General features: G+C 42.3%; 1 protein-coding gene across 1 annotated transcript; it reads left to right on the top strand.

The window, feature by feature from the left end:
* The first annotated feature begins 26590 nt into the window (after positions 1-26590).
* LOC126474031 (protein yellow-like) lies at positions 26591-66782 on the top strand. The gene is made up of 6 exons (XM_050101438.1): positions 26591-26671; positions 36906-37260; positions 46288-46487; positions 50913-51092; positions 56112-56426; positions 66461-66782. Exons 2-6 carry the CDS (start codon positions 36945-36947, stop codon positions 66779-66781), a joined length of 1332 nt encoding a protein of 443 aa, XP_049957395.1. The 5' UTR covers positions 26591-26671; positions 36906-36944; the 3' UTR covers position 66782.
* Positions 66783-72089: the final 5307 nt, after the last annotated feature.

Raw genomic sequence — 72089 nt, 5'->3', positions numbered from 1 at the left:
TATAATTTTAGGCTATTAAGGAAAAAAGGATGAGAAATAATACGAATATATTAATTGAAATTAAGAGCAACTGCTACATAATCTTCTGGTCACATAACGGCTTTTTCAAATAAAAATTAATCAATAACTAACATTTAAGTGCCGTATATAACCTCGATCTACATTTATACCTATACTATGATGGAGGGTACTTCTGCTAGCATTACCATTTCCATATCTGATCAGACTACGAATAAGACTTGGGAAGAATGGCTGTCACTAAGCTCCCTCCAGGAGCGTTTGTTGCAGAAAGTGATACGTTGCCAACATGACATTAGAAAGAAACCCCTCGGATATTTAACAGTAAAGATTTCTTCCAGTGTCGGACACTACAGCGTTTTCGGCATTTCCGTGACATTCTCTCACTGATGCTACGATTCCGAAACGAAACACGCCACTCTTTGATGGAAATTCTATATATCTTCTATTAATCGAGGCTGTCAAAAGTTCCTGACAGATAATCAATACAGAAGACTGTTGAGCTTTTCGTAAATCATTTGATTCTTGGAAGAAATCCATTTCCTTAAGAAGATCCCAGTGGATCTCGTCCTGAAAGCTGTCTTTTCTACAATCAGCCATTTTAAGATTTCTTCTGTTTCCAGCAATTTACTGCGAATTGTATAAAGGACTAATAATGAATCTCTTCGCCTCTCTGTACTCAATACCTTACGATATATGTGTAGTGTGAACTGACTGTCCTTGCACCGACCTGCTGACACCCCTACATTTCGCTTCAGTCGTCTGGTGTTGCAGCCTTCCTACAGAAAGCAGCAGCGTCCACTAACAGCCTTAAGGAGCTACAGATGTTACACAGTGGGTCATTTACACGTATGGTGAACACTAACGTCCCTACAACACTTCTTCAGGGAACTCTGTATGAACAGAGCGAGCTGAGTTCCACAGGATCTCTCTTTCAATAGTCTGCCGCTTGCGGTCTAGTGGTTAGTGTCGCTGTCTCTAGATTAGGAGGTATCGTTTCGATTTCTGGTCGCCTGGATACTTTCTAGACTCGCGAACTGGTTATTTGTGTTGTGTTAATAACTCCACGTAATATTCAACAACGTGCAAGTCGGCGAAGTGACGTCAAATAGAGAGACCTGCAGTAGGCAGCCAAACAACCCCGACCAATAGTGCCGTTCCATCAATTCTTTTGACTTTGCAAAAGTCATGGCGATTTTACAGAGGTGCATTTCGTCCTCCCATAAAAAGATCATAATTCCGCAACAGTGCGACGTCCTGACTTAGTCATGTAAATTATATCTTACGACCCTTCAGGGAAATTAGCGTATCTACCATATTCCCCTATCGCTTAATAACCTATCTCATCGGATCCTTTACAACGCCCATAATAAATTTTTCCCCTGAGGGTGCTTGTGCGTGAAATGGCCATTCATATCTGCTCACCGAAACGGAGGCTGCTCCCAGTGTATCCGTGACGTCAGAGACTTCGTTGTATCCTTCCAGAAATTAAAGACTAAGCCAAAGTGACTCCCCTGCCACCAGACGCAGCGCGGTTGATGCTGGCGAATGGAGAGAGACTATCCGAAGTTGGTACCAACCTCAAGAATAGTAATGACGCTTCTTGCAATGTTTGATTGCGAATTTTGTGTTGCTTATCCTGTTTTTATCAAGGAGAAGGGGGCCATTCGTTCGTCATATTGAGAGCAAGATGCTTCCTCCCCTCCAATTGGAGTTTCGGAATTGTGACGGGTGAGGAGAGAACTTTCGTGAAGAGTGTGGATTCGCTTCCCAGCTCTCGTTGGGTTCTAACCGAAGTCCTCTCGTGCTGTACTTGAGGAAAGTAAGTTTCTCTCAGGCAGTAGAGCAAACTATCATCAGAGCAGCTCGTATTTAACTCATTTGGTTATGCATCTCATATGTTCCACTCACTACCTATGTCGAATGTTTGTCTCATTTGCTTTTGCGAGCTTCCCAGATATGCAAGTTGACCTACTGAGCGTGAATCTTATAGACCTTACACACACTTATTTTAGTTTGCAACGATCTTCAGAACACTGCTGTGTACTGTTTATTGTCAGTTGTTTACTTATAGGGCTTAAAGTTTCTTTATTCTCAATCTGAATAATATTTTTAGATATCTCACATACTAAAATTTCAGTATGATAATAATAAACAAAAGCAGAAGCATCCCCTCCATGAACCATAGACCTTGCCGTTGGTGGGGGGCATGCGTGCCTCAGCGATACAAATAGCCGTACCGTAGGTGCAACCACAACGGAGGGGTATCTATTGAGATGACAGACAAACGTGTGGTTCCTGAAGAGAGTCAGCAGCCTTTTCAGAAGTTGCAGGGGCAACAGTCTGGAAGATTGACTGATCTGGCCTTGTAACATTAACCAAAACGGCCTTGCTGTGCTGGTACTGCGAACGGCTGAAAACAAGGGGAAACTACAGCCGTAATTTTTCACAAGGGCATGCAGCTTTACTGTATGGTTACTGATCATGGCGTCCTCCTGGGTAAAATATTCCGGAGGTACAATAGTGCCCCATTCGGATCTCCGGGCGGGAACTACTCAAGAGGACGTAGTTATCAGGAGAAAGAAAACTGGCATTCTATGGATGGGGCAGGTAGTTTAGAAAATTTAGAAAGGGAAATGGATAAGTTAAAGTTAGCTATAGCAGGAATTAGGGACGTTCGGTGGCAGGAGGAACAAGACTTTTGGTCAGGTGAATACAGGGCTATAAATACAAAATCAAATAGGGGCAATGCAGGAGTAGGTTTAATAATGAATAAAAAATAGGAGTGCGGGTAAGCTATTATAAACAACATAGTGAACGCCTTATTGTGGCCAAGATAGACACAAAGCCCACGCCTACTACAGTAGTAAAAGTTTATATGCCAAATAGCTCTGCAGATGACGAACAAATTGAAGAAATGTATGATGATATAAAAGAAATTATTCAGATAGTGAAGGGAGACGAAAATATAATAGTCATGGATGGCTAGAATTCGATAATAGGAAAACGAAGAGAAGGAAACGTAACAGGTGACTATGGACTGGGGGTAAGAAATGGAAGAGGAAGCCGCCTTGTAGAATTTTGCACAGAGCATAACTTAATCATAGCTAACACTTGGTTCAAGAATCATAAGATAAGGTTGTATACATGGAAGAGGCCTGGAGTTACTGACAGGTACAGATAGATTATACAGGGTGTTAAAAAAGGTACGGCCAGACTGTCAGGAAACATTCCTCACACACAAATAAAGAAAAGATGTTATGTGGACATGTGTCCGGAAACGCTTAATTTCCATGTTAGAGCTCATTTTAGTTTCGTCAGTATGTACTGTGCTTCCTCGATTCACCGCCACGTTATCATGATTTCATACGGGATACTCCACCTGTGCTGCTAGAACATGTGCCTTTACAAGTACGACACAACATGTGGTTCATGCACGATGGAGCTCGTGCACATTTCAGTCGAAGTGTTCGTACGCTTCTCAACAACAGATTCGGTGACCGATGGATTGGTAGAGGCGGACCAATTCCATGGCTTCCACGCTCTCCTGACCTCAACCCTCTTGACTTTCATTTATGGTGGTATTTGAAAGCTCTTGTCTACGCAACCGCGGTACCAAATATAGAGACTATTCGTGCTCGTATTGTGGACGGCTGTGATACAATACGCCATTCTCCAGGGCTGCATCAGCGCATCAGGGATTCCATGCGACGGAGGGTGGATGCATGTATCCTCTCTAACGGAGGACATTTTGAACATTTCCTGTAACCAAGTGTTTGAAGTCACGCTGGTACGTTCTGTTGCTGTGTGTTTCCATTCCATGATTAATGTGATTTGAAGAGAAGTAATAAAATGAGCACTAACATGAAAAGTAAGCATTTCCGGACACATGTCTACATAACTTACTTTCTTTCTTTGTGTGTGAGGAATGTTTCTTGCAAGTTTGGCCGTACCTTTTTGTAACACCCTGTATAATGGTAAGAGAGAGATGTAGGAACCAGGTTTTAAATTCTACGATGTTTCCAGGGGCAGATGTGAACTCTGACCACAGTCTATTGGTTATCAACTGTAGATTAAAACTGAAGAAACGCAGGAAGGTGTGAATTTAAGGAGATGGGGCCTGGATAAATTGACTAAACCAGAGGTTGTACAGAGCTTCAGGGAGAGCATAAGGGAACAGTTGACAAGAACGAGGAAAAGAAATATAGAAGAAGAATGGGTAGATTTGAGGGATGAAGTAGTGAAAGCAGCAGAGGATCAAGTATGTAAAAAGAAGAGGGCTATTCGAAATCCTTGGGTAACAGAAGAAATATCGAATTTAATTGATGAAAGGAGAAAATATAAAAATGCAGTATATGAAGCAGGCAGAAAGGAATACAAACGTCTCTAAAATGAGATCGACAGGAAGTGCAAAATGGCTAAACAGGGATGGCTAGAGGACAAATGTCAGGATCTAGAGGTTTATCTCACTAGGGAAAATAAAGAGACCTTTGGAGAAAAGAGATCCACTTGTATGAATATCAAGAGCTCAGATTGAAATCCAGTTCTAAGCAAAGAAGGGAAAGCAGAAAGGTGGAAGGAGTATATAGAGGTTCTATACAAGGGCGATGTACTTGAGGACAATCTTATGGAAATGGAAGAGGATGTGGATGAAGATGAAATGGGAGTTATGATACTGCGTGAAGTGTTTGACAGAGCACTGAAAGACCTACGTCGAAACAGGGCCCCGGGAATAGACAATATTCCATAAGAACTACTGATAGCCTTGGGAGAGCCAGCCCTGACAAAACACTAACATCTGGTGAGAACTATGTATGATGCAGGTGAAATATCCTCTGACTTCAAGAAGAATGTAGTAATTCCAATCCCAAAATAGCAGGTGTTGACAGATGTGAAAATTACCGAACTATCAATTTAATAGGTCACAGCTGCAAAATACTAACACGAATTCTTTACAGACGAATGTAAAAACTGGTAGAAGCCGACCTCGGGGAAAATCAGTTTGGATTCCGGAGAAATTTTGCAACACGTGAGGCGATACTGTCCTACGACTTATCTTAGAAAAAAGATTAAGGAAGGGCGAACCTACATTTCTAGCATTTGTGGACTTAGAGAAAGCTTTTGACAATGTCGACTGGAATACTCACTTTCAAATTCTGAAGGTGGCTGGGGTAAAATGGAGGGAGCGAAAGACTATTCACAATTTGTACAGAAACCAGATGGCAGTTGTAAGAGTTAAGGGACATGAAAGGGAAGCAGTGGTTGGGAAGTTAGCGAGACAGGGTTGTAGCCTATCCCCGATGTTATTCGATTTGTATATTGAGAAAGCAGTAAAGGCAATCAAAGAAAAATTCGGAGTAGGTATTAAAATCCGTGGAGAAGAAATAAAAACTTTAACGTTCGCCGATGACATTGTAATTCTGTCAGAGATAGCAAAGGACTTGGAAGAACAGTTGAACGGAATGGACAGTGTCTTGAAAGGAGGATATAAGATGAACATCAACAAAAGCAAAACGAGGATCATGGAATGTAGTCGAGTTAACACGGGTGATGCTGAGGGAATTACATTAGGAAATGAGACATTTCAACTGGTGAAGGAGTTTCGCTATTTGGGAAGCAAAATAACTGATGATGGTCGAAGTAGAGAGGATATAAAATGTAGACTGGCAATGGCAAGGAAAGCGTTTCTGAAGAAGAGAAATTTGTAATATCGAGTATAGGTATGTATGGAAGTGAAACATGGACGATAAATAGTTTGGACAAGAAGAGAATAGAAGCTTTCGAATTGTGGTGCTACAGAAGATTGCTGAAGATTAGATGGCTAGATCACATAACTAATGAGGAGGTATTGAATAGAATGGGGGGAAGTGGAGTTTGTGGCACAACTTGACTAGAAGAAGAGATCGGTTGGTAGGACACGTTCTGAGGCATCAAGGGATCAGCAATTTAGTAAAAAAAAAGGGCTCTGAGCACTATGGGACTTAACATCTATGGTCATCAGTCCCCTAGAACTTAGAACTACTTAAACCTAACTAACCTAAGGACAGCACACAACACCCAGCCATTACGAGGCAGAGAAAATCCCTGACCCCGCCGGGAATCGAACCCGGGAACCCGGGCGTGGGAAGCGAGAACGCTACCGCACGACCACGAGATGCGGGCACCAATTTAGTATTGGAGGGCAGTGTGGAGGGTAAAAATCGTAGAGGGAGACCAAGAGATGAATACACTAAGCAGATTCAGAAGGATGTAGGCTGCAGTACGTACTGGGAAATGAAGCAGCTTGCACAGGTTACAGTACCATGGATAGCTGCATCAAACCAGTCTCAGGACTGAAGACCACAACAACAACAACAACAACAAGCAGAAGCATTTTTAGAATGTGTACTTCACTGAGACGAGTTTGCACTGTGTGTAGCGAGCAAGTGCTGTTTTTAAAGATATTAAAAATGCAGAGGCAGTAATAAGGGTCAAATGCTTACAGGTTTCTATAGCAGTGATAGTGTGTGCGCAAGCAGTTGAGTCTTATTTCGACCTCCTCCAGGTTGACTGTGTAGCTATTCGTGTTAACTGTATCATGGGGTCCGTGTCTGAACACTTCGCATACCTAGCATTTAATTCAAGCGAACATCAAGACAGTTGGTTAGACATACGTTTAAATGTTAAAACATGGCGGATAATGTTTAACATCATGGATTTTGTGTGGATCCAAGTAATATTCTTTGTTCAGTGCATTCCTAGAGCTTTATGTAAACAGCATAATGCTCCGCCAAATTTATACCTCTAACGAACGCGTGAATGTACGAGGCCTGTTCAGAAAGTAAGCTCCGATTGATTGCCAAATTGAAACCACCGTGAACATCAGAAATGTTTTACTTGTAACAATTAGCTACACCTTTCAGCTACTTCTCTACGTAGTCGCCGTTCTGACTTAGACTTTTGTCATAGCGTTGTACCAACTTTTCAATAGCCTCATCATAGAAGGCAGCCGCCAGTGCTTTCCGCCAATTCTCCACGCTGGCCTACACCTCGTTGTCTGTGTCAAAATGTTGTCTTCAAAGACAGCGGTTCATGTGACCAGAGATAAAACTCAGGGGGAGACAATTGCGGACTGTATTGTGGGTAATCTAACATTTCCATTTGAAAACGATGCAGGAGCATCTTCATTGCCCCTGCAGAATGCGGCTGAGAATTGTCGTGAAGACGAAACAGCACGACAGTTATGTAATGTTAGCTGCATAGCTTCAGGCGAAATTTCTCACCAGGCCCTCGTACTTGGCGGCAGACACTATTTTCTAGACATCTTTACGCACTCACTGCGAGGTCAGAAATGAGAAGAGCGACGTAATGCTAACTGGGGTTATACTAGAGACACTACCCAACACATCTCTGCAAAGCTTTATCGGATTTTCATAGTCGTTTCCATTTCGCGACCGATCGGAGCTTACTTTCTGAACGCCCCTCGTATATGCGTTCGATACAGTTCCGCACTGTCGCCTGATAAACAAAGTAAGAGCCTACGGAATATCAGACCAGCTGTGTGGCTGGATTGAAGAGTTTTTAGCAAACAGAACACAGCATGTTGTTATCAATGGAGAGACGTCTAAAGACGTTAAAGTAACTTCTGGCGTGCCACAGGGGAGTGTTATGGGACCATTGCTTTTCACAATATATATAAATGACCTAGTAGATAGTGTCGGAAGTTCCATGCGGCTTTTCGCGGGTGATGCTGTAGTATACAGAGAAGTTGCAGCATTAGAAAATTGTAGCGAAATGCAGAAAGATCTGCAGCGGATAGGCACTTGGTGCAGGGAGTGGTAACTGACCCATAACATAGACAAATGTAATGTATTGCGAATACATTGAAAGAAGGATCCTTTATTGTATGATTATATGATAGCGGAACAAACACTGGTAGCAGTTACTTCTGTAAAATATCTGGGAGTATGCGTACGGAACGATTTGAAGTGGAATGATCATATAAATTTAATTGTTGGTAAGGCGGGTACCAGGTTGAGATTCATTGGGAGAGTCCTTAGAAAATGTAGTCCATAAACAAAGGAGGTGGCTTACAAAACACTCGTTCGACCTATACTCGAGTATTGCTCATCAGTGTGGGATCCGTACCAAGTCGGGTTGACGGAGGAGATAGAGAAGATCCAAAGAAGAGCGGCGCGTTTCGTCACAGGGTTATTTGGTAACCGTGATAGCGTTACGGAGATGTTTAGAAAACTCAAGTGGCAGACTCTGCAAGAGAGGCGCTCTGCATCGCGGTGCAGCTTGCTAGCCAGGTTTCGAGAAGGTGCGTTTCTGGATGAGGTATCGAATATATTGCTTCCCCGTACTTATACTTCCCGAGGAGATCACGAATGTAAAATTAGAGAGATTAGAGCGCGCACGGAGGCTTTCAGACAGTCGTTCTTCCCGCGAACCATACGCAACTGGAACAGGAAAGGGAGTTAATGACAGTGGCACGTAAAGTGCCCTCCGCCACACACCGTTGGGTGGCTTGCGGAGTATAAATGTTGATGTAGATGAACTCACTCTTGGCTTTACTAAAGCGACTTATCGACTGCTCTGCTCTCTTCTATTTTCTTCTTAATTGCATAATTTGAACATCCATTTCCTAAAGCAGTACGGCGCAATTGTCGAAAGAACTCCAAAAAATCACCTCTGACAATTTGTGGCTATTGTTAACTACAAAACATTTCGAAATTATTAACATTGTTGCTGTCAGGTTAGCTAACTGCCAGGTTAGTTCACATAGCCTGTATTTACCTTGTGTTAATACAGATTATTCCTGAGGTTTTGTATATTCTTCTATAGTCAATAAAATTGCCTGTGAGTGCGATTACAAAATCTGTTCGTGGCAAGGAAGTAGTTTCCACTTAACACTGCACACTCACTCGATATACAACAGGTTGGCAGTCTGCACAGTGTTGTAAATCGTCAAAACATTACTGACGTCATACTAATAGCAAATATTCCTGTATTTTGTATTCGGATTAAAGCCATTTGGATTGCTATTTCTTTGGAACGCTCATAAATGTCGTTGGACTGAATTCTGTTTTTAGCAACATACACAGTTACTACCGTTATGATGACGACGAACAAGTCGTCACCAGTGTTGACTGGTAGCCAATACTAAATAGAAACACACAAATCACGGCAGGTTTGTCAGTAACGTCGATAAGGTGCTGGCTGCATGGTCCGGATCTGCAACGACTAAAATAATTAGAAGTCCTTGGTAAAAAATAATATATATTGTACTTAACTGGTTGTGCAGGATTCTTCTTGGCTGCTTACATGTAATTATAAACACATAGCTAGTGAGGCCTTACTTAGGCCACACGTTACTAAGCGCCTTGTTAGAGGTTGCTTCCTATCAGCTGAAGGCTATGCTACTTGACTACTTGACTTCCCGATTAAAAGTGTACGAGACCTCGCTAGAAACTCGATACAAGCCGCGGAGTGGCGCTGGTCGCGACTCGTGGGTCCCACGATACCAATACGGACCGCGGTCGATAACTTCAACCCCTAACAAGTGTGGTATCTAACGTTGATACTACAAGTACACACCTCATTTTTAAAGTATATCACATTAGTGATCCAAAAGGAGCTGTTACAAAAAAAATATTCCCCGAAGATGCACCAATCACCACAGATTACCGACCTCTCGTGGTTTCAAAGCAGTGTTAACGGGACACAGATAACAAGAGTTTACGGGCATCGATTTAGAGTAACTAACTACGTTGTATGTGCATGCACAACAGGTGCCGAAACTATGGGCCACGTGTTACTGGCCTTTATCAACTTGGACAACTAGTTTAATAAAGAAAGGCGGAAATTAGCCAAGTAGCAAGATTGAACTACATAGTTGAACACGATATTTACCTAAACAAACACATCTAGTGTTATTCTATGTAATGGATCATTTTAATAACAATAGTAATCATCATAATACGCAAAAATTACACGCAGGTTTAAAAGAAAAGCAAACTAATACAGCAAATGAAGTTCACCGTCTTCATGAAACTGACTAAAAAACTGATTTAATTGTTTTAAATGTCTTAAACTTAGCTCTTCGAAGTATCTGACACAAATTAATATTTTGAAATACAACTAAAGCGGAGGTCTACGTTGAAATAGTAGAAGACAGTGTCGACACAGAAAACCGAACTTTACTTCTTTCTTTATAGTAAATAATAAAGGCAGTCAACGTGTTTGCTGCATACAGTCACACAGTAATTTGTCGATGTAATGAGATGAAACACATCCTTGCTCACCACATTGTCGCTGTGTGTAGCATGGGATCTTTTCGATAGCTGAGCTCAACTGCGCTGCGCTGCCTGCTCGCGCTTTCGAGACGTTTGGCACTCCGTGGTAGTACCTTTCCATGACGTCACTAAGACGTGTACGTGGCCAGTTCCGACTGTTTGGGATGCCTATCCTCTTTCGCGGTCGTATCGAATTCTCAGTAGACGCCATATTGAACTTCATCGGTTTAGCTGCTGGCAAAACTTTCGAGATGTGAAGTCGTGGTCCATGACCTCACATCCCGAAAGGTTTACCAGCAGATATGTCATCCGGTCGTGAAAGCTTTCATTGCATCGTTTTAGCTGTAGCTCGTATTTGATGGGATTTATAACTTACGTCCTACGAATGTACGTAGTTTCAAATATTGAAGACTTCTCGAATAGGTATTGGTACAGTTTGTTAATATTAAACGTAAGTTAATGACAGATCAACGGTTAAAGTCTTCAGAAGGTGTAAGTTAAAATACACAATCACGAATTTTGTGTGCTCTCGTCAGCGTGCTGGACAGAGTTGTGGAATTGCGAAGTGGGACACAGCTGGTGGGTTGGTTCGCATCCTGCTGCTTACAACATTTCCTGTTGTACTTTCGCTTTTCTAGGCAACCGGCCTTGCCGCAGTAGTGACACCAATTACCTTCTGCTCTGCCGGGGTTGGCTAACACTTGGATGGATAGCATTCCTATCTACCGAGCGCTCTTGGCATGCGAGATTTGCACTCAGCCCTTGTGAGACCAACTGAGGACTTACTTGAGCGACAAGTAGCGGCTTTAGTCACGAAAACTGACAACGGCCGGGAGAGCGGTGTACTGACTTCACGCCCCTCACATCCGCACCCGGAGGCGCCAATAGGCTGAGGACGACACGGCGGTCGGTCAGTACAGTTGGGTCTTCCGGGATCTATTCGGACGGAGTTTAGTTTGTTATGCTTTTCTAAAGGATCCTGGGATCCTCCTTATTAATTTACCAAAAGTATGTTCTTTGATATTCGATGTAACTGTAATAGCACTCTCTCCCATGAGTGAGTTACCATTGTCAATAATTTACAAATTAAGCACGACACGCAAACACCATTGAATATTTAAAGCAATTTAATCATCTGGTACAGAAAAGTAAGTATCACTCAGAATTAAAAGCATAGAAAAGACTGGAACATCTGAAAAGGAATTAAAAGGTAACTTAGTCTCAGCAGTCTACAAAGTTTAAAACTAAGTTTATAAGATCGTTATTTTAGGAGCCTTTCGATTACGGTACATACGCGGACGAAATGTATTCTGTTTCCGGTACCGGTATGTTCCTGCTACCGTTGTTTCTTGTTGTTGCAGCAACTTTCAAGTGCAGAGGAAGTAGTTTATTTTCCTCGCAGTGAATTATAATCTTTTGCACGAAATGGAACTTACTTCACGCAACTAGCGTACTTTTACCACTGAGCAACTTTAGTGTAAAGGTACATATGTAAATAACGATAGTGGAGTTGGTAGTTTCACGCTTTCAAAGAAATAAAAGCCGGCAAAACTATCTAAAATCGCAGTGAATCTACCAGGTGAAGATACGATGGGGTGCTGCAAGAATGGCAACTACAGTCACAACGATACTCTGTATTTACAACCTTCTTATGTTTCAGAAGAGAATTATCGAATACTACATTCGTTATTGTGACGTGAAAAGTGCGTATGATTTTGTCTCCGTAATCAGAGATGTGCAGATGTGAGTTTAATTATGGAGAAGAATCAACAGCCAAGAGCACACACGTAATTTTGACAAATGGACACGTTTAGGCACTACGTTATTAAACATGAAGTAACATTTTTTAAAAAATAAATACGGTAATGTTACTGTTAATGAAGTTACAACACACATGCGTAGAGTTAAAATTAGAGTGGAGGTTTATGTAAATGGTCCTTGAATAAACAGGTTCTTAAAATGAAGTCAATATGTATGTCAGGTCTAAAAGATGACGTAAGTATGACTTATGCCTAGGTGCACAACCTGCAAACACATTTCCATTTATCAATATTAATAAAGCACGCACTGTGATTGTACATTCGCAGACAGTATATCTGAAACTAACATAGCCTTTTTAGCCACATATTACTTTCAGGCTTGGAAACAATTAGGTGCCGAGAACAGCAACCAGTCACATTATTTCTGAGAATCATTAAGTCACAGTATGCAAGATTTCAGCTTCGTTCTATGGGAGACTCGCCGCACTCGGACTCGTTACAGCCAGGGAAGTCGAAAAACATCCCTATTGGTCGAAACTGTGCACTTACATATCAAAGTGACGGCTCAGAGAGGCATCACCGTGGTTAACATGACATTTCCCGTTTCGCTTTCTCTGTAAGCCAGAACTGGATTTCAGTTCCGCTGACTCTTTTTCGGATAAACATTTATGTGGACATCACCCTTGTGGTGAACACTATGGGGTGAGGAACTGTCTCGATACTCTTCGATAGATCACACTGCGTATAATGGGGTTGGCAGTGAAAAATTTCGTGATCCTTGTACATTCTGCGAGGAACTTAAAACATACAAAATTTCAGCTCTCTGTCTTTAATAGTTCTTAACCCATGTGTAGCAGAGAATGAAAAATGTAGCTTTTGGAAAATTCAGTATAAATTTGAAATATTTTTCTGTGTCTAACCCGCATAACACTAATGCACTAAGGCGAAAAAAAGTTGTGGGATAGCGAAATGCACATAAACAGATGGCGGTAGTATCGAGCAAACAAGGAAAAAAGGATAGTGCATTGGCGGAGCTGTCGTTTCTATTCAGGTGATTCAAATGAAAGGGTTTCCTATTTGATTGTGGCAACAGATTGGAAATTAACAGACATTCAACGCGGAATGGTAGTGGCAACTAGACACAGGAGACATTGCGTTTCGGAGATCGTTAGGGAATTCAGTAGTCATTACCTCCCATAATGTACGACGCAGTGGTCAACGGCCTTCACTTAACAACCGAGACCAGCGGCGTTTGCATAGAGTATTCAGTGCTAACAGACAAGGAACACAGAATGAAATACCCGCAGAATTCAATGTGGGACGCAAGACGAATGTAATTGTAAGGGCAGTGTGGCGAAATTTGCGTTTATGGGTTATGGCAGGAGACGACCGAAGCGACTGCCTTTGCTAACAGCCTGCAGCGCCTCTCCTGGGCTCGTTACCGTCATCGAGTGGAAATGGTTGTGTTCAGTTACTTGAAGACCACTTCCATCCATTCATGAACTTCATGTTCGCAAACAATGGTGGAATTATTTATGGATTCTCCCTGTCACCGGGCCACAGTTTTCACGACTGGTTTGAGGAAACGTCTGGACAGTTCCAGCGAATGATAAGGCCACCCAGATGTCCCGAAATGAGTCGCATCGAACGTTTATGGGACATAATCGAAAGGGCATTTCGAGCACAAAATCTTGCATCGGCAACACTTTCGCAATTATGGACGGCCATATAGGCACCATGGCTCAATTTTTTCTGCAGGTACTTCCAACGACTTGGCTCCATGCCGCGTTGCGCTGCTGCACTGTGCCGTTCAAGAGCAGGTGCGACACGACATTAGGAGGTACCCGTGACTTTCGTCAGACCAGAGTACATTCCACGTCCACACTAATTTTGTTTCTGATGCTATTATACCTCCCTTCCCTTTTTCTAAACTCTTTCTCTTATTTGTATTTCTTTGATTGCTTCCAACCCTTGTTTCTACGCTTCTAAGAGTCTCCTATGTTCAATAACAAGCAGAACTTGTGGCATATTTAGTCGACGAGGCACTACCATCAATCTCATATTCTTATACCTAGACACTGAATCATAGCAAAGCATCTACCACACCTCCTTTCAAAGTATTTGGTTTAACCAGAACCATTTTTAGTATCCATCCCCACATAAAGTTGTTAAAAATGTCATTTGGATTTGGAGTCCTATCGTGTGAACACTTCTCTGATAATTTGTCTCACTAAGATCCCTGCATACAGGTTTTACAACTGTCGTTATAGCTAATGCAACGAATGGCTGTAGTTGTATGTCTTATCTGAATAAAAGCGCTCTGCTATCCACAACACGACTCACTGTCAGATGAGCAGAGTGCATGACACAGGTTGTCATCTGTGGATGTCTCTAAGAATATAGTTTGATAAATCTCAAAAGATTTCCATTACTACTATAATACATATAAAATAACGTGACGTTTTTGGAACGGCGCAGAGAAACTACAACTAATTCCATTACTTCATAGTAAACCGAAATTATTGCCCACGCCTCTCAACTAACATCTTTAATTACGCCATCTGTTTTCATGGTACTTAACTGTTTTTCCTTGTAAGATATCAGGTATATTCATCATTAGATGAGCACACGAGATGCGGGCAGATCCACCTAAGATACCCATTGCACATAATTACAAGACAAGACAAGCTGAGTGTCAGGGCTTCTTCGACAGTCAATAAGTGGACGTTAAACTCAAGTATATTCTGAGGAATAAGCCCAGTAATTTTAGTTACTGTTTGTTTCAAATCAGGTTAGGGTGTACCAGACAGACAATGCATTAGATTCACGATATAAACTTCAGCGTAAATAGGATGTTTGATAACTCTCGGTACAAAAACTTCTAATGTAATGGTCACCATGCAAGCATCAATAAGGATAGGCAGTTATGTTTGTACACATAACGTTATCACTTGTTCCAGCCTCCGAAGCAGAAATCTAACGTGTCTATACCATGTCAGCTGTGAGCCATTGATTAGTCCCAGCAATCTTGTAATCGACATTACTGACATTCTAAGGGTCTCTCAACTTCATCTACGGACTAAGTTGCTGCACACGTTTACCACTACTTCGTAATGATTGCGAGATACTAATAGCACATTTTTATCGGACAATCGTCAAATAATAAAGCAACATGGCATATGTTATCGCTGTTACCGTTTCGTTGAAATACATTATTTTGAATATATTTTCTTATGTCCACTTTTTCATGTCACATACCTCGCGTTGTGGTTTTCCAGGAAGGCGTCACGAGGTGATTAATGAAGTTATTTTGCCATCAACATAAACGTTTTCCCATGTAGCGCCATATGATCAGAGTCCAGAGAGACGTTCTGACTAAAGCGATAAAATACGGTGGGCATCTTGGAGATATGTGGCTGTGGAGCTGAGAAATCCAGACCTTACAGGCGTTGATAATTGTACGGGGACAGTTGAAAATGTGTGCCCCGACCGGGACCCGAACCCGTGATTTCCTGCTTACATCGCAGACACTCCATTCGTCTGAGCCGCCGAGGACACAGAGGAGAGTGCTACTGCAGGGATTTATCTCTCTCACACTTACCGTGAGACCCACATTCCCAACTTACTGTCCACGCACTACATTTGTAGTGCCCCTGTCCACTATACTCATTACTCCCGCCAGTCAATCTACCCATTCCCATAAGAGTTCGGGCAATGTTAGTGCATCCACACTGAAGATCATTGGCCGTTAGCCTTATCTATATGAAGATGGTATCTGTTCTTTCGGACATCTGGACCAACAATGCCTTTATGAACTTGTGGATAGTATGCCACGACGAATACAGGCATGCATTAATGCAAGAGGACGTGCTAGTGGGCATTACAGGTACCAGTGTGTACAGCAATATGGATCACCACCTCTGAACGTCTTGCTGTATGGTGGTACATTATGCAATGAGTGGTTTTCATGGGCAATAAAAAGGGCGGAAATGATTTTTATGTTGATCTCAATTCCAGTTTTCTACACAGGTTTAGGAACTCACGGAACCGAGGTGAAGCAATACATTTTATGATGTATGTAATTCAACAACACTGTGAGACTATCGTGTGCATTTTCAGGTTTTTTACTCGGCTCCAGGAAAGAACGTTACATTGTACTGTAAACGGGCACACACAGGCCAACGAACGTATATAATACAAGAGAAATTCTCTGTTTCATGGTTAGTTATATCTCCCATCCGTCATTGTTATCTGCATTTTAGTTACCTTAGGTTCTTAGGTGGAGGGATGGGGGAAGGAAATTCAGGTTTAGTTAGTATGGCACCGTCTGAAGAGAGAGCAGTCTGCATTTGTTCGGTAGGGTCTCAAGTGGCGATACCTTGTGGTAAGCGGTATAGTTAACCCTCTTCTTTTACCATAAACTCGCGTATCTTTCTATGTAGAAGAAAGAGAGACGAGGTAGCGCTGTTTGGTACGGATATACATACTCGTCCATGTTCGGGTGGCGTTCGCGCCAACCTTTTTTTTTTTTTTTCCTTTTCATTAAAGCATCAAATTGTATCCAATTTACACCTCCACAATGCGATATCGTGTGTATTTTTTTCTCCTACTGTTTCTTATTATAAATTGAGACATAACATGAACTTCTTATAGATGGACACAACCATTTAGTTTCATCCATGACACTAAAAGGAAATAGCTGCGCGTATTAGCACGCCACTTTCGTAAGTCGTGTAGCTTACCTCCACTCCTCCAACCGACGGTTAGATACGAGGGCAGGTGTATCAGCCAGCCTGGGGGTGGTTTTTAACCAGTTTTCCACATTCGACTAAGTGAATACCGGGCTGATACACAAGTTCCGCCTATGCAACATGATACGTATACATTTCGAAAACGTTCGCAATTTCTCATATGAATAACACTACATACAGACAGTTGGGGTACGCGTATTCCCAGGTGGGTTACGGGGTGTCGACGAAAGGGCAGTCGGGCAACCCTTAAATTAACAATGCCAAATCCTATGATAAACATCGCAACTCTGAAACATTTGGGACAAATGCTCAAGAGAAGAAGAATAAGGTCATATAGGAAATGGGTTCCAGAAACGTACTTTCTACTCAGCTTTCATTACAGTAACCTCCAATATCATACCAGAGAATGTTAAAAGTTCCAGAGGAGCTATATCTCCGTTATTTTATAAAAAAAGCCTTTGATTCAATTCCTCTAAAACATTTTTTGGATTGGCTGATATTCTTTTCACCCATTATTATTTACATTAAATGTCATATAATGCCATCTGACGGCGAACGAGTGCGCTTGGTCCTCCAAGCTTACTACCGAGGCCACAATTTTTTTACAATTCAAGGCACCAGCTGAATATTTCGTATTCGTTTAGCCTGTACAAATCAAGTAGTTCACGAAAAAGAGCCGAGAATACCCATTTATCAAAACCGTGTCTTCTAATCGAGGAAACAACAAAAATTACATAAATAATTATACAAATCATAATAAAAGTGAGCAGACAATACTGGTCATTGAGAAACCTAAAAGCGTCAAGATTGTAGACGTGTGACAATCTAATTTCGGAAACGTCATCAGCAGAGAATCACCTTTCTTCGCAGAAAAGTGCCATCGGCTTTAACACAAGTGTTCCGCAGTACACACTATCATTGCGGCTCGAAAGCGACACAAAAGAGGCGTTAATTGTAGCATGTTTACCTGACGAGATCTTTTAGTTTATCTCTAAAGAGCTAACATAGGTTAGCGAAGGCCGCTCGCGCAGTCAGGCTGATAAAAGTCGACCACGCGTAAGTGGTTTCTGACAAGGTGTTGGCACTTCTAGCCTCTCGGTAACATGCCCGCCTTCCTAGAAAGGATTTGTAATTTTGTCATATTCTCCTTTATTATACTCTGTTCCCTCTGCACATATAACTTCAGTCGTATAGACTGCTATCTAAGGGTCGGAAAGCAGACTTTAATTTTGACAGTAACTAAATGCGATGCGTTTAATATTTTTATCAGCTAATGTATTGTGACAAAATTATTGAGTATTCACCACATACGTATGGTCAAAAGACTGTCATGGAAAACCAGCTATCGAAGAGCGCTCCTGGTAAACTTCAGTACACAAATTCGATATTTTTATACGATGGGGAACGGAAGTATTAGGGAATTTCAGGTGAAAGGGTCCATGCATATTTTGGGTAGACGAGCCCGATTAATCTCGTTGATCTTTGGGCTGACCTAATTTCGACAGCGTTAATATTTTGTGTATCTTCACTTAATCATCCCATAAAAATTACCATATTGTTAGAAAATAGTTACAACACAGTTAATCAGCGGTCGGTTACTAAAGACCGTTATTACAACAGACCCTCTTACACATATGTGTATACAAATCTGACAAATGTCCGTCGTGGCACTCATAAGCGGATGAGACATTATTTTTAGAAGACATGTCAATTCTCAACTATTCAGCGGCACTCGAGAACTCACAAATCAGTGACTGAAGGCCTCACATGATTCTCGAATGTGTAAATGTTGTGCTCTGTAGAAATCAGGTGGTCTGACGTCTGTGAACTGTTTATTTAATGATGGGTTAATATGCTGTCTTCCGAAAGTATTACTTACTTTTGGGATGCTAAACGACACCAAAGGGATTCAATTGTTTTTTTCTGCGGCGATAGCAGCACCAGCAAGCACCTCTAATAATCCGATGCTAACAATCACGAAGAGGGACTAATTCGTCAGAACTACATGTTTTGACTATGAAAAGATATAACGAGTAGTCTCATTCCATCATTCAAGATGACTACTCATTGTCTGGTTGTGGGCTTCAGTCCTGAGACTGGTTTGATGAAACTCTCCATGCTACTCTATCCTGTGAAAGTTTCTTCATCTCCCAGTTCCTACTGCAACATACATTCTTCTGAATCTGTTTAGTGTATTCATCTCTTGGTCTCCCTCTACGATTTTTACCCTCCACGGCGCCCTCCATTACTAAATTGGTGATCCCTTAATGCCTCAGAATATGCCCCACCAACCGATCCCTTCTCCTAGTCAAGTTGTGCCACAGATTTCTCTTCTCTCCAATTCTATTCAATACATCCTCATTAGTTATGTGATCTACCCATCTAATTTTCAGTATTCTTCTGTAGCATCACATTTAGAAAGCTTCTATTTTCTTCTTGTCTAAACTATTTATCGTCCACGTTTCACTTCCATACATGGCTATACTCCATAAAAATCTTTCATAAATGACTTCCTGACTCTTAAATCTATACTCGATGTTAATCCTCTGTATTTCGACCATCTTCAGTTATTTTGCTCCCCAAATAGCAAAATTCATTTACTACTTTAAGCCTCTCATTTCATAATCTAATTCCCGCAGCATCACCCGATTTAATTCGACTACATTCCATTATCCTCGTTTTGCTTCTGTTGATGTTCATCTTATATCCTCCTTTCAAGAGACTGTCCATTCCGTTCAGCTGCTCTTCCAGGTCCTTTGCTGCCTCAGACAGAATTACAATGTCATCGGCGAACCTCAAAGTTTTATTTCTTCTCCATGGATTTTAACTCCTACACCGAATTTTACTTTGGGTCGCTTTACTGCTTGCTCAATATACAGATTGAATAAAATCGGGGAGAGGCTACAGCCCTGTCTCACTCCTTTCCCAACAACTGCTTCCCTTTCACATCCCTCACTCTTATAACTACCATCTGGTTTCTGTACAAATTGTAAATAGCCTTTTGCTCCCTGTATTTTACCCCTGCCACCTTTAGAATTTGAAAGAGAGTATTCCAGTCACCATTCTCAAAAGCTTTCTCTAAGTGTACAAATGCTAGAAACGTAGGTTTGCCTTTGCTTAATCTATTTTCTAAGATAAGTCGTAGGGTCAGTATTGCCTCACGTGTTCCAACAATTCTGAGGAATCCAAACTGATCTTCCCCGAGGTCGGCTTCTACCAGTTTTTCCATTCGTCTGTAAAGAATTCGTGTTAGTATTTTGCAGCTGTGGCTTATTAAACTGACAGTTCGGTAATTTTCACATCTGTCAACACCTGCTTTCTTTGGGATTTTAATTATTATATTCTTCTTGAAGTCTGAGGGTATTTCGCCTGTCTCATACATCTTGCTCACTAGATGTTTTGTTAGGCTTGGCTCTCCCAAGGCTTTCAATAGTTGTAATGGAATTTTGTCTACTCCCGGGGCCTTGTTTCGACTTAGGTCTTCAATCAAAGTCAATATCTCTTCTGTTACCCAAGGATTTCTACTAGCCCTCCTTTTTTTTTACCTACTTGATCCTCTGCTACGTTCACTATTTCATCTCTCAAAGCTACCCATTCTTCTACTGTATTTCCTTCCCCCATTCTTGTCAATCGTTCCCTAATGCTCTCTCTGAAGCTCTCTACAACCTCTGGTTCTTTCAGTTTATCCAGGTCTCATCTCCTCAATTCCCACCTTTTTGCAGTTTTTTCAGTTTTAATGTACAGTTCATAACCAATAGACTGTGGTCAGAGTCCACATCTGCCGATGGAAATGTCTTACAATTTAAAACCTGGTTCCTGAATCTCTGTTTTACCATTACATAATCTATCTGAGACCTTCCAGTATCTCCAGCTTCTTCCATGTATACAACCTTCCTTTATGATTCTTGAACCAAGTGTTAGTTATGATTAAGTTGTGCTCTGTGCAAAATTCTACCAGGCGGCTTCCTCTTTCATTCCTTTAACCCCGTCCATATTAACCTACTACGTTTCCTTATCTTCCTTTTCCTACTATAGAGTTCCAGTCATGCATGACAATTAAATTTTCGTCTCCCTTCACTATCTGAATAATTTCTTTTATCTCATCATACATATCATCAATCTCTTCGTGATCTGCGGAGGTAGTTGGCATATTAACTTGTACTACTGTGGCAGGCGTGGGATTCGTATCTATCTTGACCACAATAATGCGTTCACTGTGCTGTTTGTAGTAGCTTACCCGCATTCCTATTTTCCTATTCAATATTAAATCTACTCCCGCATTACCCCTATTTGATTTTGTGTTTATAACCCTGCATTCACCTGACCAGAAGTCTTGTTCCTCCTGCCACTGAACTTCACTAATTCCCACTATAATTAGCTTTAACCTACCCATTTCACTTTTTAAATTTTCTAACCGACCTGCCCGATTATGTGATCTGACATTCCACGCTCCGATGCGTAGAACGTCAGTTTTCTTTCTCCTGATAACGACGTCCTCTTGAGTAGTCCCCGCCCCGATATCGGAATGGGGGACTATTTTACCTCCGGAATATTTTACCCAAGGTGACGCCATCATCATTTAACTATACAGTAAAGCTACATGCCCTCGGGAAAAATTAGGGCTGTAGTTTCCCCTTCGTTCAGCCGTTTGCAGTACCAGCACAGCAAGGTCATTTTGGTTAGTGTTATAAGGCCACATCAGTCAATCATCCAGACTGTCGCCACTGCAACTACTGAAAAGGCTGCTGCCCCCCTTCGGGGAACCACACGTTTGTCTGGCCTCTCAACAGATACCCCTCCATTGTGGTTGCACCTACGGTACCGTATCTGTATCGCTGAGGCACGCAAGCCTCCCCACCAACGGCAAGGTTCATGGTTCATGGGGAAGGACTATTCATTACAGCTACAAAATACACTGATGGCCTTCTTGTGCCTATGAAAATCTCTATCCGATGTTACACTCAGTTAACACAGGTTTTTCAGTAGGGACGAAATGACTCAGCAGTTCACTAAAAATTTGCATGTCCAGTGTCCGCCCTTCTTTCCCCCAACAAGGATCTTAACCTAGATGCAGCGATTCCAGTAGTGCCCACACTGGCCAGATTTGAAGACATATGTTCTGCTCAAATTAGTGTTCTCCCAATTGAGCCGTCAGAAATTTATGCTGACGGTTTTGTCGATTGGAAAACGAAAGCCATATTCGATGCTCAAGGAGTAAAGACGATCAAGACGTCGCTGAAGATGCCGCTAGTGAGGCAAGTTCGTGGAGAAGCGCAGTAGATGGCAAAATCATCAACAAAAAGAGTCCCGGAACGGCCCAGTGGTGTAGACAGGCCATTATAGAGTTAGTGGCGATGGCAAACAGGCCGAAGGTCAGGACGGAACCCTGAGGCCCACCGGTTACTGGATAAAAGTGTCCAACAAGATAGAACCCACACGCACCTTGAATACTCGGTTTTTTAAAAATTCCTGAAGGAAACGGGGCAGACGGCCACGGAAACCCCACGTGTAAAGATTACGAAGGATACCAGTTCTCCAGCAGGTCCTGTAGGCCTTCTCTAAATCGAAAAACACGGCCACAGTCTGGGATTTCCGCAGGAAAACAGTCATGACATGGGTGGATAAAGTAACGAGATGGTCAACTGCACAACCGTGCGCTCGAAATCCACACTATGTAGTCGTTAGTAAATAGCGAGACTCTAGCCACCAAACCAGCCGGGCATGAATCATACGTTCCGTCACCTTGCAAACACAGTTGGTGAGACAGATTGGGTGGTAGCTAGAAGGAAGGTTTGTGTCTTTACCAGCTCATATATGGCTATGACGGTGGCTTCACGCCAACTTCAGGGAAATGTGACCTCTGCGCAGCTGCGGTTGTACGTATTAATCAGAAAGTGCTTGCCCGCAAGATAAAAGTTCTGCAACATCTGAATGTGGACAGCGTCTGGCCCTGGCGCGGAGGATGATATAGCTCCCTCATAGTAAAGGCGGCATTGTAGCACTCACGAGTCTGAGAAGAGAAGGATATCGCGTGAGCCTCCTCCTCTCGTATCCGATGGAGAAAGGCAGGATGATATTGGGAAGAGCTCGAAATTTTGCAAAATGGTGGCCCTAGTTGTTGGAGATAGCAATACAAGTATGGTACACGATGACATCGTCTGCTACTGCGAAGCCGGAAATTGGCGAATGGATCTTGGTTCCAGAGGGCCGTCAGAGGTTGGCCCACACTACAGAGCAAGGGGTGGAACTGTTAATTAACCTAGTGAATGAAATCCAACCAGCTTGTTTGCTATCTACAAGAAGATGATGACACTTTGTAACCATCTGATTGTAATTAAAGCAGTTTGCCATCGTAGGATGACGGTTAAAAATGCGGAGAGCACGTCTCCGTGCGCGAATTGGGTCTTGGCATGCCTCAGTCCACCAAGGTACTGGGACACGGGGTGGTAAAGGGGAAGTGCGAGGAACGGAACTTTCTGCAGCAGTAAGGATAACGTTTTTGAGATATGCCACCTGGTCATCACAACTGGGGAAAACTAATCCTCTGAACGTCGCCAGCGAGGAGTAAAGCCACCAGTCATCCTTAGTGAGCTGCCATTTTGGTATGCACATGGGTGGGGTATGAGTCAGGAAACGGACAGCACATGGCATATGGTCGCTCTAGTAGATATCAGAAAGAACAGACCACTCAACACAAGCTGGGCAGTGCACAAGGATAGGTCAAAATGGGAGTAGGTGTGCGAGAAGTTGGAAAGGAATGTGGGTGCTCCAGTGTTAAGGCACAAGAGGTTCAGTTGATTAAAAAAATCAGCCAAGAGGGCACCTCTCTCAATGGTTCTGAGAGAACCTCAAAGTGGATTATGTGGATTAAAGTCACCGAGTAGCAGAAATGGGAAAGGTAGCTGCCTAGTCAGCTGAAGGAAGTCTGCCCTGCTAACTTCGAATGACAGAGGGACATACATCGTACAGAGTGAAAAAGTCAGGTGAGGAAGGAAAAGGCAAACTGCAACATCTTGAAGACTGGCAGTCAGGGAGATGAGTTGATTATGAACGTCATCCCGTATAAGCAACTAGACGCCCCCATGAGTTGGAATGCCGAACTCAAGGGGAGATCAAAATGAGCCAGGAAGAAATGTGAAAGCTCAAATTGGTTGTGAGGACGCAAATTTGTTTCTTGGAGACAGGGTACAAGGGGTCACTGCGATGCTAAAAGCATTGGCGACACAAAGGCCGGCGAGGCTAAGATATCATGTGGCAACACCATCGAAGAGGATTTTCAAGTATGTGAAGGAGAAGATTGTTTGCCTTTGTTGTACTTCTGCGAGTCTTTCCGGTTAGCAGAGGAAGACGCATACGTTGGCTGGCTGGAGGGACGTAAGAAGTCTACACAGGAGTACTCCTTCTGTCCTTTCCGGCGTAACGATTGTGTAGCTGGTGGCTACACCCCTTGAGGCGAGAATATGATGGCTTTCTGTACAGCTGGAAGAGTAGATGGCGATGCTACCTTGACACTGGGCGATTTCTCAACCTCAGAACTGAAATTGAGATCGCATGTCTGAGTGGCCATGTCGTTCATGGAGCGAGAGGAAGCAACAAGAGAACTATAAGTGCCAGAGGGGAGAACACAGCGATTGCGACTAGCCAGTAACTTGTGATCGATTGGGTAAGGCACTTTTTCCTTTACCCAGATCTCCTGGACAGCCCGCACATCAAGATACACAGGAAAATCCCGAGAGGAGGCGGCATGGTCGCCATTGCAGTTGATACAGCGGGACAATCGCCCCGTCAGCATCACTACCACAGGATGTTCTAGTGTGATTGAAACGATGACACTGGTAGCAAGGCATCGGGTTTGGAATGTACGATCGGACTGTGATAATTTTACAGCCTGCATTGATCTTGGACGAAAGCATCACTCCATCAAAGGTGAGAAAAAGAGTGTAGGTGGGCGCTAAGGAGGATTCTACATTTTTCATTACCTGATGGACGGCAATGGCACCCAGATCAGTGAGGTGTAATTGAATTTCAGTCTCGGTCAGACCATCGAGCAGCCTAGTCTAAATAACACCCCAGGAACAGTTCAGAGTTATATGGGCCTCGACATGAACAGGATAGCCATGGAGAAGCGAGGTGGCAAGCAGTTGTTGTGCTTGTGAATCAGAAGCAGTCACCAAAAGCAAAGTGTCTTTCTGTAAACGCGAGCAGGATTTCACAGTGCCGCCAACTGCATCAGCATCTTTCTGCATAATAAGCGGATTTACCGTTGCAAAGGACTGACCATCTTCAGTACGTGACACCACAAGGAACTATGGTGCAGCTGGAAGGGTCTTTGAATCGTTAGCCTTATTCCGTTTACGTTTCGTAGACGTTGATTGTGCAGATGATGGACTCATTCTGAGAAAATCCACCATGATTGCCAGCACCTCGAATGGCACACTTCTTCCAAGTCTGGACCACCTTCACAAGAGGGCATACCCGCCTTAAGTGATTGTTCACACCTCAGATCACACCTATGAACACCTGACAGAGGGACCAATTGGCAATGTGGGAAGGTAGCAGCTCAGGCAATCACCCTTCCCTGGGCTAGGACTGTTCCAAGGGATATGTGCGAACCCTACCTGTCGACCTGAGGCTAGGAATTACGCCTTACCCAGTCACCTGCTACGCGTCAGACGCTTGGGTCAGCCGACAGGAGCGCACAGGGAGGAAGAAGAAACAGAGGAACTTCAAACACCGAAGCGGAGGAACGAGAGGAGAAGGGAAACAAGGAAAGGAAAAGGGAACGAAAAACAATGGTGAGACTGTTATTATGTCAGTGATGGACAATGCAGAATATTCCCAGTAACACCCCAGGCATGTTCCCCTACGGAGGGGAAAAAGAATACTAAGAGGATGGACATGCAGCACGGAAGGGGAAAGATGCTGCTAAGGCTGGGATCCCATGGTAGTCAAGCACGAACCCGCCAAAGAGTGGCGAGCCCCCTGGGGGGATTACCCGACAGAGTTTTAATGGGTCTCATTATATGTCTCCATTCGGATGAGTGGTCAAATTGTGCAGTACCTAGATTTGTGGTGTTGGCGTACACAGTACACTCATTATGGTGGCCCGTGAAGATTGTGCCCTGTTATGAACCTTAGCGACGTTCGATATTATAATACAGGTACGTCATTTAGCATTTTAGCCACTTGGTAACAGCTCTAGCAATGCCCTACGGTCTTGTTGAATCGTCAAACTTTTCAGCATCAATGATACGAAATTCCATTCCAGATTTCGTAAGAATTATGCCATCAATTTAACACCTATATTCAGTACAGCGGACAGCTTCAGCTACAGTTTGGGTGAAGCTTGGATTCCGTCTTTACTAACCCTGTCAACAACAATAAAAAAGAACCTTGTCCTCTATCCTTCATGCCTAGACTTTTATGATGGCTTAAATTTTCTAAAACCTTCAATTGACTTCAAATTACATGTTATGACTTGTATTTGATATTTTGCTTACATCATTGTAGTATTATTAACTGCTAAAGTTCACATGAAATTTGCATTTAGTATGTTTTTCCTTTGGTTATAGACTTGATAATAAGTACAAGTTCCTCCACGTGTCGTATAGCACAATGCCGTCAGGTCCGCTTATACTATAATTTTAGGTTGTTACACAATCGCTGTCTACTTCCTATGTTGTTATTCGTTAACAGCGGACATTCCCAGATAAGATTACTGTCATTCTTATAAAGCAGCTAACGTTAAGCTTGAGTCAGTCGTCAACCTCAAAGACGCAGCACACACGTCTTTACTCGTTGATGTAAACTCCAGTAGACAAAGGCAGAATAGCTGCACAGACATCATTGAGGCAGAAACATTCAGGTAAACATGTAACGTTTATTAAGGACTGAATCAGGACCAAAGTGCATTTCACAGATCATTAGGAACATCATGATTTATCGGTGTCAGCAAGAAGAGTCTAAGCAAACGATGTAATAAATTTGACACCTTCAGCTGTGTTGCATCGATCCTCCAAACCAATTTACAAAATTGTTTTCTAATTTTGCGAACAGGAACTGTGATGAAGATCAAATAACAACATCTCTTCTTTGGCACTCAGAAAATTGAAAATTTCTGGTAAGATCTTATGGGACCAAACTTCGGAGGTCATCGTTCCCTAAACTTAACCACTACTTAATCTAACTTAAACTAACTTACGCTAAGGACAACACGCACACCCATGCCGAGGGAGGACTCGAACCTCCGACGGGGGCAGCAGCGCAGACCGTGACAAGACGCCTCTAGACCTCGCGGCTAACCCGCGCGGCTCGGCACTTAGAATAAAGGCTCATGCAGAGATGCTAACATCAAGCAATGACATTTTCATCGACATAATGCGCGTGAAGCAATGTAGAGGAACCGTTTGACTTACTTGTATTTTATGAAACATTTAAGGATGCTCATTTTTGTCGCATATTACAGAAAGCTGTAGAACCTCACATTGGTTCACCGATTCAGAAGCATCAGTAAGTGCTTGATGAGTTTGTCAGAACTAATTCTTAAAGTGTTACAAGTTTGACAGTTATTTACGTTATAGGAACTTAGTTTCTTCCTATAGTCTAAGGTGCTTTAAAAGAGATATTGTGCTTTCGGATTTAAAAGTGACATACCGCTGGCGTTTTTTCCCGTACATTATAATATTTGAGGTCTTGCAAATGAGTTAGGTCTGTTTTAGTTAATTTTAATCCATTTCAGTGAGATTCCACTTCCAGTATGAATATCCATGGAAGTACTGTAGGTAATCAAATAAATGAATGTCATTAACAGCTGGCATCCGTGCCGTTTGTCATGTGATACAAACATTGTCCATACAAAAAAAGCTTCAGCACCGCTGTGAACTGAACGGTTCACTGCCAGAGAAAGGCAGACGTTTCGAATCGTTCAACTCATCGAATCGTTCAACTCATTAGCGTTTGGACGCACTCGTAAGCTTCCACAGTAAGCAAAATGTGCTGACATCGCAACAATGTACGTGTTCATGCGTAGCGTTGAATGGCGGTCTCCCTGCGAGTTTCAGTACCCTACCACAAGAAAGTACCAAATGGATTTCTGTGATAGTGTGGCAGATTACGGATGCTATATTTGGTAACATATTGTTTCTAGTACAATGAACCGATTTACGTATCCTACATCTTTATCTAGCACAGTCAGAATGATTGCTGACTTCAGAGCCACACGTACGCCTAACTCTTAACACTGACAGTTATTCTAGGGGACCACCTCGTTGACTCAGTAGCTATACACTGTTGTCATAAACATTCGTAAGTCTGCTTCTGCCACAAGCCCCAGACATAACCCAGATACTGGGTGGCAAGTCCTCGTTCCTTATTCACTATATGAGAGGGCTTTCGACTAGTTTCTATTCTTTTCGAACCGTGGTCAATGGTTGTTGCGTCAGAGGGTATTCCAGTCATAGCTTAGATCAGGCCAATAAAATACATCAATTAAGTATTCTGTGCAAAAAACAGCAACACACTTTGCTATATAGACAACTCCAAATAAATCGCAAATAGGTTCCATTCCGAAGTGGTCTCATAAACATAAGTGTATGCCATTATTTGAACTTCCTTCATGTTGCGATGCCTGTCTTGCTATGCGAAACCTGGTTTTAGCAAGTTAGGAGTAAATACTTACCAGAACATCGGTCAACAACGTAGTTAGTTAATCATCTTCTACGGACCTTAGTTTTCCGAAATCATTTGGACCCACGACAGTTTGGAGGGAGATACTAGTACAGTTTCAAATGTCTCCAATATCCCTTGATCCCTTACAACTACTTCTAAAATGACTCAGGAAACCAGATGCTGTAGGGTGCAATTGAAGCCCAGTCTGTTCGTGTCGGCTATAAATCGTCTCTATAATTGCTGCCGTAATGATACTGGATATAGCACACGTTTACTGAACAAGATGAGACACCTGGAAAACAAAAATGTGTAAGGTAAACTTTACTTTTTATTTCTAGCTCAAATGTAGCAAACTGCGAAGCCTATGGGACGATCTATAATCTGGGTGGAAGCAATAAGGCTATACAAGCAGTATCAGCTGCCATCTTTGGCTGCTTACCATGTTACAGATGTCAAGTGGCTGACACTTCGCGGATTGAGGTGGTATGTGAAGTTACTTCAGTGATTGCAAAATCGAATCAAATTTACAAATAACTTGGCAATATGAGTATGACACTGCACGCTCTCTTGGTAACGGTGGCACAAACCTTCGTTCCTGAGAAAAGCTGGCCCACAACTGTCGTAGCTGGCCTTTGATACCAGGACACTGATACTGGGACGGAGTTGGCGTACGAGGGAAGCTCACACCAGTTCTATTGGCTAGGGATCTAGGGGCGTTGCTGGCCACTGGGGTACCTCAACATCACGCAGACACGTGCCGTGCGGAGACGAGAATTGTCGTGTTGAAACTCGACGACGCAGGAAGTCCGCGTCACACTGTTGAGCAGTCAGAGTTCTCTCAATCATTACCAGTCGTGATTTGAAATCACACATGATATCTTCCCCAACCATGACACAGTGTGGCTCTCCAAAACACTGGAAGAGTGGGATCTCTCGCCAGGTAGCCGCAGTACTCGCCGATACAGGGAATAGCTATCAATTGGTTCACCTCTTACTTTAGCAACAGACAGCAAAAAGTCATTATTCACAATGTTGAGAATGGCTGTGATGTGGAGTGCGAGTGGGGTACAGTTAAGTGGGGGGTGCCCCAGGGACTTGTAGTGGGGCCACTCCTTTTCCTTATTTATATAAATGATATGTTCTCTGGTATTACGAGTAACTCTAAAATATTTCTGTTTGCTGAAGACACTAGCTAGGTAGTAAAGGATGTTGTGTGCAACATTGTCTCGCTTTCAAATAGACCTAAGTTCATAGCATGTAGAAAATAAACTAAAGCTAAATCACAGTAAGACTTAGTTTTTACAGTTTCTAACACACAATTCAACAAAACCAGACGTTTTAATTTCACAGAATGGGCATATGTTTAGTGAAACCGAACAGTTCAAATTTATAGGTGTTCAGATAGATAGTAAACTGTTGTGGAAAGATCACATTCAGGATCTTGTTCAAAGACTTAAAGCTGCCATTTTCTCTATTTGAACGGTATCTGAATTGAGTGATCGTTCGACACGAAAATTAGTCTACTTTGCGTATTTCCATTCGTGTATGTCGTATGGTATTACATTCTGGGTTAAGTCTTTTCATTCTAAAAGGATATTCTTGGCTCAGAAACGGGCGGTTAGGGCAATAAGTGGTGTACATTCACGAACCTCTTGTCGACTCCTGTTCACGAGTTTGGGTATTTTGACATTGGCCTCTCAATATATGTATTCCTTACTGTCATTTCTTGTTAACAATATTAGCTTATTCCCAAGAATAAGCAGCTTTCACTCGGTTAATATTTGGCAGAAATAAAACCTGCTTTTGGATCGGACTTCCTTAACTCTTGTGCAGAAAGGTGTGCAGTGTACTGCTGAATCCATTTTCAATAAGCTACCCCTCTATTTAAAAAACTTAGCAGTATTCCAAGCGCTTTCAAATCTAAACTGAAGAGTTTCCTCATGGGTAACTCCTTCTATTCTGCCGATGAGTTCCTTGAAAACGTAAGTTCATTCTTGTTGTATTGTTGAATACGTTCACTTAAATTTGTGGATTGACTTTTGTCGGGTACATAATTATTTTATTTTTATCTGTTATTACTTTTATGTTGTAGTTTTATGTACTGACACATTGCAGGACCTTGGAGATTTGGTGCTCATTTCGGTCCTACGGAACTTGACATGTAAATAAAAAATAAGGAAGTAAAGATAAAAAGAAAAAAGTAGGCTCCTACTTTCCATTTATTATCAACAGAAATTAATGGTTTGATCACAAGCCAAGAACAACAAACATGTTGCATTACGCGCCTCAAATGTACAGGAGTTGGACAAAAATAAGGAAACGCTGCGAAAAATTCATGCGTCGACATAAATGAAGATGCTGTCCAAACCTGCTGGTGGTTCTTTTCTATCTGACCACGAACGACGTCTGTGCGATGTCCTCACCACATTGGAAGTGACCGTTGAGAAAAGTGTTCATACACACTGGAGCGCCAAAGAAACTGGTTTAGGCTTGCGTATTTATATACGCATATGCTAACAGGCAAAATACTGTACTGCGGTCAACAACGGCAGACAAGTGTCTGGCGCAGTTGTTAGATCGGTTACTGCTGTTACAATGGCAGATTATGAAGATTTACGTGAGTTTGAATGTGGTGTTATAGTCGGCGCACAAGCGATGTGACACAGCGTCTCCGAGGTATCGATAAGTGGGGATTTTCCCGTACGACCATTTCACGAGTGTACCGCGAATCGGGGAATCCGGTAATACATCAAATCTCCGACATCGCTGTGGCCGGAAAAAGATCCTGCAAGAACGGGACCAACGACGGCTGAACAGAATCGTTCAACGTGACAGAAGTGAAGCCCTTCGGCAAATTGCTGAAGATTTCAATGTTGGGCCATCGACAAGTGTCAGCTTGCGGAGTATTCTACAAAATATCATCGATATGGGCTTTCGGAGCCGAAGGCCCACTCGTGTACCCTTGATGACTACACGAGACAATGCTTTACGCCACGCCTGGGTCCGTCAACACCGACACTGGATTATTGATGACTGGAAATATGTTGACTGGTCGGACTTGTCTCTTTTAGATTGTATAGAGCGGATGGACGTGTACGGATACGGAGACAACATAATGTATCCATGAATCCTGCCTGTCAGCAGGGAGGGGACCCTTCAAGCTGGTGGAGGCTCTATAATAGTGTGGGACACGTCCAGTATGAGTGATATGGGACCCCTGATACGTCTAGGCATGACTATGACAGGTGGCACTAGCGTAAGCATCCTGTCTCGTCACCTAAGTCCATTAATGTCCATTGTGCATTCCGACGTACTTGGGCAATTCCAGCATGACAATGCGTCGACCCAAACCTTCATAATTGCTACAGAGTGGCTCCAGAAACACTCTTCTGAGTTTAAACACTTTCGCTGCCCACCAAACTCTCCAGGCATGAACGTTATTGAGCATATCCGGGATGCCTTGCAACGTGCTGTTCAAGAGAGATCCCCACCCTGTTGTATTCTTACGGATTTATGCACAGCCCTGCACGATTTATGTTGTCAATTCCCTCCAGCACTACTTCTGACGTTAGTCGACTCCATGCAATGTCGTGTTGCGGACCTTCCGCGTGCTCCCGAGGGTCCTACACGATATTACGCAGATGTACCCCTTTCTTTGACTATTCAGTGTAGTTGTGAATGTATTATGGCCGATCTAAGTTAATTCAAACATAGACAAATTGTATGTGCTCGTTTGCTGGGTGTTTCTGTAACAAAGGTATCCGAAGTCTTTGGTGTTTCCAGAGGTACCGTATCAAAGTTACACACAACACAGTAGAAACGCGGAGGAATGTCATCCTCTAAGTCACTAGCCAGGCGAAAGAGTGAATTGAGTGACGGTTACGGACGGTTATTGAAGAAGATGTGACGAAAAATAAGAGGCGACAACTGCAAAAGTCATTGCAGAACTGAATGTGGCACTCCCAAATCCTGTCACTACCAAAATTACACGAAGCTAGTCCCATAAGCAGGTGAACTGGCCTTCCAAAACCACTTATCAGTTTCGAAAATGCCTGTAACAGGAAATTTTGGAAATTTGTGGTAACTTCCTACGGGACCAAACTGCTGAGGTCATCGGTCCCTAGGCTTACACACTACTTAGTCTATCGTAACTAACTTACGCTAAGGACAACACACACACACACCCACGCCCCAGGGAGGACTCTAACGTCCGACGGGGGGACCCACGCGAACTGTGGCAAGGCGGCTCGCGGCTACAGGGAAACGTGGTACGGAAGCCGCAAAACCTGCGTTGTGTAGCAATGGCAGAAACTCATTTGGTGAGTCTTGTTTTATTCTAACTTCTGGCCTAGTTTATGTCCCAAGATTGAGACATGGCGGCAGTTCTGTGATGTTTTGGGCAACCAATTTCTAAGGATTCCAAGAACCCCATGGTTACTGTGCAAGGTCGCATCACTAGCAAGGATAATGTGATCATTTAGGTTGATAGTATCCATCCAGTGGTAAATATTTGTTCCGCAATAACGATGCCGTGTTCCAAAATGACAGGGTTCCTGTTTTATACAGGGTGGTCCATTGATAGTGACTGGGCCAAATATCTCACGAAATAAGCATCAAACGAAAAAAATACAAAAAACCAAACTCGTCTAGCTTGAAGGGGAAAACCAGATGGCACTATGGTTGGCCCGCTAGATGGTGCTTCCATAGGTCGAACGGATATCAACTGCGTTTTTTTTTAAATAGGAACCCCCATTTTTATTACATATTCGTGTAGTACGTAAAGAAATATGAATGTTATAGTTAGACCACTTTTTTCACTTTGTGATAGGTAGCGCTGTAATAGTCAGAAACATATGCCTCACAATTTTAGACAAACAGTTGGTAACTGGCAGGTTTTTTTTAAATTAAAATACAGGACGTAGGTACGTTTGAACATTTTATTTCGGTTGTTCCAATGTGATACATGTACCTTTGTGAACTTATCATTTCTGACAACGCACGCTGTTACAGCGTGATTACCTGTAAATACCACATCAATTCAATAAATGCTCAAAATGATGTACATCAAACTCAATGCATTTGGCAATACGTGTAACGACATTCCTCTCAACAGCGAGTAGTTCGCCTTCCGTAATGTTCGCACATACATTGAAAATGCGCTGACGCATGTTGTCAGGCGTTGTCGGTGGATCACGATAGCAAATATCCTTCAATTTTCCCCACAGTAAGAAATCCGGGGACGTCAGATCCGGTGAACGTGTGGGCTATGGTATGGTGCTTCGACGACCAATCCACCTGTCATGAAATATGCTATTCAATACCACTTCAGCCACACGCGAGCTATGTGACGGACATACATCATGTTGGAAGTACATCGCCATTCTGTCATGGAGTGAAACATCTTGTAGGAACACCGGTAGAACATTACGTAGGAAATCAGAATACATTGCACCATTTAGATTGCCATCGATAAAATGAGGGCCAATCATCCTTCCTCCCATAATACAGCACCATACATTAACCCACCAAGGTCGCTGATGTTAAACTTGTCGCAGCCATCGTGGATTTTCCGTTGCCCAATAGTGCATATTATGCCGGTTTACGTTACCGCTGTTGGTGGATGACGCTTCGTCGCTAAATAGAACGCGTGCAAAAAATGTGCTCAGTGGCAGAACTGTACACGAAGTTCAAAAGTCGCCGCCATGCAATTCCTGGTGCATAGAAATATTGTACGGGTGCAATCGATGTTGATGTAGCATTCTCAACAGCGACGTTTTTGAGATTCCCGATTCTGACGCAAATTTTCTGCAGCTGATGTGCGAATTGGCCGCGACAGCACCTAAAACACCAACTTGGGCATCATCATTTGTTGCAGGTCGTGGTTGACGTTTCACATATTGCTGAACACTTCCTGTTTCCTTAAATAAAGTAACTATCCGGCGAACGGACCGGACACTTGGATGATGTCGTCCAGGATACCGAGCAGCATTCATAGCACACCCCCGTTGGGCATTTTGATCACAATAGCCATATATCAACACGATGTCGACCTTTCCCGCAATTGCTAAACGGTGCATTTTAACACGGGTAATGTATCACGAAGCAAATTGCGTCCGCACTGGCGGAATGTTAGGTGATACCACGTTTGTGACTATTAAAGCGCCATCTATCACAAAGCGAAGAAAGTGGTCCAACTAACACATTCATATTTCTTTACGTACTACACGAAATGTAATAAAAAATGGGGGTTCCTATTAAAAGAAAACGCAGTTGATATCCGTTTGACCTATTGCAGTGCCATCTAACGGGCCAAACAAAGCGCCATCTGGTTTTCCGCTTCAAGCTAGACGAGTTTGGTTCTTTGTAGTTTTTTAGTTTGATGCTAATTTCGTGAGATATTTGTCCGGTCACTATCAATGGACCACCCTGTATAGACTGCATCGTGCAGATCTGGCTTTGTAAGCACGAGGATGAATTGTCGCATCTCCCTTGACCATCGCAGTCACTAGATCTGAATTTTATTAAGAATTTTAGTTCTATTTTGGGAGATAAGGACGCACGATTGCTGTGCACCTCCATCATCGTTACATGAAACTGCCACTCTTTTACAGGAAAGGTGGTACAGATCCCAATATAACCTGTCTTTATCCATTCAGAAACTACTGTAAGCTCTCTGAATGCCAAAGGTTTTCCTACACCACATGAGGCATTACCATATTTTTTTTTTTTTTGTTTTTAATCTTTTTCTTGTCCAACCCTTGTATTTCGTGATCACCACAATTCACTCACTTAACCTCTGGTTATAACGCAGTGATCAATTACCCAGTTAATCAATGAGTGCAAGATCGTATACCACAATTCTCGACGACGTTCTAAAACTTTCTTTCCGCATTCCACAGACAAATGTCGTTGGTTTGTGGGCCACACCATGCACATTCCGTCTTGTATTTGTGGCTTCTGGACAACACCGTTACGGTTAAATCGATTTATTTATCTTGACGGATACGTTAACGATTGGCTTTTGATGACTGAAACAAAGCGAAAGATTTCCATAATCGCTGAAAATGATGTATGACAATTTTTATACGAGTACATGGTAGGCTTTATTGTTCATTCGCCCCTATCATTATTTGCGCGTGATTATGTACAGCCCATCAGTTGTATGTTCACAGCTGTTTGCCATATCGTTTAACTAACTGGTTAACAGTGTCTGCCTACTGGCAAGAATACAACTTCATGTCCGTATTTACCAAACATCTTCCTTCTCACTTTTGGCTTCAAAAGGGGATGTTAAATTATTTCCGATGAAGATATAACGGTAGAAATTGTGTGGATTTAGATTCTGTGGATACTAAAAGTAAAGCTGCCGTTCTGTCTACTATAGCATATATAAGATAAACGTTTGTGTTTCCTATGGCCGTCTACACTTTGCAGCTGGAGGTTATTTACTTTTTTTTCCGACAGAACTACTTAATTACGGAGTTACTGTAGTGCTCTTATTAAGAACTAATACAGTCATAGTTTGTGCCCCAAGGGCGTGGAGTTTGTTCTTCTATCATTAGAGTTACGATTATTATTATTGTTATGGTTAGACTGAATATTGAACTACAGATTTTTGCATTTGTATAAATGAGAAAGATAGTAGCGAAACAAAAGTGATTGTTGTCATAAACCATTCTTTTCATTTACATCGCATATAACTTTTCCAGCTGGAAACCATTGGACGCAACTGGAAGATGTCTGAAACAATCACACCGGCTACAGCTGGGAAAGTTTTTTGCAGCTAAGACTGCAAATCTAATCGTTTAATTTTGATTTAGATTTATTCTCTGCCACTAGAACATTCAGTATTAGCCAAACTAGGTTAGCATTTCATATGTCAGTACATGAGATTATATACTTGAAAACTGCCTGGACCAACGTTAAGAGTGAGTGTTTAACACGAAGTATCTTGGCGGCATGTAACTGGCTCACTTTTTCTATAGAACACTCCCAGATTGTAATATGGACGCCTTTCACAAAAAAAAAGAAGTAAAGTAGGAGAAAAGAAAAAACCTACATCGCTGGAATGAAATGCTAGAAATCGTGCACCTGCACATGACAGAATTCAGCACATGATACACAGTTTGAATTAAGTGATATTTGTAGTCACAATAGCATTTAAATACGCCCGATTAGTTTTATATAAGGATTGAAAAATAACCAGAAAATTTGAAAAGGAATTTTTTTAAGGCTATGATTGTGGACCACTGTAAAAGCGACTCTAATGTTATGTGTTAGTTAAAATGGTATGTTATTCCGATCCAATAAACTCAAATAAAATACTTGTTTTCCGTAGAGAACATTATACAGCAATTATGTCGATTTCAGCAAAGAGTTCACCACATAATGTGATGCTAATGTACTGACGCTGTTCTTCTTGCCACTGGAAGGAACCGCAACGTGGACGCAGAGCTGTGAGCGGGGAGAGGATGGCACGTCGTGTGTTGCTCGCTGGACTGCTGCTGGTGCTGCTGGCAGTCTCTGGAGGTCACCGGAGCCCTTCAAAAGCCGCGAGCCGGGGACACCACTACAAGCCCGCGTTGAAAACCAAACCTGGCGGCCTACAGACACCAAAGCTGGTGAACAGCAGGGCGGCAAAACAGACCAGACTTAGCGATCCAGAACTTGTGACCGTCAAATCGACGAACGAGGTCACATTCGACTTCAGTGATGATGAGCTGGAACAACAACTACTGGACAACGGTGGCTACATCCCCAAATCTGCTGAACCGTTCCAAGTAATAGGTCAGTTCTATACAGATATACACTGTAAAAAATAAAAACTATGCATCCACGAAGTCTTTTTAAACTTAATTGAAATTAAACTAAGTCATGTGATAGAATTATGTAATAAAAACAGACTATTTTAGGCAAATGTTTTACAGTTTGGTGTGTCTCACTTGTTACATAATTAAACACAGAATCCCTTTCAGATTGAAGTGGAAGGTAGTATTCTGGTCTGCAGACGATAATAGAGGTGGCTGATGGTATCGTAGGGTAAAATGTCTCAAACACTTAGCACAACCTAATACGATTCACCATTTAGCGTACCGTGACAATCCAAGCAGACCGCGAAATTTGCTCCTCAAAAAAGTTACGTATTTGGCAACGGCCTTGCCGCAGTGGTAATACCAGTTCCCGTCAGATCACCTACGTTAAGCGCTGTCGGGCTGGGCTAGCACTTGGATGGGTGAGCATCCGTTCTGCCGAGCGCTGTTGGCAAGCGGGGTGCTCTCAACCCTTGTGAGCAAACTGAGGAGCTACTTGATTGAGAAGTCTCGTAAACTGACATGCGGTCGGGAGAGCGTTGTGCTGACCACATGCCCCTCCACATCCAGAGAAGCCTTTGGGTGAGGATGACACGGCGGCAGGTCGGTACCGTTGGGCCTTCCAAGGCCTGTTCGGATGGAGTTCAGTTTTTAGTTGCATAATTATTTCACGGAAAGGATCCAACAATCTAAGGCAGCTGCCGTGCACAATATCGAAGACATTATTTTACTTCAGTTGTGTACTTAATCTGGCATGGTACACACTGCCTTCTCGTCGAAGGAATGACAGTAGTACGATCCAAAAACGTGAAATATATAGGCGATCGTTTTCCTCTTGCTCGCTTCCCTCCCACCAACGAGCAAGAGTGCAGCTGATGGACCCACACCGGGCATCCTGGGATTGTTCTCTTGTGTACTTTCTCTGAGCTAAGACATTAGAAGAACAACTTATTTATCTTTACAGCATGCATCCAGGCAAAAACAACTCTCGTTAGTCAAGGTAACATCGTCCCACCCTATGTACCCAAAATTTATTAGATAACGGAGGAAACGTTCGCGATCTTTTCCTTGAAACACGAGGAAATTTGGCCAGGCGCAGGCGCATGCGATAGTGTAGCTTTTGTCTGCAGACAACTTCTAGCCATACGCGTTAACATTCAGAGGCTACCTGCCTTCGGGTATCTTGAGTACATGCTGTACTATTCCACCATCCAAAATGTGGTTCAAAATGGCTCGAAGCACTATGGGACTTAACATCTGAGGTCATCAGTCCCCTAGACTTAGAACTACTTAAACCTAACTAACCTAAGAACATCACACATATCCATGACCGAGGCAGGATTCGAAACTGCGACCGTAGCAGCAGCGCACTCCCGGAGTGAAGCGCCTAGAACCGCTCGTCCACAACTGCCGGCTCCAAAATGTGATCAATGAAAGTAAAGGTACACTATAGGAGTACTATAACCAACGAGAGCAACATGACGTCAGTCTAGCGATAGATAAACCAAACAGTGTAAGGTGGCTGGTGGAGAACAGATGATTCTTTAACATAGGTGTTTTACTTACCCTTTTCCGCAATTCGAAAGTGCATAGTTTCTTTTCCAAAGGCACACTATCATAGGTTTATCGATGGTCATACTGATGAACACACAAACACATTATGACTGAAATTTTTTGACATGAAGATGGCATGGATTTCAACATAAAATTGTACATTATTAATCATATCATACTGTAAGTAAGTCAGGACCGAAAAATGTAGCTGATGAAAAGAATTTCTGCATGTTCATGTTTATTCAGCTGCAGACCCACATAGTAAACGAAATTTTGTAAATGTTACACCAGTGTAGCTCCTTGCGGACCCATAATGTGATTGACTACCAATGACCGTAATTATCCAATAGAAGCAATTATGCGAAAGAACAGACACCACACAGTTACATAATCGATGTGCAATGAATAAAAAGCTTCAGAGCGGATGCACATTGACGTTCGACCTCCAGGTGGCATGTAAAATCATCGAACATGGCGGACTTGGACGGAGACTGCTGACAGGTGGTGCTTGGTGGGGTTCTGAGTCGGCGTGTCGAGATAGTCCGCTCATTTGCGATGGACACAGTGTAAGTCGCGCAGTGGTTCATGAAACTGCTTAGTAAGCAGGAGATCCCGCGTTCGAGTCTCGGTCTCGCACACATATACAGTCATCGCCAGCTGATTGCAATGCAGCTGATATGATTAGCTTATTCCCTTTTCTTTCCTTTCTTCCCCCTCCATCGTCAGTATACATACAATGTACTATTGACACTAGCATCCACCTCTAAGGATTTCATAGTGATTGTGAGGAGCGCCGACAAAAAGTAAACAGTTGTACGGCTTTTTGATGCGACCTGATTTCCGTGATCAAGGTTTGCGTTAACTGAAAACGCTGCTGTCCGTTAGGGTAAACAAATTATACTGACATTGCAATTTTTCGTCAGACAATGCATTTCTTGCAATCGGTTTAATGTAAGTACTTAAGTATTCTTATTAGTGACTGTAGGGGTACGGAATTTGGTTTATGGCGGAATCATTCGGTATCTGAATTAGCCGTTACAGTAATTCTAGTACGCTCTCTCCCCGTAGTTGAGAGAAAAAGGTTGGAAACATCCACACTTCACTCGTAACTCGGAATATGATTTGTTTAATAAAGTCTGAGGCCGCGGTTCAATGTTAGTGAAATTTAAGTCGTATCCCCTAGTTCCCATATTAGCTGAGTGAAGAAGTGGAAGAATAGGGAAAAGGCAATGGAAAATTATATGGAGTGATAAACTGGAAGAAAGGTAACTCTTCCGAGTGTCACACAAAAGAGGAAAAAAAAAAGAATTTTACCTCATTACCGAAAAGCTACATGTCGCAGCGTTTTCATAGTATATATTTTTCGACCTTACAGTTGTCCATACACGACGACACATTTTATCAAAATCGATCAATATGTGGCAGTGGATAAGCAGTTTACAACAAAGATGTTCTTGAGCGCCGTCCATAGGAAAAATAGAGGTTCTGCGAAACATGACAAAAAACGGCAAGCAGGGAAGTTTCGAGTAACGGAAGTATGAATAACTGTATGGACTCAAACGAGTGCTATTTTAAGGCCGCTGTGAGTAATACAAGGTATTTGGTAACAATGCTAAATTTCGAAACTTATTTCACTCTTCTCTCACAGATATCATAAGCAAAATTTTTCGGCAAAGCATAAGAAAGCATGCTAAATACGTTTCTTGTCTGTACGTGTCTGTTCTTAATAACTCCATACTATATTTTGTGGGGTAAACAGAGCTAGAGAAGAAAAGAAAAGCTTCACAAATCTGACTACAGGTTTGCTAATCGCACCCAACAGACCGTCGAATCACCCTGCGTCACATGGATGCGGTGTACGGAAGGTCGTCTGTTCAGCGCACTGTTCTCACGTCTATTGTCGGGTTAGCAAACTTGATGCCGATATTACTCGGTCAAATAGGTTCTAAATTGGCATCAAGAAGCTGAAATCGCTTACAGTACCGGAAATCGAACCCGGGTAGTCATGACGGCGGCGATCTATACTGATCGCTCAGCCACCGAGGCGGACGTAAACAGAGGTGCTACTAAAATTTAAATGCGCATGAGTGAAGGGTCATATATATACAACGAGGGAAACGTATGAAAAATGAAACAAAACAGTCTCAAGTGAGTTAATAAATGGGAAGTATATGTCATGTCTGAAATTTGACTTAAATTACAGGAAGAGTGAGATCAGTTCGATAGAAAGTGGGAGCTTTAGAAGTTGGCGTATTCTAGTTAACGCACAACAGGTGTGGAACTAAGGGAATGTGGAAACAAATTCCCGTGAAATCTTCGACATAGTCTCTTCGTAGGTCAGGAATGCCTTTTCCAAAGCGGCCGTGTACTCGAGCAGCAGAGTACATCGGGGCCTCTCTGAGCATCAACGACGACAAGTCCGCCAAAATCGAATAAATATTTTGTCCGTCCATTCTTTTGACACGAGGTCTTGGGGACGACGGCTGTTTACTATTGTCAGAAAATGAAACACATAAGCCATCTTTATGACATTATTTATTTTACAGCTACCAGTATCGGCGTTACGACGCACCATCTCCAGACTGTAGTTGATGCTGCAAGGGTTGACACCATCCCTATATATACCGCATCAGTGGCCGACATAACTGGTTATGCAGAATACCTGAAAACTTTAGTGCAGCACTCCAGTGATAGAGGCGGCAGTGTATATATTGTCGGAAGAACTGTATGTACTCTTTTCTGAAGTTGCTACAGACTCAGATTGCCAAACAGTCCGAGTAACGGTAAGCGTCAAAGGTGATTTAGATATGGCATTAGGATGTTTTTATAGACTGCCTCTGTCAGGAGCTGTAGTGACAGAGCGTTTCAGAGAGAACTTGGAGACTATCACGAATAAGTTTCCTGATCACACTGTAGTAATAAAGGAAGACTTCATTTTGCCACCTATAAAATGGGAGGATCATGCAATTACAACTGGTATCTGAGGAAATGATTCGTGTAAGACTGATTTGAATGTCTTGTTTACAAATTATTTCTAGCAGATAGTTAACGAATTGGCAAGCGAGGGTAATGTCTTAAATCAGCTGGTAACTTGCCGCCCGACCTAGTAAGTAACAGACCAGAACTATTCAAATCGGTTAACGTCGAAGAGTGAATCAGGTATCATAAGGCTGTGGTGGTGTCAAAGACCAAGGGTATAACGAAGAAAGTTAGAATATGACAGGAAAATAGTTTTGGTTAGCGAATATGCCTTAGACAAGTACATGATTCGCAAGATGGTGAGGGATGGAAAGGATCCAGCTTGGTTCACTAACTGTGTTTGAACTCTGCAGAGAAAGCTGAGGAAAGTCGCTCCGATCTAAGCTCAGCGAAAGTCTTGTGAACAACTGCAGTCTGTTTGAAGCGGAAATTAATGTGTGGATATCGAATCGAGAAGCAATAAACAAAGTCCAAAGAAAATTTTGCCAAGCAATCTGGGTAAAACATGGTAAGAAAGTGAGGTCTTATGTAAGGTCAGTAAGCGAATAGATATCATCTATTCAGTCGCTAAGGGGCCTTCGTCGCAACGAAGTAGAAAATAAATTCCGTTTTCTGATATTGTCTTTCTGCGGAAGACTGTAATACGGTTCCTTCTGTTAGTCATCGCACGAATGCCTACACTGAGAAAACCGATCAAGGAATTGAAAATCAATTAAAATTGCCAACGTTGAAAAGGCAACAGGATCCAATGAGATACCTGTGAGACTTACAGAGATTACGTGGAAGAATCTCTCCCTCCTAGCAGCAATTTGCCATAATTTGGTGGAGCGATTGGAAAAAAGAGCAGGTATTTACCCTTTTGAAGGACGGTCGTCGGAAAAATGCGCATAACTATAAGCCTGAGACCCTCATTTCAATTTGTTGTTCAGTTATTGAACGTGTCTTAAAGTCACTAAGTATGAAGTTTTGGAAAACGAAAATCTCGTCAACAAAAGTAAACGTGGATTTCGCAAACAGTGAGCTTGCGAAACTCACTTCTCTCTGGTCCCTCATCAGATCCAAAGCGTTGTAGCCAAAGGCGCTCTAGTTGACGCCGTGTTCAGTGGCACTGGATACAGTTCCTGACTGTCGTTTAATGGACAAAGTATGAGCTTACTCAGTATCGGATAGGATAAGTTATTGGATTCTGCAATTTCTTGCAGGCAGCATACAACACGTCGTTTTCTTCAGGGAACAAATCTGCAAAAGTAATGGCAATTTCGGGAGTACCCAAAGGGAGTCTTACAGGGTCAATATTGTTTACAATTAATATTAACTCTGGAACCACAGAGCGAATTTTTCGAAACACATACCCCAACGTGGTGTTGCCCGCGACCACAGTAATAAAGCACCCTAGTTACTCTTTACATTACTTTTTAAAAATGTTACCACTTACAAACAAGTTGGGTGCATAAAAGAAGTCAGGGAAGACGTGTATAACAAAACTGAGAATTTAAAGAAACTGGAAAACATAAAAATAAGGTTTCAGCCAATGAGAAACTAAAAAAAAAAAATCGCCACAATTTGACAGAAGTGGTCCAATGACGACGTAATGGAGAAGAAGAAGGAAGGTGATCATTTATCATCGTACATCATAGCAAAAAAGGCGTGATTAACATAAAGGAGAAGCTAAACGGTTTATTCATAGCCAGATTAAAGTACTGAAAGCCTAGGATTTATTTAGCCTAGTAGTTTAAAACAAAATCTACCACCCATTGCTACAAAAAAAAAAAAAAAAAAACCGCTTTAACTGTATATAACTCCGTCCGAACAGGCATTGGAAGGTTCAGCGGCACCGACTGACCGCCATGGAATCCTCAGCCGATGGGCGTCACTGGATTCGAATATGGAAGGACATGTGGTCAACACACCAATCTCCGGTCGTTGTCAGTTTTCGTAACAAGAGTAACTCCTCAATTGGCTCCACAAGGGCTGACTGCGCCCCGCTTGTCAATAGCGCTCAGCAGAGCCGAACGGTCACCCACACAAGTGCTAGCCAAAAATGGTTCAAATGGCCTTGAGCACTATGGGACCCAACATCTGAGGTCATCAGTCCCCTAGAACTTAGAACTACTTAAACCTAACTAACATAAGAACATCACACACATCCATGCCCGAGGCAGGATTCGAACCTGCGACCGTAGCAGCAGTTCCGGACTGAAGCGCCTAGAACAGCTCGGCCACCGCGCCCGGCCAAGTGCTAGCCAAGCCCGACAGCACCTAACTACAGCGATCTGACGAGAACCGTAGTTACAGCAAACACGACACGGCAAGGGAGCGTTTACAGTTGTGAATCTTAAAAGATTAACCCACGTAATTCAGCTGACCACGCTATACCATAAAGGTGCGCGCAAGCGTCTGCTGGAAGCTACTACACTCGCGACACCTTTAACCAACGGACACAGTTCCAAGCGTTAAGCTCGGTTCCAGGGAAACATTCACAACCAGCTTGTGATCCAGCTCGCCAATTCACGAACATTCGTTACACTCAGATTTGTCCGAAGCGCAGCAAGGCTCACCGTTTTCAGTCGCTGGAATTGGTCCCATCAGGCAGCGTACACAGTGGTATCAACAGACACGAGGCCACCACTTCACAGCTTTACGGACCTCCTCAGCGAAAGACAATCCTAGCCACCCAAGGCAGCAGCAGGAGCCGACTGACTATGGGCAGGTCTCCACGCTCTGTCTTGGCCCATCGCACTCCAAAGCCCTTCCCGCGGCAGCCGTCCGCACGCGTCTCTCCGTTAGCGCCTCAACCCCGATCTCTCGCAGCCAGTTTCTCTACTCGACCTCTCGAAACTCTCGCAAAGTTCTTCTTGACGAATTAAAGCAAAGCGTTCTCTCGCACTGAGCGCCGTGGTTCAGCCTCCTCTACGAAAAACGTAACACATCTGCAACTGGGCTTCACTTGGCGAAGATGAACCCTGGACACCTTCGCGGTATCGATATTGCGCACCAAAAGACTATCTGGGCTAATGATCTCATTTACGTCTCATGGCCCATCAAAACGAGGAGCTAATTTTTCGGCAATGGGAGCCTTGGCTAGATCGTCCAGCGTAAAAGCACAGACGAAGACTACCCCACGAGGTTTGATTTAAACTCCAATTGTCCTTACTTCAAAACCGCATCTGCCTCTGCTGAGCAACACCATTGTTTTGGAGTGCCCTCTTCCAGTTTTCCTGAATCGGGTCAGGTGTCACATTTTCAGGAAGCAAGCCATTAACAGGCAACAGGTTGGCTAAAGGTGGGTTAAGACGGTGACCGAACGTAAAGGCAACAGGGATTGTCTTAAGGGTCTACAGTCCCACCGGTGGCGTGGTCGGGAAGAAGTGAAGCCTTGAAGTTTCGGTTAAAACTTTCGGCGAACGGCGGCTGGGGTTAGTATAGTATTATGGTGGAGTAGGATATTGCATTACCAAAACAGAATTTCTCCAATTGCCGAGAGAGAAAGGAAGGTGTGTTTTCACTGTATTTGGGCCTGGGGAGGTCCATATACAGCAGAAATACCGGACAGGTGGTGAATGGTTAACCCTGCAGTGATATCGCCACAGGGCATCAACCTAACGAACTGGGAGAATGCATCAACGGTAACCAAGATGTATCGGTACCCGTCACAACTAGGTGGCAAGGGATCGTCATAGTCAATAAAAAACGTAGCCATCTGGAAATCGTTCGTATATGATTGCAAAAGTCCACTTCAGATGTTGATATTGGGCTCAGCCGCTTTACGTTCATGGTACTCCCCCACCAAACGTTTAACAACCTTGTATAAGGTGGGGCCAAGTGAGAAATTCTCTAACATTCCTTAGGATACGCCCGATCCCAATGTGCCCCCAACAACACTATCGTGAAACTATGGAAAGAAGCCCGCTCAAGTCTCGGGGCTTGGCTTGACTATCGCGCATCCCCTGACAACACAATATGCCTCTTCTTAAGGTATATCCGGGAGGAGCCTTCCCACTCAAAATATCCTACTTAATCTTGCTCAGTATACGGTACTGGTCTTGCCTATGCTTCAAGTCTCAGAAATAATATGTAACACAGCGCTGTATCAACTCTCATTCTTTTTGGGCGCTGTTCACGAGTGGAACCGGAAACGGTGCCAAATATAGTGATACCAGACGTACAAACTGGCACACACAGTAATGCGACTTGCGGAGCACAGACGTAGATGATGGAGACATAGAGAAGTCAGTAGGCTTAAATCGTAAGTCTTGTGAGGCCTAAATTATGCACTAATTAGATACTTCGTTGAAGAGCAAACAAGATGAAAGTAAAAACAGAATTGTCTATGTCGTGCGATTCACAACACAGCTCTTACAAAAAAATACATTTCAGAAAATTGCATTACTACATGTCTCTTTACGCCCTTAATAATATGATGCACTGAGTCTTTAACAAAACAAAAACAATACCTTATCTCGTATTTCAGAGGACGTTAGCAGCCGCAATCGCCTGTTCGTGACAACACCAATGCTGAGGAGTGGTATACCTGCTTCCCTTAGCACAATTCAGTACGACGGGCCCTCTGGCTTGTCTCTCAAGCCTTACCCAAGCCTGGACAGGCACCGCACTACAGAGGATACTATCACAGACTGCACGGAACAACTCGTGTCCATCGCTCCAATCACGGTGCGTACAAGAACTTAACTCACTGTGGTGTTATCAGAACATACGCAACTTACCTGCAAATTGACGTAATTATTTAAGTATAACTTGCACCCGTGGTCTAGTCGTAGAGTCTTTGATTAGTAATCAAAACGTCCTCAGTCCCAGGTTTACAACCTCTCACGGCTTATGTTTTGATTAATAATCAGCTTTGACCACCGAAGACTTCCGGCATAAGAAGTCATTCTGCCGACGGCCTTGTCAATGAGAACGAAGTAGCGGACAGAGGTACAGGATACTCCCTCGTCCTTGGGGAGGGAAATTGCCCGTAAAGGGAAGAATCGGAAATGAACAACGGTATGATGATGCGGAAGGCATTAAAAAAGACACGTATCGTGTATCCACAGGACATGTGACCTGTAACTGAAAAACTGGCGCGATGATCTCTCGATTGGCAAAAGTTCCAGAATACTCCTCATTCTGATATTCGGGAGGGGACTGACATGGTGGAGGTGACCATGAAAACAAATTTAATAACCAGCTCGTTATGAGTTGGGGCGTGGAATTTCGGAAGCTTGAACGTGGTAGGGATGCTATAAGATCTGAAAAGGGAAATTCAAAGGCTCTATCTACATATAGTAGAGGTCAGTAAAGTGAAATGGAAACAAGACAAGGATTTCTGGTCAGATAACTACAGGATATCATTAACAGCAGCAGAAAATGGTTTAATGGGAGTAAGATTCGTTATGAATAGGAAGGTAGGGCAGAGATTGTGTTACTGCGAACAGTTCATTGGTAGGGTTCTTCTTATCTGAATCGACAGCAAACCAACACCGACAACGATGGTTCAGGTATACATGACGACGTCGTAAGCTGAAGACGAAGAGGTAGAGGAAGTAGATGACGATACTAAAAGGGTAATGCAGTAAGTAAATGAAAATGAAAATCTAATAGTCATATGGGACTGTAATGCAATTGTAGGAGAGTATGGGCTTAGGACAAGGAATGAAGGAGGAGAAAGATAAATTGAGTTCTGTAATAAATTTCAGCTAGTAATGGCTCTGCCCAAGAATCAAAAGAGGAGGAGGCATACTTGGAAACGCCGGGTGATTTGGAAAGATACCAATTGGGTTACATCTTGATTCCTAAATCACATACTAGATTGTTAGGTTTACCCAGGAGCAGATATAGCCTCAGATCACAATGTAGTAGTGATGAAGAATACGCTGAAGCTTAAGAGGCTAGTCAGGAAGAATCAATACGCAAAGAAGTTCGATACGAGAGTACTGAGGAAAGACGAGATACGGTTTAAACGCTCTAAGGATATAGATACAGCAGTAAGGAATAGCTCAGTAGGCAGTGAAACGTCCCCTTAGAAAAATTATGTAAGACTGTGCTTAAACTGACACACAATATTTTTACCGCAACGCAATCTGACTTTCAAAAATCCCTACAAAAGAATGGCCCGTACTAACGTTAACCTATACGATTCAGAAATCACTTACCTCACAAAAATCTTCGTTACTTGAACTACTGCAATACAGTGAGCGCCACTACTGCCAGCTAAATAAAAGATTCAAACTACGGAAGGCACTAACTACTGATAGGCATAGTTAGAAAATGGAAGATTTTAATAGAGAACAAACAATGTATTTAACTTAATAGTGTTGAAAAATCATAATATACATAGCAGTTCATGACATCCAGTCTTACAAATTTCAAAACTCCGCCGTTTCTCTCCCCACACCCACCATTGCTGGCGGCTCACCTCCAACTGCGCAACGCTACGCGCTGTTCACATCCAGCTGCCCAACACTACAATGGCAGACAACAGTGCAAACTAGCCACAGACTGCTCACAGCACAGCCAGTGATTTTCATACAAAGCGCTACGTAACGTTGCCAATAAGAAAACATAAACAGCCCACTTACAGCAGTACAGTTGAAGAGGAATGGACATCTTTTAGAACGGCAATCACTGAAGTTGGAAAGAAGGTAACTGCGAAAAAAACTATGGGTAAGAGAAGAAATACTTCAGCTGATCGATGAAAGAAGGAAGTACAAAAAAGTTGGGGGGACAGTCAGAAATACCGAAATATAAGTCACTGAAAAATGACATAAATTGAAAGTGCAGGGAAGCTAAGACGAAATGGCTGCATGAAAGGTGTGAAGACATCGAAAAAGAAATGATTGTCTGAAATACTGACTCAGCATATAGGAAAGTCAAAACAACCTTTGGTGAAATTAAAAGCAAAGGTGGTAAATTTAAGAGCGTAACAGGGATTGCACTGTTAACGCAGAGGAGAAAGAGCGGATGGGTGGAAAGAGTATATTGAAGGCCTCTATGAAAGGGAAGATTTGTCAGATGTGAGAGAGGAGAAAACAGGAGTCGATTTAGTAGAGGATCCAATATTAGAATCTGAATTTAAGACAGCATTGGAGACTTAACAGCAAATGAGGCAGAAGGGACAGCTAACATTCTTCAGAAGTTTTGAATCACTGGGGTAAGTAGCAACAAAACGACTATTCCCGTTGGCGTGTAGAATGTATGTGTCTGGCAACACACCCTCTGATTTTCGGAAAAATATCATCCACACAATTCCGAAGACTGCACGAGCTGAAAATTGCGAGAATTATCGCACAATCACCTTAACAGCTCATGCAAGTTACTGACAAGAATAATGGACAGAAGAATCGAAACGATAACTGAGGACAAGTTAGATGATGATCAAATTGGCTTTAGGAAAGATAAAGGCACAGAGAGGTAGTTCTGAAGCTGCGCTCGATAAGGAAAGCAAGACTAACGAAAAATCATGACGGGTTCATAGGACTTGTCGACCTGGGAAAAGCGTTCGACAATGTAAAATAGTGCAGGAATTTCGAAATTCTGAGATAAATAGGGGTTACAATATGTACACTATACATGAGAGAATAATAAGAGTTGACGGCCAATAACGAAGTGCTAGGATTAAAAAGGGTGTAAGACAGGCATGTAGTCTTTCTCCCCTAGTGTGCAATCTACATCGAAGAACCGATAATGGAAATAAAAGAAAGGTTCAGGAATTGAATTACATCTCAGAGTGAACGAATATAAATGATACGATTCGCTGATGACATTGATCTCCTGCGTGAAAGTGAAGAATAATTACGTGATCTCCGAACGGATTGAAGAGCCTGATGAGTACAGAGTATGGATTGAGGATGGATCGTAGAAAGAGAAGGGTAATGAGAAGTAGCAGAAATGAGAAGAGCGAGAAACTTAGCAGGATTGATGGTCTTGAAGGAGATTAAGTTACGTAATTCACAACCTAAGCAACAAAATAAGCAATGATGAATGGAGCAAGGAGGACATCAAAAGCAGACTAGCACTGGCAGAAAGGGCATTCCTTGTCAGGGCAAGTCTACCAGTATCAAACATGGGCCTTAATTTGAGAAATAAATTCCTGAGACTGTACGTTTGAAGCACAGCATGGTATGGTAGTGAAATATGGACTGGGGGAAAACCGGGACATGACAGAATCGAAGCATTGGAGCTTTGGTGCTGCAGACGGATGTTAAAAATTAGGTGAACTGATAAGTTAAGGAATGAGGAGCCTCTGCGCAGAATTGGAGAGTAAAGGATTATATAGAAGACACTGACAAGGGGAACGGACAGTATGATAGGAAGTCTGTTGAAATATCAGTGAATGATCTCCTTGGTACTAGATGGTGCTGTAGATGGCAAAAACTGTAGAGGGAGAGATTGGAATACGGCCATCTAATACTGAAATTGAGCGGATTGTGGACGTAGATTGCAAGTAATCTCAGGTGAAGTCCGATGACAAAAAAAAAATCATTTTCGAAGTTTAATTATAATATAAAAACACCATTCACTCAAAACCAAACACGCGCTTTCCCCATGTCCCCATGTTACATCTTAAATGCCACAGAAGAAAGCCCTCGGGAAAATCCAGTATTTCTTGACAACCGAAAAATAATTGCCCCTGTAGCACACCAACAACTGTTAACAAAAGTGCTGCCATATCGAGTATAAAAAGAAATTTGTGGCTTTATTGGGATTTCTTGGTAGGGAGGACATTGGATGAAAATTCACCTAGAGATGCATAAGCAACTTCAAGGGTACTACAGGAAGTCTTGGGATCTCTTATGTGTTCTGTGGGTTAAAACATCAAGCGGGAGGACCATTATTATTGCTGACACGAATGAAGGATAGAACTTACACTTAGAGAAAATAGTTACGTTTTGATTTCTCCCATTCTTGAATCATTCGAGGTGTTTAGTGATGTTCCTGCAACTGTGAATACGTCACTTCAGTTCTACCATTTATCCACAATGCCTGTATATCAAGAGGACTCCTAAAGTGTTTCGAGCTGTTGTACCGTGCCGATTCTAAGCTTTCTCGCATTTCATAGAAAATAGGAAGATTATCCTCTCCTCCTCTTTTTTTCAGAAATCCTGGACGGACGATGACACACTTTACGCTCTCGACACCGGTGTGCTCGACATAACGACCAGCCCCAAACAAGTGTGCCCGCCGAAGATCATCACCTTCGACCTGCGTACTGATGAGATCGCAAACATTACAGTAATTGACACTACGGCCTGCATCTCATTGTACGTCACGTTGTGGGTGAGTTCTTGGCCGTAGCCATAACATTTATATATCTCTATAATACTTACAGGGTAGAATCCTGTATAAAACCATGTAGCTCTAATGACTTTTTGCTATGTGCAGTAGACCTACCGATAATTTCACTAATAAAATGTTGAAAGACTCAAGCATTATAGAAAAGAAGTTACGGTCGAAGTTTCAGAAGGTAGCTCCGAAAGAAGAAGAGTTATGAGACAAAAACTAAAGATAGGATACGTGAACGAGGAAATAGTGGTGGGAAAACTGTAACAAATGCATGATACTCGTGCCAACTGATGGAGGTAGAAAATGAAGACACTGCTGAACAAACCAAAACCATTAGACAGGATTATGGAAACATGAGTCTTATAAAGGAGGGCACATAATGATGAAACGGTTATTCTCTTCTGGTCAACTGTGTTGCTGGTAGTTGTTGCACTGTACTCAAGTCACGTACACTTAGTCAATACATAAAATTCGTGCTAAAAAGATTGTGTTATGGAACTATTCTAGGTTTCACAAGAAAATAAATGGTGTCATGGGAGCTGTGTTTGTAAACGCTAAGACCCGTTTTTTTGAGTGCATTGTAGTGCGTGCTGAAGCAGAGACAGTTTTTAATATTTTAGAACAATTACAAAGCAAAGGGAAAAAATGATTAAAAGCAATAAAGCCATTAACGACCGCTGGTAGAGGTTAATGAAATCGATTCCGTGCGCCAAACTACATCAGTTTTTATCTTTATATGAGATTTATTTCTTAGTGTTTCATATCTGTATAGTATCATCAAGGAATCAAATAACAGACCGAGGGTAATGTGCAGAAAAACGAATTACATCAATACGGCAAAAATATTCATCTAAAATTAGGACGAGCTGGTTTGAATCCGGTAGTATTTATCGGTGTAGCTTTCATTTTATTGATATTTCTGGATGGTGTTAGATTTCACCTGATCTTTTGACAATTATATTGTTACTAGTGGACTTTCATAAAATAAGATTAATTCGAATAATTCACTATCTAGAAACCTATTAGGACTCTCAAAGTACTGACATAGATTAAGTAGGAGCATATATTGCACCATCTGAAGAGAGGCCAAATAAATATCAGTTCAACAATGAACTCATTCCTCATCCAGCACATTTGACTGAAAAAAAAATCGAGGCTCACTTCTGCTTTATAGAGTCTGCAGTTTTCATGCTAAACCATAAATTTCAATTTTACTGTTATTAAATCAGATGTATTTATTCAACCTGCATGGTATTACAGAACGCAGTAGTTGTTACATTGGACCGGCATTTATGTATAGCTGCATGCTGCACCTACCAGCCATTTATAAATATTTGATACATTACGTTCAATTTATAAATGAATCCTTAGATAAGTGATTTGATTTTAATACGATCTCATACAAATTTCTGATAGCTCCTGCGCATCTTACCTCCCCAGGCAGACTGTCAAAGCATGGTTATACACTGACGGAAAAAAGTCGCAAGTTGTGCGACGTAAACGAAAGTTGGTGCACGTGTTTCTACATCCGAAAGATGATGTCTATTCAAATTTCGCGCCAGGCGCATATTAGCGTCACTAGGATGATGCAAATGCGGTTGTTTTAAATATACGCTGTAACAGTTGTGAGCGTTAGCTACCCTTGACGTTGGACCTGGTGAGCTGATGATAATCAAGAATGCGTTTGAGGTGACAAAGACTACGTTATCAGCACCTCATTGAGCTTGAACGAGATTCTGTAACAGTGCTATGACAAGGTGGATGTCCCCTCCGCGATACTACAGAAAGCCTTGGCAGCGATGTAGCCAGTGTACATGAAACAGTGGCTACGAGAGTGTACGGTCACAAAAGACCGGGCTATGGGCGGTCACATGGCGCTACCGAGAGAGAAGACCGTCGTGTTGGGCATAAGGCTCTAGTGCATCGTACTGCATCAGCAGCAGCAGTTTGAGCAGCTGTTAGTTCCACAGTGACACAACGAACTGTTACAAATCGGTTACTTCGAGGACGGCTCCGAGCCGGACGTTCTGCTGCATGCATTCCACTGGCCCCAATCCACCGCCATTGCGGTTTCAGTGGTGTCAAGCGAGAGCTCATTGGAGGGCGAGGCGGAGGTCTGTTGTATTTGCTGATGAAAGCTGGTTCTGCCTCGGTGCCAGTGATGGCCGTGTGGTGTTCGGAAGCAGTACAGTTGAGGGCCTGCACCGACCTGCCTGTGTGCACGACACACTGGGCCTACCCCTGGATTTATGGTCTGGGATACGATTTCTTCCGACAGCACGAGCTCCCTCGTCTTTGTCCTACGCATCTTCACTGCAAATCTGTACGTCAGTCTGGTGATTCTACCTGTTGTGCTGCCATTATTGACCATCATTCCAGGGAGGCTTTTCCACAGGATAACGCTCGCTCTCATACAGCTCTTGTAAACCAACATGTTCTACACTGTGTTCACATGTTGCAGATCTGTCTGCAGTAGGGCACATATATGACATTATCGGTCGATAGCTCCAGCCTTATCCACAACCAGCATTAAACGTTCCAGTGCAGCAAGCATGGAAATCCAGTCCACAAACTGATATCCGACACCTGTAGAATACAATGTATGCACATTCACATGCTTGTGTTCAACACCGGTTAGTAATGTAACAGTATTCCACATTTGCAATAGCTTACCTCGCGCATACATTAACCTGTGTTCTTGCAATGCTAATCACTTAAATATGTTACCTAGACAAATGTATTCCCGATATTTCATTACTCTACATCAATTACTATTTGGTACTGCTATTTCTTTCCTTCAGTATATTTGTGAATTCCGCTCAATATATTTTTACTGGTATAAATCATTTCAACCTTGAAAATATGCTTCTGCAAGAAATGTCATGAAATACCGCTGTGCAGAAATATCGCAGGACACAATTTTTTACTTCTGCACAAAGGTTACGTTTTACCAAAATCAGAAAGATCTCAATAAATAATGTTGCACAATGTCAGAAAACCAAAAGATAGAAAAAAATGTTGTAACACTGGAAATTGTTCCATTTAGTTGTTAAATGCCAATAATGGGAGGTATTTGACCCTGGTTTCTTTAAGAGTTGGAAATCATACTCTCATGCATAGGTTGTTATCTATATTTACCACTCTTTCCATAGGAAAAGAAGCGCTTGACAACGTTTACTGTGATTACTGCCTCTTGCTAGTGGACGAACAAGGAGATCATAAGGCAATCGGATTTTTCATTTTCATGGTATGTGAAATTCAGAACTCAAATATGAACTACCCAACCGAAGCAATTATAGATAACTCTCAAAATTATCGATAAATTCGATTTCGAAGTTTTCCGACCATAGATCACGATTAACGTTGGGAGAGAAAGGCGATGGGGGAGGGCATTGGTTCTATATTCAGTAGAATCAAACAAATAAACAAAGGTGCATACCGGGTGATCAAAAAGTCAGTATAAATTTGAAAACTTAATAAACCACGGAATAATGTAGATAGTGAGGTAAAAATTGACACACATGCTTGGAATCACATGTAGTTTTACTAGAACAGTGGGCATACTGAGCATTTCCTGTAATGAACAAAATCTTTGCTTTGTCTTACTTTGTTGTGCTAATTGTTGCTATTCTGATCAGATGAAGCGCCATCTGTCGGACATTTTTTGAACTTTTGTATTTTTTTTTGTTCTAATAAAACCCCATGTCATTCCAAGCATGTGTGTCAATTTGTACCTCTCTATCTACATTACTCCGTGACTTATTCAGTTTTCAAATTTATGCTGACTTTTTGATCACCCGGTATATTCTGCAAGCAGTTCTGTGAAGCATGAAACATATATAGGTGGAAAAATTAAATTGCTAATTGTTTTTAAAGTTAAACACTTTTGATTAACTATCTTTCATGAGAGATCGGTATTTAAGTATATACGTTTGAGCTGAAAGGGCATTTTTGTGTGCGTTATGCAGTTACAAGTGGCAGTCGAATGAAAACGAGGCGGATGGAAAAGAAGTAAGCAAATTGTATATTATTTCAAAAGCAATCACCGTAACTGTGAATATTTGCATGCTACTGTCAGCAATGCTTGTCACTGCGTTCCTGGAAAAATGTTTGCAGTAGACTACGGGAAGACAGTGAAGACAAACATTTATGGCCGTCGATTTGCTTTGGACATAGAGGTGGACGCCCGGGATAAATCATGATTCTATAGGCAGCAACGGACATTTTGAAGCATTGACCAGCATGTCTCGAAGTGGGATGCGATCGTAAACGTATTCACTGCTAAGATGATTACTTTTGTAATAATAGACACTTTACCTACTTCTTTCCGTCTGTTTTGGCTTCATTTGACTGTCCTTTAGAGAAATAGGAAGATGTGCATTTCTTATGAAAATTACAATTAGATGCGTTAATTAACATATATTTAAACGACGTAGGTGTACCAACTGAGTGAAAATAAAACGAAAGGGTGATGACCGAAACGATAATCGATAACACGGTTACCAGTCCCGACCACTATCATTTTTTTATGTATTCACAGATTTGCGTTTGAGCTGGTAGAACATACAGCTTTGTTTAAAAATTTGGTTCCGGAAGGAATCAAACCTACCTCCCCTTTCCCAGATGCAAGCGACCACTGTAGCACAGAGACATACTTGTTATTGTAAAATCTACCTTTAATTGGCCAATTAAAGATGATCAGAAAACTTCAAAGACAACTATCTCGAGAGTTATAGAGATTTGTGTCGAAGTGCTTCGGTTTATGGATAGATGAATTCTAGACTCCACGTATAATAAATAAAAAATACAGGAATCATTGTAAGTAGATTTATTTCATTGAAGTTGGTCTAGCTCATTAATATGGATTGATGAAACATACAGTGAATCATTTGCTAAACAGTGTTGTTTAACAGTGATACAATTGTGCCCAATTTTCTGTGTCGACAAGTTTGTTCACATGGTTCAAAAAACCAGTTATTTAGTGATCGCATTGACCGACGGCTCTGTACGCAGGTGGACCCTTGCCCAACTGGAGGGGCGGTAGCCTACAGCACGGACTCGTTTAACTTCCGGCTGACGGTGACAGACCTCGCCAGTGGGGCTTCCAAACACCTGCAGAGTGAGCACTACTCCAGCAGGCGGCGCTCCCTCAGTAGGGCGGCTGGATCCTGCGCCTACCCGCCGTTTGGTCTTGCCGGTATTGCGGCGGACAACAGCTGCGATGGCAAGATCTACATGCAGTCCTTCGCCAGCAACATCCAAGATGTACTCGACAAGAAGGCCATACGCGATGCCAAAGACGGTCAAGTTATGGACGAAAACATTCAGGTAACGTACTCTTTAATGCTAAACTACACAGCCCATGCACAGACTTCAAATATACCGCGCTGGTAGATTCAAAGCAGGTGAAAGAATTCATACAAGAGATTAAGCTAATATTAAAACAATCCATCGGTCTGCTCAAGCCTAAATACTACACAGTTTAACATTCAAGTGAAATCATTTTCTTGTGTATTTAGTAGATAAGAAAAGTGAATCATCACCATCAAAGTTCTGTCGTAGACAGGTCCTTACATGTAGGTTCTCCATCATTAAAACTGCTGTCAACGTACAGCTAACAGTGAAGAGTGAAGATTCTAGAACGTTTTCTAACAAATCTTTTATACACAACTATGTAAGCTCGTAAATAACTAAAGCCGACAATATCTATTTATAAGAATGAATGACAACACTTATTCAACTCCGTAAGTCCGATGGTGATGATAGATGGCCTTGAAAAAAAATTAATTAGCGCGACTGAGATCGTAAACCGTCAGTTCCAATTAAATTCTGCTAAACGCTCCAGTCAACCTAACCTTATCAGTGCGAGCAGGTTCCCACGTGTCAGTCATCAACATGAAGGTATGTAATACCGAATCAGCGACGCACGGTAATTTCGAAAGTACACTCCTGGAAATTGAAATAAGAACACCGTGAATTCATTGTCCCAGGAAGGGGAAACTTTATTGACACATTCCTGGGGTCAGATACATCACATGATCACACTGACAGAACCACAAGCACATAGACACAGGCAACAGAGCATGCACAATGTCGGCACTAGTACAGTGTATATCCACCTTTCGCAGCAATGCAGGCTGCTATTCTCCCATGGAGACGATCGTAGAGATGCTGGATGTAGTCCTGTGGAACGGTTTGCCATGCCATTTCCACCTGGCGCCTCAGTTGGACCAGCGTTCGTGCTGGACGTGCAGACCGCGTGAGACGACGCTTCATCCAGTCCCAAACATGCTCAATGGGGGACAGATCCGGAGATCTTGCTGGCCAGGGTAGTTGACTTACACCTTCTAGAGCACGTTGGGTGGCACGGGATACATGCGGACGTGCATTGTCCTGTTGGAACAGCAAGTTCCCTTGCCGGTCTAGGAATGGTAGAACGATGGGTTCGATGACGGTTTGGATGTACCGTGCACTATTCAGTGTCCCCTCGACGATCACCAGTGGTGTACGGCCAGTGTAGGAGATCGCGCCCCACACCATGATGCCGGGTGTTGGCCCTGTGTGCCTCGGTCGTATGCAGTCCTTATTGTGGCGCTCACCTGCACGGCGCCAAACACGCATACGACCATCATTGGCACCAAGGCAGAAGCGACTCTCATCGCTGAAGACGACACGTCTCCATTCGTCCCTCCATTCACGCCTGTCGCGACACCACTGGAGGCGGGCTGCACGATGTTGGGGCGTGAGCGGAAGACGGCCTAACGGTGTGCGGGACCGTAGCCCAGCTTCAAGGAGACGGTTGCGAATGGTCCTCGCCGATACCCCAGGAGCAACAGTGTCCCTAATTTGCTGGGAAGTGGCGGTGCGGTCCCCTATGGCACTGCATAGGATCCTACGGTCTTGGCGTGCATCCGTGCGTCGCTGCGGTCCGGTCCCAGGTCGACGGGCACGTGCACCTTCCGCCGACCACTGGCGACAACATCGATGTACTGTGGAGACCTCACGCCCCACGTGTTGAGCAATTCGGCGGTACGTCCACCCGGCCTCCTGCATGCCCACTGTACGCCCTCGCTCAATGTCCGTCAACTGCACATACGGTTCACGTCCACGCTGTCGCGGCATGCTACCAGTGTTAAAGACTGCGATGGAGCTCCGTATGCCACGGCAAACTGGCTGACACTGACGGCGGCGGTGCACAAATACTGCGCAGCTAGCGCCATTCGACGGCCAACACCGCGGTTCCTGGTGTGTCCGCTGTGCCGTGCGTGTGATCATTGCTTGTACAGCCCTCTCGCAGTGTCCGGAGCAAGTATGGTGGGTCTGACACACCGGTGTCAATGTGTTCTTTTTTCCATTTCCAGGAGTGTATATTACAAAACATGTTCTCAGCTAATACTGTGCCGCTCTGCTGTTTCAAAGTAGAAACTCACGAAATGTTAGCGTCACGGCAATACTAGCGCTGGAAGTGCGGTTTACGGGAGAAGACGAGTCAGTGCTCCAGCTTCGGAGCAAAACCCGACGAGTAAAAAATCACGGGCGGATGAACCTCAAAGGAAATAGTACGAGCGGGGCTATGCTGACCCTGGAACACCGTCCACGGCAGCCCCATTCTCTCCTGTCTCAAGCGATTTTTGCTCAAAATGACCAAATGACACATCATTCAAAGTTACAAACGACAAATGGAAAGAAGCTGTCTTATGAGTCGCTGTGCGACCTCAGAAACTACCGTAGGTTCAGGGGTTTCGTCACTAAAAAAAATATTTAGCATATTAAACAACAAGAACGCTTTGGTCAGATTAACACTCACATTCATGTGTCTTAGTCATCCAATGATTCTAAAGGCGAAAACCTTATACTCTGTTGTTGAGATCTAGCGTAAGTATACACTATGTCATCAAAATTATCCGGACACCCCCAAAAAGATAGATTTATCGTATTAGACGCATTTTGCTCCCACCTACTGCCAGGTACTCCATATCAGCGACCTCAGTAGTCATTAGACCCCGTGAGAGAGCAGAATGGGACGCTCAGCGGAACTCACGCACTTCGAACATGATCAGGTGATTGGGTGTCAGTTGTGTCATACATCTGTCCGCGCGATTTCCATACGCCCAAACATCCCTAGGTCCACTGTTTCCCCAAGCGGTTCTAGACGTTTCAAAAAAATGGTTCAAATGGCTCTGAGCACTATGGGACTTAACATCTGTGGTCATCAGTCTCCTACAACTTAGAACTACTTAAACCTAACTAACCTAAGGACATCACACACATCCATGCCCGAGGCAGGATTCGAACCTGCGACCGTAGCAGTCGCGCGGTTCCGGACTGCGCGCCTAGAACCGCTAGACCACCGCGGCCGGCTAGACGCTTCAGTCTGGAACCGTGCGACCGATACGGTCGCAGGTACGAATCCTGCCTCGGGACTGATGACCTCAGATGTTAAGTCCCATAGTGTTCAGAGCCATTTGGTACACCTGCCTAATACCGTGTAGGGCCACAGTGAGCACTCAGAAGTGCCACAGCTCTACGTGGCATGGACTCGAATAATGTTTTAAGTAGTGCTGGAAGACACTGACACCATGAATCCTGTAGGGCTATCCATAAACCCGAAAATCGGAGGGGTTGTAAGGAATTCCAGACATGTACAATAACATTCATCTATGAGGAGTTAGGTGACCAGCGGAAGTGTTTAAACTCAGAACAATGTTCCTGGAGCCACTCTGTAGAAATTCTGGACGTGTGGGCTGTATCACTGTCCTGCTGCGATTGCTCAAGTTGTCGGAATGCACAATGGACTTGAATGGATGCAAGTGATCAAACAACAAGCTTATGTACGTGTCACCCGTCAGAGTCGTATCTAGACGTTTCACGGGGCGCATACCAATTCAACTGCATACACCGAATACCATTACGGAGCCTACAACACCTTGAACAGTATTCTGCTGACATGCAGGATCCATGGATTCAAGAGGTTGTCTCCATACCCTTACACGTCCACCCGCTAGACATAATTTGAAACAAGACTCGTCTTACCAGGCAACGTGTTTCCGGACATCAACAGTCCAATGTCGGTGTTGATGAGGCCAGGCGAGGCGTAAATCCTTGTATAGCGCAGTCATTAAGTGTACACGAGTGGACCTTCAGCTCCGAAAGCTCATATCGATGATCTTTCGTTGAACAGTTTGCACGCTGACACTAGCAGATGGCCCATCATTGAAATCGGCATCAATTTGCGGAAGGTTGCACTTCTGTTACGTTGAACGGTTCTCTTCAGTCGTCGTTGGTCCCTTTCTCGCAGGATCTTTCTCCAGCAGCAGCGATGTCGGAGATTTAATGTTTTATCGGATTCCTGATATTCACCGTCGTGTGGGAAAATCTCCACTTCGTCGCTACCTCAGAGATACTGTGTCGCATCGCTCCTGCTCCGTCTGTAACACCACGTTAAAACTCACTTAAATCTTGATAACCTGCCATTGTTGCAGCAGTAACCGATCTGACAACAGCGCCTGACACTTTTTGTCTTTTATAGGCGTTGCCGACCGTAGCGCCTTATTCTGCCTGTTTACATATCTCTGTATTTGAATACGCCTGCATATACCAATTTCTTTGGTGCTTCTGTGTATATGCTGCTTGATGGCAAATAATGATAATTCACTGCACATGCATCCTTCGCTCAACTTCTTGAGGGAACCAGCCTTTGGCTGCGAGCAAAATAATGAAATGATCATTGGACAACATGTATGTAGTTTCCAAAGATTTGCGTTGGTCAGATAGTGTACTCGGATAGCCGAAGCGGTTGAGGCAACCGCAAGTGTGAAGGGGGGAAATCCGGGTTCGAGTCTCGGTCCTTCGCAAATGTTCACTTGTGTAACTACGTAAGAATTTCAGTTTCATCATGACAATTATGCTTCTTCGACAATATTAGTAAGCCCGTATGATTTATCCATGCATTTTATTTATATATAATGTACTTCACCAACTCGTCTACTACAGTATAGTGATCCAAGGATCAGTTCTTTAATAAATGCGTGACTTTAGCGCATTGGCGTACAACAGACACTTTGGACACGGAAGTGAGCCAAGCTAATAGTCTGGGTTATACATTGCCCACATGAACAGCGGCTGGGTAAAACCGTTAGTGCAGTGGTAGGCTAAGGATTAGGGGGACTTTTTTTGAGATTTTGTTAATAATTTGGACCTAATGGATTGACAAGGTAGTTTTCGAGGCGGCTCGGTTGATAGAATACATCTGATAACACTGGCCAATGAGGAACCCAGTAATTTGCACCAAGAGGGATCGTAAAGGACGCTTTCTGTCGCCTTACTGTCGAGTGTTCGCAAATTCTGGAGATTAATGTCTTTTTCATAGTCATAGAAAGTGAAACTGTGCTCCATTATGCAAGGACGCCAAAAATATATATAATTACTAAATGTGTTTGACTTATTCCAATCTGCTATTTGTTTGTATGTTGATTTCAGAGTTATATAATTCTATATACAAACAAATGCATTACTATCCTTTGAATTACGGAATACTGCAAGCCACATAGTTAGTGTATATATGATATTATTCTGCAAGCCCAGATTTTCTGATGTAAATTAACATCACAGAAAGATGACTTAACAGACAGTTTGTTCAACGATAGTCTTTCAAGTGTACACCACAACGATTCATCACTATGCAGATGATTGTTGTCCATTAATTCCATTCTTTTCAGTGATAAATAATTCCTCAAGTGGAACGTTCACAGAGGACAGCAATGGAAAGAAACTTTTAATGCGTTGCCCTGAGGTCTGAATAATGATCTTCATATATCTACGATTTTTCACTAATAATATAGCCTTTGGACATTTTTGAAAGAGACAAAAGCAATCAGTGATAGTATATGCGAAACAACGAAGGCTACTTCAAAGCGTCTTTTTGGAAGAATTATGATATCTTTATGAGGCAAATACTCTGTCACTACATCTACATGGACACTCTACAAATCACGTTTAAGTGCCACCTTCACAATTCTCTATTATTCCAATCTCGAATAGCGTGTGGAAAGAACGAAACCATCTGTCTTTCCGTACGAGCTCTGATTTCCCTTGTTTTATCGTGGTGATCCTTTCTCCGTATGTAGGTCCGTGTCAACAAAATATTTTCGCATTGGGAGGAGAAAGTTGGTGATTGGAATTTCGTGAGAAGATTCCGTCGCAACGAAAAACGCCTTTCTTTTAATTATGTCCAGCCCACATCCTCTATCATTTTTGTGACGCTCTCTCCCATATTTCGCTATAATACAAAATGTGCTGCCCTTCTTTCCACTTTTTCGACGTACTCCTTCAATCTTATATGTTAAGGATCCAACATCGCACAGCAGTATTGTAAAAGAGGACCGACAAGCGTAGTGTAGGCAGTCTCCTTATTAGACCTTTTACATTTTCTGAGTGACCTGCCAATAAAACGCAGACTTTGGTTAGCCTTCCAAAACCATTTTCTATGTGTTGCTTACAATTTAAGTTGTTCATCATCATAATTCCCAGGTATTTTGTTTAATTTACGGCATTTAGGTTTGATTGATTTGTCGCGTAACCGAAGTTTAACGAATTGCTTTCAGCACTCAAGTGGTTGATCTCACACTTTTCCTTATTTAGGATCAACCACCAATTATCACACCATTGTAAATCTTTTTGAAATTTGTTTTGATCTTCTGATGACAACCTAAGAATGCTGCTCAGATTGTCTGCCAAATCGTTTATATAGATAAGGAACAGCAAAGGGCCTATAACACTACCTTGGGGAACGCCAGAACAGTGTTCAGAACAGTGTTCTGACCCATTTTGTGCACCAAGGAGGATCAGCTCCGTCGTTTGTTAATTTATTTGGTATAAATCTCTCAATTGCTACCGACTCTATTTCTTTAAATTCAAGTCACGTCTGCTGTACACTTATAATATTAATTTGGAAGGTGTGGAGATTGTCTCTGAGGAAGGCGTCAAGTGAATTTTTATCTGCTTTTTGAATAGGTATATATTTCGTTTATTTTTGGAGGATTTGGGATTACAATATTTAGTCTCGCTACGACAACCCTGTGTTCACTAATCCATGTATCCGTTTTGATGCTCGTTATTAAAATTGCTAAGAGATCAAGTGTTTTTTCACAACCGTTTACTATTCGCGTGGGCTCATGAAACAACCACTCGAGATAATTTTCAGAGAATACGTTTAGTACAATTTCGGATGATGTTTTATGCATACCTCCGGAATTAAACATGTACAGGGTGATTCAAAAAGAATACCACAACTTTAGGAATTTAAAACTCTGCAACGACAAAAGGCAGAGCTAAGCACTATCTGTCGGCGAATTAAGGGAGCTATAAGGTTTCATTTAGTTGTACAACTACCCGAGGCGATGGATCGGCCGTGACAGAGCACTTCATCACTGGCCTCCAAGAAGCCCTGATCTTACCCCCTGCGATTTTTTCTTATGGGGGTATGTTAAGGATATGGTGTTTCGGCCACCTCTCCCAGCCACCATTGATGATTTGAAACGAGAAATAACAGCAGCTATCCAAACTGTTACGCCTGATATGCTACAGAGAGTGTGGAACGAGTTGGAGTATCGGGTTGATATTGCTCGTGTGTCTGGAGGGGGCCATATTGAACATCTCTGAACTTGTTTTTGAGTGAAAAAAACCTTTTTAAATACTCTTTGTAATGATGTATAACAGAAGGTTATATTATGTTTCTTTCATTAAATACACATTTTTAAAGTTGTGGTATTATTTTTGAATCACCCTGTATTTTCGCCAACATATAGAGAGTAAATTATCTCGTATGGGTATTATAAATCAAACTCAAGTTTGGGAGATCTGTAAAAGGATCCAATTATTATTTTATTCCGGTTGCCAACAATGACCACTGCCCATAATAACTCACAGGAACTATCTACTTCGATTTAGCGACAAGGTAAACTACTTCTAACAGCAACAAACACGCCGCCGCCAACCGTGTTTAGCTTATCATTTTGGAACACCATTAGGTTCCTCGCAATAATTTCATCTAAGCTTATATGTGGCTGAATCTCCAAAAGACAGCTTACATTCATATGTGAAAAAGAAAAACACTATCTAATGAAGTAATGAACAGTATTAAATATGTCAGCTGATTCAGAGAATTGTATCTATACAAACGGAAATTTAAGTGCAGAAGATACATGTTGTGAGGATTCTTAAGGAATTTACAATTTCAAATACCTCATTAACAACACTGAGCGATAAATCATTTTGACGAATATTGATATTAGTTTTTCGCATTAATGCTGATAATGCCTGTTAAAGTCAGCTATGATAAAGATGTTCATAAAAGTTGAAAAATCTAAGAGTTATCAAGCAGAAATTTTTTTTAACTACTTATATAATCATTTCAGATGCCTGAAACACTGCAAAATTAACTTTAGAAGTGAAGCGAAAATGCTTCTCATTGCTTTCTAGGGTTCCATAGATGAATTTTACGTCAAAAGTATGAAATTCAAACAGGTAATGACATACCTGATACTATTACTAAATTATACTCACTACAATATTTGTTGTTCCATATAACATGGACAGATAAGTCTGTATAAAAACGAAAATTGTTTAACGGATAGTAAGCTATCACGTTCGACATTATTAGGGTACGTCGTGTTAATATGTAAGTACCGGTTTTTATGAAGCTGAACCAAACTAAAAACATACATCAATTTCGAGTTGCAGCATAGTTAATTTGAGTCATTGGTTTCAGTTTAAGTTTGGCAACGTTCTGTTGTTTAAAGTTTGTTATTAAGTTTTCTTACGTTTTGAGTTTATATCTTATCTACATCAGTTTCCTAAAGATCGTGGTGGACTCAATCGTTTACATTTACCTTTGAGTTTTCAAAACAATGTACGTGCTCTCTGTTGATAAACGTAAACATGGTCAACAGTAGGCCGTACTGCGATGTTTATTTAGTGGTGTGATTAGATAATTTCAACTAAGCGTCATTGTCACATTTGTAACATGTGTATTTTATGCTACAAATATGGTTGGCAATGATGCTTACTCGAAAGCAACTAATCGCACGATTTGAAAAAATCTCATTACCACCTACTACAGACTTGTCACATTTGTAACATGTGTATTTTATGCTACAAATATAGTTGGCAATGATGCTTACTCGAAAGTAACTAATCGTACGATTAGAAAAAAATCTCATTACCGCCTACTACAGACTATGTTTACGTTTATTGAGCATCTGGAGGCAGTGAATCACCACAAACACATAAAAAATGTTTCTGTTGAATTGGCAGGATGTATTCTTCAAATGTTTTGCCTAGATGTATTAACTGTATGATTCGGATACTTACTGCGTAATGTAATTTTTGTGAATAATAACAGGTGGAGAGATAGAGAGAGGCCGAGAGAGAAGAGAGGGAAGGAGGCGGGGGTGGGTGGGGGCAGACAACTGAAGGTGAAATGAGCTTCAAATTTCGTGGAGCTGGGGTATATACAGGGTGTAACAGGTAAAATCACCGATGTTTCTATTAGTGACCAAGGACGGTGTTCTGAATTCTGTCAGTATTTACGTCATTTGCAGACTAATAACCATAGCCATTACAACTGGTGCTGATTTTATGTTGGTTAGTACCTCAAAGTTTATGTGGCAACGGGAAGCTAGTAATATTTACTTTCCCTAGGCAGTACATCACGTGTTGTAGTGTGGACACATAAACGCCGAACAACTGGTAATCTAGCTACCCAATTTACCTAATATTTTTCTACATATTTGTATAGTCCAATATTTCTACTTCTGGTGCCTAAAGGCTTCTCGCGATATTTCTCTTGTCCAAATATTCTCCTTTTCTTTTAAGGTTCATGAATGAATAATTTTGGATTCATTATTGTAACTGGACCAAGTTTCTGTCCTTTTACTCTTATTTGTTGCATTTTTACAAGGTAATACCTTATTGATCGAAACATCTTTTGCTATATGAACGTTTACGTTTATTTTCTGACAGCTTCTTTTTACCTGCCATTTGAGTGAATTCGTTTTTCTAGGCACACAAAAATGTTTGCATTAATAATGTTAACTGTTTTCATTGATGCTGCCGTCCTTATGCTAAATTTTAATTATGTCATTTCATTGTTAATAATGACCTTTGTTATTTCGAAAACGGAGATGTAGTGTTGCATACTTTACCTTTCATGTTATTCCCTATCATTTGGGTCGTGGAACGACCGGGTAAAATGACTACATATCTACTCCTGGGGATTTTGTATCTTCCATATCGGATTCCTCTGCTTTACTGAAAGTTTGGGTCATTATGACATACAAATTAAGCCGACTGATCTGTTTCAGATGACACTACCTGGAGAGCTGTCGGGAATGAGCGGCCCGCTGATGGTGGATCCCAAGGGCGAGCTGCTGTTCTTCCCCATACAAGACGACTATGCCATCTACTGCTGGAACACCAGCAAGCCACACGAACCTCAGAATTTCCGTTTGCTCATTAAAGATAAACACCGCATGAAGTATGTCTCCAACATACAGATAGACCCTAAGAGTGGGCGACTGTGGATGCTGACCAACCGTTTTCCTTCGTTTGCAACAAATACCGTCGACTATTCAGATGTTATTTACTATATCATGTACATTAGCATAAAAGGAATAGTATGTTAGGCTTCCGCACTACACAGCTCAGATCCCTGGTTAGTCAGTCTTGATGTCACGATAGTTTATGAAATACGTAATTGTACACAGTATAAAAATTATACCATGAAGCAGTTTTACACTGTTTCATTTTGGAAGTATAAATAAAAAAAGCCTTCAGTGACAACTTTTCGTGTTTTGTGTAGTACATGATGCAGTCCGAGTCCTATGGGTCCTTCAGGTGTAATTTGTTTTAATAAAGGCTTCCTTTTTTTCTCTTGAATGAGGTGACATGCATATTGCTATCATAAAAAGGTTTGATGTTAGGTTATAATTTTCGTAAGTCAAACTCGGGAAAAACGTGCTAAATAGCGGAAAAGATGAACAGTCTAAATTTACAACATAATCCAAGAAAAGAGTTTTTAAGTTTTAGTGGCATCATACATTCTTTTCTTCATCCTGTTCGTACATGTCACTTCACTCAAGAGGTACATTTGCGTACACTTGTTAGTAAACCCTACACAGATGTTTTTGGGCTTGGTGTGATGAAAGATGAATTTATTTGTAGTGATAAATATCTTATTATTAAACAATTGACATATTCAGGTAATAACTTTAGACAGGACTTTGAAATTACTGAAAGAACTGCGGCTTGCGAAATCTGTTTGCTCATTTACCATAGATTCTGGTTTTTTGTTTTTTGATTTTGTGGAGGTATATATCCAGTTTTTCTAACAGATTTAGGACTTCATTATGTAGTACTACTAACCTGTTTGCTGAATTTTGGATGATATGTTTCGTCTCCAACATATGTTGTGCAATAACTGATTTTTCGAAGTGGTTGAGGCTGAAAGCATTTACGTGTTCTTGAGAACGGAATTTGAAGTGTCTGCCTGTTTTCTCTACATATGAAATGCAGGACAGCTGTTGTTGTATGTTTGTGTATTTCGTTCTATGTTATGGACGAGTAACTTTCCTAACTTACTATTAACTGAGGATGCAACTGTTATATTATTTTTTTTTGAAGTGGTTAGGGTTTTGTGATATGGGGCCCAGGTACGGGATGCAGACAAATGTTTCTATTCTTTCACAGGGTGGTAATTCGTTGTCTTACTTTTGTGTATTTGTCTGTCTGAATTCTCAAGTGTTTTGGCTGTGTAGCCATTACTTATTGCAATCCTCTTTATTGTATCTATCTCATTCTTGAGGGTGTTTTCTTCTACATCAAGAGAGTGTACGCTGTGTAGCATGAATCTAAATGCAGCATGTTTCTATGTGGTGGGATGGCGTGATGAGTTCTCCAGTATTATGTCTGTATATGTGTGTTTCCTGTGTATGCTATATTTATGCTGCAGAGTGAAAAATCTCATTCTGGAAACATGCCCCACGCTGTGGCTAAGCCATGTCTCCGCAATATTCTTTCTTTCAGGAGTGCTAGTTCTGCAACGTTCGTAGGAGAGCTTATCTAGAGTTTAGAAGGTAGGAGACGAGGTACTGGCAGAAGTAAAGCTATGAGAACGCAGTGTGAGTCGTGCTTGGGTAGCTCAGTTGGTAGAGCACTTGCCCGAGAAAAGCAAAGGTCCCGAGTTCGAGTCTCAGTCCGGCACACAGTTCTAATATGCCAGGAAGTTTCACATCAGCGCACACTCCGCTGCAGAGTGAAAATCTCATTCTGGAATGTCTTAAACTGCTTATGATGGAACGATACAGGAATACTCTTGTGATTGATAGACTGTTCGCTATGGTCTTCCTGTAATACAATTGACGGAACTTTATCGATGTCTGTGAAAGTGACTTTGACCACTGAGCACCTGCTTCAATGGAGTGATATATGTATTTGTAATATGCTCAATGGCAACAAGGAGACAGTATTTGTTTTCCAATGTATCAAAAAAGAGAGACATGGTAATACTTTATAGTAAGTTCTATTACAAGAAGTGGTATAATTCATTAAAATCTGAATGCAGATAGTTCTCTCAAAAGTACACCGATTTTGCTCTTAAAACAAATAGAATTCGGCGGTGTCTATTTTAATGGAATCATGACAGTTTTTATCATCATGACTGCCTGTTTAGAAATACGTGTTACTGCAAGTCCTGTATTATTTCATACTTCACAACCTCTAATTATAAAGTAATTAACACTTGAACCGTAGCTTCTTGTGACACATAGAAATAGTAGTGTTTTTCATTACATGTGAAACAGGATGTGATGATCAAATTGCTTACGGAAGTAGAACGCATGCATCTCCTACTACTGCGAATGATTGTCTCCTAGTTGATAGAAACTTTACAGGCAGGTCGGCAGAGGAGAGTTTTGGAGCAAAGGTGTCAAATACAAGCACAAATACAGTATTTGTATTCGATGTATTGGAAGAGAGAGAGAGAGAGAGAGATGTGGTGAAACCTTATAGGAGGTTCTATTATAAGACAGGTTCTAATGATTTGTTTCGTATATGCCAGTGTGATATACCATAGCAATGGTAAAACGTGACCCTCCATAGTGTACGAAACAGCAACATCCTCTTGAATTACAGCTCGTTGTTGTCACACGGAAAATGATTATGTTTATTTCGACACGTAAGCAAATGGTATGAAAGGTTGTATTTTGTAATTTTATTTCGCTTGTCTCAAGTGTTTGTAATACACACGTGCATGACAGTTTATTTACAGACACTGATTTGTACGTGAGGGATGCTTTCAGGTCGTATAATGTGTCCTTGAAGCTGAAAAAAATTGGCTAGGATACATTTTTTTTCTTTAGAGGTTAAATTTTCTCTTTTCCTTTACTCCGATGATGGTTTCGAAATAACGAGGTCATTCTGCTGTCATCTTGGTAGTTTTCGCACCAGAATAATGTAAACTTTTTTCTCCGATTTCATGCAGGGTGAACATGTATAGGGGCTGTATAGCCCATCCTCTGCAGTCTGATCATCTGTAATAGGTGGCGGTGTTGTAGTTTTCTTTTCCACTTCACTGGACGCGGCAAAATAATGGGGTTTGAATTGAATCCTGCAGTCGACCGTAAGATCTATGCCGAATTTGACTATAAAACTAAAAGAATATGGACTCCACCTACTTTCGCCCTAAGCGGACATTTATTACCGTTTCGATTGCGTTTCCTTTTTAATAGATGCTCGATTATAAGGGATGTGTTAACGTTAAATACATTTGTTACAGTGAAATGTCTTCCTCGCTGAACGGTGGTCCTATTGGAGGAACTGAGGGTGTGCTTATTCTGTCTGTTTGCCGACACAGCTGCGTACTGTTCAGAGGACAGCGTGGGGATTGTGTGTTGCAGCTGCATTTTAGCTGAACAGACAAGGTGAAGTTGGGGTGGGCCTTATTAATCGCACATAGTTTTGATGGCATTACTTGCTTTTGCATATGTTAAGGGACGATGCCTGAACCGTCACCTCATGGAGGGCCGGGTGCCGCATACATCGTCCCCGCTCGTCCGCCCACGGAAGGGCGGTATGTTGTAGAGAAACTGCGTAAAGCGGGACAGCAGCTGCCTTTTTCCGATGAGCAGAAGTTTAAAAAAGTTATCTGTTGAGTTCTCTGGAATGTTTCTTATGTTCCGCGGGGTCCAGTCTTTCCAAGAAATATGTTTAAAAGATTGCATGAATGTCGGGTTGGGGTTGGGTTGGGTTGTTTGGGGAAGGAGACCAGTCAGCGAGGTCATCGGTCTCATCGGATTAGCGAAGGAAGTCGGCCGTGCCCTTTCAGAGGAACCATCCCGGCATTTGCCTGGAGCGATTTAGGGAAACCACGGAAAACCTAACTCAGGATGGCCGGACGTGGGATTGAACCGTCGTCCTCCCGAATGCGAGTCCAGTGTCTAACCACTGCGTTGCATGAAGTGTCCTTGTCTTTTATCTATATGTGACTGATGTGTAATTAGAACAGTGAAGTATTTCTCATCAATTGTGTTAGCGTGTATTGGCTTCAGTTATCTGGGATGCAGGGCGATTGTCAGGTAATGGAGGGGGAGGCGTTAGCAGCGAACTCTGACGTTAGAAGCGATAGATACAGTCATCAAAAAAATGGTTCAAATGGCTCTGAGCACTATGGGACTCAACTGCTGAGGTCATTAGTCCCCTAGAACTTAGAACTAGTTAAACCTAACCAACCTAAGGACATCACAAACATCCATGCCCGAGGCAGGATTCGAACCTGCGACCGTAGCGGTCTTGCGGTTCCAGACTGCAGCGCCTTTAACCGCACGGGCACTTCGGCCGGCGATACAGTCATCAGCTGCGTGCTTACAGGTCATACAATTATTAAGCTCCCCTCTGTCCAACACCAACTTCTCGTCAGTTAAACAATTTCCCACCAAATATATAAAGATAGTACCTGCCACTGAATCCTTTTTCCTGCCAGCTTGTAGGTGAAGGGTAGAGTTTTAGCAAGTCTGCCACCAGTTTCGAGGGCTATTGTAAATTTTTTTCCCCAGGAGAACACCAGTTGTATGGAATTGTCAATTTTTGAGCTGTGTTGCGATTTTAGGCACTTCTTGTGTGTGCTATGCATATGGTTGTATAATTAGAACCGATCTTTATCTTTAACTATGTAATCAGGGCCGATATTTATTTCAGTTATCCAACCAAAATAAATAAAGTACGCTCATATAACCTTCCTTTCCTGCATCTGAACAATTTAGATGAGGTAGGGGTGCACTTGTGCATTCTGTCCAGAAGGATCAGCTTTCGAGTCCCAGAAAGGGTGCCGCCACTTTTAGTTTCCTACCAATTCCCTGATGGTGGGACGCCAGCACAGCCCTTCGACAGGTAAATATTTTTGCCAAAATTCGAAGTTCCAGCCAGTAGGGTAGGTGGGCATGGGGAATGGGAAGGCCGGGGAGGGAGCACGAACAGACTTGTCAGCTGAGGAAAACACATGACGTCACCGCGGGGTGGGGTGGAGGTGCGGGAATAATTAATTGATCAATTTAATTAATTTACATATCAATTTAATATCAAAATTGGGACGAGAGACCCATCACCATAGTACTGGTGGTTACATCAGAAGGTGCACTTTAATTCTAACCAGCAAAATGTACTGCATTTAAATCCATAGAAACCGTAATATTTACAGCCAATGCACAAGCCACAACCTCATCTATGGCAAAAAGAAAAGAAAAGGAAAGGGAAGGGAAAGAAGTAGACAATGTCGGAAACTGCATACTGCGGTTTCCAAGGCCGCTTCTTTGTGTGATTTTAAAATTGGTCACTGGACCGTATCACTGACCACATAATATCTTGTGTTCTAGGTTCTAAGTACACTATACCAAGTGAGCATAAAAAAGTTTAGTATAAGTTTTAGATATTTAAGAAGCC

The sequence above is a fragment of the Schistocerca serialis genome, chromosome 4 (genome assembly GCF_023864345.2).
Source record: "Schistocerca serialis cubense isolate TAMUIC-IGC-003099 chromosome 4, iqSchSeri2.2, whole genome shotgun sequence".
NCBI classification, from domain to species: Eukaryota; Metazoa; Arthropoda; class Insecta; order Orthoptera; family Acrididae; genus Schistocerca; species Schistocerca serialis.
This window is presented reverse-complemented; position numbering and strand designations above follow the sequence as displayed.

Excerpts from the sequence above, each read along its gene's own strand:
- LOC126474031 (XM_050101438.1), top strand. The coding sequence starts at position 36,945 with ATGGCACGTCGTGTGTTGCTCGCTGGACTGCTGCTGGTGCTGCTGGCA. Across the intron at positions 46,488-50,912 it reads TGTCCATCGCTCCAATCACG|AAATCCTGGACGGACGATGA; the intron begins GTGCGTACAAGA and ends TCTTTTTTTCAG. Across the intron at positions 56,427-66,460 it reads TTATGGACGAAAACATTCAG|ATGACACTACCTGGAGAGCT; the intron begins GTAACGTACTCT and ends GATCTGTTTCAG.